At 26.0% G+C, this 55495-nt stretch overlaps 1 protein-coding gene across 1 annotated transcript; it reads right to left on the minus strand.

Annotated features, from left to right (window-relative positions):
* Positions 1-4528: 4528 nt before the first annotated feature.
* Positions 4529-25185, minus strand: LOC145831554 (uncharacterized). Its single transcript, XM_082938845.1, has 12 exons — positions 25129-25185; positions 24662-24772; positions 24334-24438; positions 22638-22786; positions 21849-21946; positions 21628-21792; positions 20884-21036; positions 20278-20354; positions 20058-20205; positions 9013-9143; positions 7547-7781; positions 4529-5098 (listed from the first exon to the last, which is right to left on the minus strand). Coding segments are annotated over exons 1-12 (1728 nt in total). The 5' UTR covers positions 25131-25185; the 3' UTR covers positions 4529-4744.
* Between the last annotated feature and the right edge of the window lie 30310 nt (positions 25186-55495).

Genomic DNA, 55495 nt, shown 5'->3' on the forward strand with positions numbered 1-55495 from the left:
AAGAAAGACATCAGTGAAAGTCTACTGAGCCTAAACCTTGACTTCCACTTTCCATGAGATAAAATCGAGTTAAAATAAAGATTTGTTCATACCACAAGCTCTCGGTAGACTGAGACCCGGTTTTCGTTTTATCGAGAACTAATGGTCTGATGTACGAAGTAGTAGGATCAAAACTTTATTTTGATTAGCTTAATCACTAATTGCATTCTAAATGAAAAGTAATTTTAAGTTGTACAACGTTTATTACTTATTTTTTAAAAATATTGCATAGTATGCCAACTCGCAAAGTCTGTTAGAATTTGATGATCGACAATGTTTTTTTCCAAAACATCAAGTAGCTACATGTTTATAAATAATAAATATTATATTCAGAGTAAAATTTTATGAAGTTTTGATCTAAAAAAGTTTTATAACTTATTGTAGTGCTATTCAAGTTGCTTGAATTTAATTCATAACTTTTAGTTGACCGCATACACATTTAATCAGGCACAACCTGTTAGCATCAGAACTATATTTTTTTTCTAAAAACTATGCTCGATTCATAATGTCTTGAAACAAGTAAAAATTTAGAAAGGAATTTTACATTCTACTCTTAAATAATGTTTGGCACATAAAAACTTTTCATATTGTTTATATTACGTTTTATACAAATAATAGAACTTAATGTATTCTTAAGTTGTCAAATTTTCATCAGGTAAGTACAGTTGAAACGACAAATGAAGTAGAGACACCAATATGGTACACACCTTGAAAACTTAAGCCTTAAAGATTTGAGACAAATTTTACTCTTTTCAAGCCAAATAGTAGTTAATATCAACCAAAATTAACAACAACACTGTCTACTTTGGATTATATTAGGGGTGGGCAACGTTTTTCAATTAACGAGCCGGATCCAGAAAAATTAAGTCTTTTGCGGGCCGGAGCATTTCGAATTAATGATTTACCGGATCAAGTATCTGGATCAAGCTGAATAATGACTTTTTAGATCCGAATCCGACTGGAAACTAATTTTAAGTCGAGATACGGATCCGGTCGGATTCTAATGTAAATAAAAGTTTCCGGTTCGGCCGGAATATAACTTTATGGATACAGTTGATCACTTTTTTAAATCCTTCAAATTTAAAAAACTTTCTCAAGTCTGACAACTTAAGGTGTAGATTAAGACATGTCAGATGTTTAAATAATATCTATAAGTAGAATTGAAATTATAATTGACAAAGATATGTAAATATTGTACTTAAAAAAAAAACTTTGCTTGGGGTAATTTTACAAAAAGATATTCCAACTAAGTTAGAATAACACAAAATATTAGGACAAAACGGTATATTTATTAGTACACATTAATTTATAGATAATTTTTTAGCATGTTTTTGAATTCAAATTCTTATGGTTTTGCTTTGTAAAAATATGGTACAAAGTTTTATAATATTGACCCTTTGTGGGTCTGTAAATTCTCTCGCGGGCCGGATCCGATTAAAGTTTAAAAAACGGTCGGGGGCCGGTCATTGTCACTCTGCGGGCCGGATCAGGCCCGCGGGCCGTACGTTGCCCAACCCTAGATTATATTATAGTAACTAGATTTAAAAAAAGTTAAGGTGATTATATGCTTTAAGCACCTTAAGATTATAATTTTGTTCTTTTACCTTTTTTCTTCATATAAACTTTTGATCCCATCCATTTTGTATTAATACAAATTTATCCAAATAAATTAATTGATAGAACTTTAAGAAGACGAAATAAAAGAACTAGACAAAATTATTATTAACTTCGATGCTGCTGTGAAAGCATTTATACCGGGTAGACTTAAAAAGATCTGAGTAGAAAACCATGTAGCTCAAAGTATTGTTATATACTCCTACAAGCTAGAGACAATGCTAAAAATGTCATCAGTAGCTGAACACTTGATCAAAAGTCTTACTTATGCTGATATGATGATTTTAAGCGCTATAGGTAATCTTCAAACACTTTTAATTTAACTACACTAAATACATTACTTTTATTTAAATAACCGCAAAGATTGTTCAAAGAAAAAAAAAAACTGCTAGATTGATAATTCAATTCTTTTTGTTTTATTTTTTTTTTTACGATTGATTCTTTTTTACTAAGTATAATTTTTGTGATTTGTTTGTTAACTTTTGTGTAGCATAAGTTTAAACTTTTACTCGTCGTTCTAATGTACTACCCTGACGAAAACTTGAAGAAATGAAAATACTAAATTTTTATCAAAACCTAAAAACTTAAGTTTTTTTAAACTTTCCAACATGTAGTTTGTTTAACTTTATGCATTAAGATTGCTCATAATATTTGTTTTGTTAGCATTACTTAAGAAATGTTAAAATTCAGGGTTCGTGCGCGATTTTTTTTTCATTTAGCCTGACTGAGACCAATTTAGCCTGACATTTTTTAAAAGTAAGGAAAACCCCATTTAGAAGTCATTTTAAGTATTTGGGGGTCTTGATTAGTACTGTTGTAGACTTCAACCAGTTTTATCTCAAAAATATTTTGAGCTTTAAAAATCTGCAAAAAGCAACTCATAGCTTAGTTAAAACTCAATAAAATAAGACTAAATTGTGAAAAAGGTGATTTACCCCCTCCCCTATGCCCTTAACATAACAACTTAAGGTGATAAGTTTTAAAACAAGTGTTATATCTAACCTATTACTAGTGTGAAAATTTAATATATATTACTAAACACAATTGTTCAATTTAATTAACCACTAAGTAAAAACATTATAACCAGAAGATTTATAATAAAACGACGTGCATTGTCGTATTTTATTAAAACTTAAAATGAAATGCTTACACGAGTATTAAATTAAGTAAAAAATGTACATTACAGTATTTTGACTAATACTTAAAACTGATACATGATTATAAATCCTAAACTCTAAATAAATACAGTGATTGTTGATGTCATATTATATTTAAAAAGCTTACAATTAAATTAAATAAAAAACCTTTAACATTTTCTTCTTGTAAAGAAAAATGAATTGTACCTAAAATTTGTACTCCCACAAAACTTAGTACTTATATCTTAAAGCTAAGTTTTAGTGTTGTGAATATCTAATAACTTTAAACAAACAGACTGCTAAGAGTTTTAATCTATAAACTATTTGGTATAAAGCCTTTAAATTAGAAATTAAAACAGTTCAACCAACTAAGCTCTGAAAAACATAACTGATGTAGACAAATTTAAACAAACAGCTAAGTTGTTGAACTAAACTGTAATGTTTAAACTGATTTTTTTTTAAATTTTATAATTATGAGATAAGATGTAACGTAATAAGGCGTTAAATCCTGGAGATCCTGATAAGCTAAGCTTATCGGAATGTATATCACAGATGTTCTTGTGCTAAAACTTTATTTCAACTAACGGCGTTTCACTGCTCTCAAATAAATTTAAGAACAGATCTACGGAGTCTATAAAATGTTAACACACATTAGAAAAAAAGCAGAAAAAAGCATGTATAAATTATGTATAGTGTTTATCTAGGTAGTAACTATAAATGGACTTTATGGTTTAAAAACAAAGTTTGGGATAAAAGCATAAAATTATAAAATTAGAAAAAAAGCAGAAAAAAGCATGTATAAATTATTGCACAACTTGTTAAAATTATTATGACGTAACATTTCTGCACAACTCAATTTAATTTTCATTTTTAAAAACCTGTCTATTCTTAGAGCTTTTTGAGGTTAGTGCCTACTTTTATTAAATTTGTTTTTTTTGTAGACAATTTTATAATTTTATGCTTTTATCCCAAACTTTGTTTTTAAACCATAAAGTCCATTTATAGTTACTACCTAGATAAACACTATACATAATTTATACATGCTTTTTTCTGCTTTTTTTCTAATGTGTGTTAACATTTTATAGACTCCGTAGATCTGTTCTTAAATTTATTTGAGAGCAGTGAAACGCCGTTAGTTGAAATAAAGTTTTAGCACAAGAACATCTGTGATATAATTATGAGATATATAACTACTCAAAACAAAATAATGAAGATTCTTAACTTTAATTTTCAACAAAAGGTTTTAAGAATTTATTTTAAAAAATACTGACTGATTTTGTCTTTAATAACTAAAATTTTATTTAGAAATAAATTCACATCTCAATTTGATCTTAAAAATATTTCTAAATTTTTTTAAATCAAAAATTTTCAAGCAGTTGAACTAAGAAAAACTAAGATTTTAAAGTCTTTAAATAAAAAACTGATTAGCCTGACGTTTTTCAAAAAAAAAACTGATTTAGCTTGACTTAGCCTGACGCGTACGAACCCTGAAAATTTATGTAAAATATCGATCCATGTATAATATAAACAATCAACATACCTTTGGACGTAAGCTTATGATGCTATTGTTACTTTTATAATTTAATTTGAAAAATAACTTTAATAACTCATTAGTTTATTTTTGTTTGAAAAAATATAATCGAAAAAAACTAATACTACGTTTTTAAGAAAAGAATTTAGAGCACTTCATATTTAATTAATTATTTAATGTCTACATCCAATACATAATTTACAACAAATTACAGCATTTCTTACTATATTTAATAGAAACACAAACTAAGCTTACACAATACAATATACCCATATAGTTTAAAGAGTTATTTCCTTTTTTGAAACAATAAATGAAAGTAAAATATAAATATTAGTATGCAATAATTTCATTACAACTTAAAACTATTATAATAAATTAAGGACCGGAGGCTGACATTTAAAATTTATAACAATTTTATTTTACGTCAATCCTCGTCCATAAACTTGCTCAAGTCGAAAACGCTCGTATCCGCCTGAACCTTCTGCGGCGTGCAGTCCTTGAACAGTGCAGCGTTGCTTCGAATGTTGTTCCTGCGCGATTTAAACCTGCTGCGCCGCTGGTTGGCTACGTTATCGTCGGTCGTGGGAGTGAAGGCACCCTTGTCGAAGCACGGCGAAGTGTCGCTGCTCTCAACGGGCGCTTTGGACCCTCCTACTTTCAATGAAAAGTTTGACAATTTCTTCTTCAGCTGCTCCTCGGCTTCTTTCCTCTTGTTTCTCCAGTTGAGGTACTTTTCATCGAACATGGATATGTAGTTTTGAGGTTTGCAATACTGCTTCTGTGTTGAGATTATTGTTTAATCACGACTTGAAAGTATAAAACAATAACAGCAAGTTACATGAATAGATTACTAACAAATAAAACTCCAAAAAATTACATTGTAGTAATGTTAATATAAACTATTTTTATGATAAAGTAATTTAAAAAATAGCACAAGTTAATAAATTTATTCGAAAAACTGTTAAATAAGTTAATTGAGCAATTAAAAGAAAAATAATTATTGTGAAAAAAAAATAGGTAGTGTCCATAAGAACATATCAAAATGTTTATCTACAATTCTCATTTATAATAAGCAAGTATAAAAAATTGAATGGTGAAAACATCTGGTTTTTAAGATAGATTGTAACGAACCAGTCATAACATCTACCGTTTCCCTTTATTAAATGATTACAAAGAGTTAAAGTTGGAGAATTTAGTGCTTTATATGGCGTCACAATTCGTATTTATAACATAAAGTTAGAAAAAAGAAGCATGAAGTAATTTTGAGAGAAAGAATTTAAAACTTGTCTTGCAGACGGACGGAGGGCAGACGCGAGACGCGGGGGAGACGTTTACAACGACGCAGAGATTAGTGGAGTCGGCAAAGTGAATGAAGCTTAATTAAAAAGGGCGTTTTGTCTTTAAACGAGGATAGGAAGATTACATCGTCGAGTCTATTTCTTGGCAATGTTCAATAATGTAGATTTAATGTATATTCAACAGAAAGTTTAGTACTTAGTTAACGTTAATACAAAGGTCTTATAGCAGTTGTTGATAACTTTTTATAACACTATGTTTTTTATCACTTACTTCACAATATGTTTGTTTGTTTTCTTGTATATATAAATCATGTGCACTAATAACCAGTTTGATAATACTATTTTTATAGTAAGTATTAAATTAAGCCGGTGTTCCATCTGACCGTCTGTAATACTTAAAATAACCGTTATTTATAATGTATATAAGCGCAGCAATAACCTAACCAAAACCCGACCAAACAACACTGTTATTGATGACGGTTACAAGATATATACACATGCAACTAAGTTGTATAAAACAAGTAGACCTTATGTATAAAAAAGTAGACTTCCCTATAAGCTTAACTTATTATCTTTTGTATGTTAAAGAATAACTTGTTTTGTAATCAATTTATATATAATCCTTTAATTTTGCAACATAAATGTTTCAAAGGTTTTTCTAAGTTGAAAACAATTTTTTGAAATTTTAATCACAGTTCTAAAGTATTTTTTACAGTCTAACTTTTTGCTTGTCATCAGTATCTGATGATTTTATTAAAGTCGGACTGTGATTCTTGTTGTAATTAATCTACAAAGTGAGTTGCTGCTACAAGAGCCACCTTTTAGTTCAGATCAACTTGACCAAAACAAGTTTTCTAGGACTTACATTTTGTTCTTACTATGAAAATATGAGTTGTTACTAATTGTTTTTTTAGTATTTTATACAGAGTTATTGATTGGAAATGAATAGTGCATACAGTTACCTGAGTCATTAAAAACTATACTGAAATTATTTAAAAAAAATTTAGACACTATTGCAAACAACTTTTACCTTAAATTTCAACAGGGTTGCCACTAGTTTTTGAGAAATGTTTTCTGAATTTCTTCCAGGTTTTTGAAAGTACACGTTTTTAAGTCTATTTTCAGTTTAAAATAAATTTAAGGTTAAAAACTGTGTTACGTAGTATAAAAACATTGAAAAGATATTGTAAAGCTACTTTAAATGTGCTTTTGAATAAAAAAACCTGATGATTACAATTTTTTTTATCTATGTGATATATTCTTCGGGTCAAATTAATTTTTTACTACTTAAGATGTAAAAATTGTTTGAAACTCCAGGTTTTTTTTTCAAAAGTTCTCAAACTCCAGGTTTTTCCCGGATTTCAGATTTTGTGAAAACCCTGTTTCAAGATAATCTTTATTTGAAAATAAATAAGTACATACTTTGTTCAATGCTTAAGAGAGTCAAAAATTTTACCTAATAATTCAATGTTATCAATTGATAAACTAAATATGAGAATAAAGATTGACCAAAATTAAAAAGTGAAATTGTATCGAAAACTTCATTGAATTTATAAAAAAAACTGACTTAATTTTCTTATGTAAAAAAATGTATCTAGCCTACGTTTTTAAAAACCCTCAGAAACAATTCAAATTTAGCTTGTGTTGGCCTGCGTCTTTTAAATTTTATAGTAGTGCAAATTAGCTTGATTATGTTACAACCCTGCTAACAGTAAAATGTTAGAATCGTTTCATAACCTTAAACTTACTATTTTTTAGGTATAAATTTTAACTTGCTTAGAAATTAAATCAGAAGAAGTGTTTCATATTAGTATTTTGTTTACTTATACATAAATACTACTTATAGATATATTTTTATAATTTATAACTTACATATAAATATGGTAACTGATTTTAAATTTTTATTACATTCAAGTAAAATCACTCACAGCTTTCTTGGTGTTCTTGTAAAAGTTGCAGTATCCATTTTCAAGGATGTACATTTCGGGGTAGTGCAAGTGGGGGTACTGATTGGACAGGCGATCGGCCTGCCTAAAGTTATCGTACATGGTAGGTGCACGCTGAGCGCTGAACTCGCAGTGGAAGATGAGAATCGGGCGTCTGTACTTCTTTCGCGAGTCGGGCGAAAGCTTCGCCCACAACGGCTTGTTGCTTTCCAAATACCTGTTTTGCGTATGAAACAAAATTAAAATTGTTTAACTATTAGTGCGACCACCGGCACCAAGAGACAGTGGTGAAAACTGCTTCCACATATTTTAGAACAAATGCATAAAAAAGTAAAACATACAGAAAGTTAAAGTAAAAAGTAAGTATGTAAATTTAATAAATATTATATAAGAATGTTTTTACATAGAAAACAACCATAAAAACCATTTTCATACTAGTATAAAACCAATTTTTTTACCTACACGATATCTTAACAAACTTTTATGAGTTATTAAGTATACTACAGTCTAAATATTTGTTCTTAACTAATTTGAGAAATCCTTAAATAATCATATTTTTATTTTATCAACACCTGTATGTAATAAAGAAAACGTTTTTTGTTAAAAGTACTACACATTATTTAGTATACAATTTTTAAACTTGACCAATGTACTGTGTGTACACTTATAAGTTCAAACAACTATTTTTAAGAATTAAATTATTGGTAAGATTTTTTGAAAGCTTTTAAACTTTACTTAACTTACTATTGATTTAAAATTTGGGGAAATTAAGAAAGCCTATAAGAAGTAGAATTTAAGGAGTATATTTTTTTTACTAAGCATACAATCTTATATTTTTGTTATATATCAGCTTACTATTATCTTATTTTCATAACTAAAATACTTGATTGCTTTATTTGTCAGTTAGAAATTAATTTGTCTATATGAGTTTTTAACTAGTTTACAAGTTGCACTAATTTTGCATTAATCAGGGCTGCCATAGGTTTTATGAATTTTTTTTTCTAGATTTTATGAATTATTCCAGTTTTTTAAAACTACAAATTTTTTGATTGATTTTTGTACAAACTTTCTTAATTGGTATAAAAACATTTTAAGGATAATGTCATGTTACTTTGAATGTGTTTTATAATTAACAAAATAACTGCATATGATACATTTTTAGTACCTTACTTAAAGTTCATTATTTTATATGTAAAAATTATTTAAAGTTCCAGGTTTTGTAGTTATTTTCGTTCAAAATTTAGGTTTTTTTTCCTAAATTTTAAAATTCCAGGTTTTAGGGCAACTCTAATAACTGCTCTAAATCAGCAAAAATTATTTAAAAAAAATGCAATCAAATAAAAAATTAAGTTCTTTTGATAATAGTTTCAATAAATATAATTATTTAAAACTTGAGCATTCAAAAGATCATTTTAAGCGGGTTTTTAATTACTAGTGCTTCATGTTACCTATGCACAACATCAATACAATTCCAGCCGTTCCAAGCACCTTCAATGTGACCACCTTCAAATTCAAAAGGGTATCTGCAGTCAATAATCTCGTAAGTCACGTCAAACTTTCCTTCCAACAATTCTACCATCTGTTTAAAAGTTATAAGTTGAGAATTTTATTTTTGCTTAAAATAACAAAGACCGGCTGTCGGCTGAAATTGGCTATACGTGACGTACCCTGAAAACTAAGCACTACAAACAACAATACAAAACGCAAACAAAGACATCACACAGAGAAAACAAAATAACATTTATATCTAAATTTATAAAAACTAAACATTCATTAAACATTAAATATATTTTCTTCGTTTTTTATTATTTTCCTAAACTTTTGCTTCTCATGCATTTTGTTTATAGTAAGAGAGCGCTCTTTGTTATATTAGTTAGCTTTTTCCACTCTTTAGCTTCGAAAATTAAGCTTTTTAGGTAGTTATTGAAAAAGTTTTTGTAGTTTTTAGCGACCGATATTACGCTTGCTAATCGACCTACTAATTGTGCAGAGAGCCTTTGTGATACACTCTTCACTCATCTTCAGAACATGACCGAGTTAGACAAGCCAGGGCTAACTGAAAATGATAGAAACAGAGTAACAGTACGCCTCAGAACTTCTCTGTTGCTTAGATTTTCTTACCGACGAATATGAGTATACCACTAATTCATATTTAGAAGGTATAAAAATTATAATTTTGAATAAATGATAAGTTAAATTTACAAATAGTGTATTTTTGCTTGTCTTTATTTGTATGCAAACAAACGTTACTCACTTTTGTGGTCATAAATAGTTATCTAAATTCTATGAAAAAAATTTATAAGCATACAAATATCTATATACAAATTTGAAAAGTATTTTTACCATATACTAAAAATCCTACAAAAGGATTTTTTGTTATTTAAAAAAAATAGACTGAGAAAGTTGTTATGAATCGCCTAATTAATTGCGTTTCACTAGAATTGAATCTTGAATATATGGAAGTTATTTTTACATAACCATATATGGAAGTGAACTTTTAATCCTACTCAACCATAACTTAATAAGCAAATCAGAACGTAAAAATACTAATGAAGTTGCATCGAATACATGAAAAAAATATAGATTTGTGCTGTTGGTTATTTTTTTGTAGCTAAAAGAAAGATCAACTGAAAGAATTCTAATCTAGAACTGCATTGTGCATGATATTTTTGGTATTTGTTAAGATAGAGTTAATATATAAACTGAATGTTTAATTGCTTTAAAATATTCGAGTTATATTTAAATGTTACATAGTCTATTAAACCTTTAACAGTTTATTGCCCACTAAAAGTTTTTATTAAACTATAGTTTATTGTTTTAACAAGTACAGCCAATCAAGAAAGCGAGCAACAAGATTCATTTGATCAAGAGATTAAAATATAAATTTTTTATATAACATTTTCAATCTAAGATTAAAAAGAATAAGTTAATACTATTGATTTTAACAAGTGTATAGTTGTATTATTAATTCATAAAAAGTATTAAAAAAAAAAGAATATAGTTTATATTTAAAAATCTTTATGTTTGAATTTATTTATGTTTTACATTGTATCTGGAAAATACTGATGTTTAATATTCAAAGTTTGTGGTTATTTAATTAAGTTGTTTTTTTTAACAAGTTTGTTTTGTAAAAAAAAAATCATTCTTTTTTAAAGCTTTTATTTAACATTTTTTTTTTTAGTAAGACAAAGTTTTATTCTTTTTTACAGCTTAAATCTTTATGCTACCAAAGCTAGTAATAACATTTACAAAGAAGTGTACTCTTCCTTTCTTTATGAGTTATTTTTGACAAAATAAAGTAATTGTAAATCTGAATTTTATCAAATGTTGTGTACTTTTTTATTTTATGTCCCTTTTGTTTTTTATTTAACTCGTAAAATTTATGATTTTTGTCTAATAAAAGCAACAATTTTTGCAAATGTTTTCTGAATTGGGGAAACTGTTTTCAAAGTTATATATTTTAGCACTATTAGTAATATTATTAAAGTAAAATTCTTAATTAATATTTTTATTTTAAATGCAAGGTTTTATAGGTTCATAAAAGTCTCAAAACATAAAGAATTATAGGGGGTCAAGAGCAGTACAAATTGCCTTGTGTTCAGTTATTCATTATACTTCAACATTTAATTTATTTTTAAACTTTTAACAAAACTGCACATTTTCATATAAAATTAAAGGTAGTTAAAACTACTCTATTCCCGTTATGATGTCATCACACATTATTCTTGATTTTTTTTTGCAGATTCGTAACTTTTTTGAGCGAGCTACGTCCCTGTATAGATCTATTGTTTTTAATGAATGCTTATTTTATATTTTAGTTTATTTCATGTTTATTTATAACATTATTGCATTATATAATATTAAAATTTGCCATTTTGTAAAAAATATTATCGTGATTTCTTGAGTTCGCACTTTTTAGTTTTGTTCAAAGTGTGAACTCAAGCGGAAGTCTACTGAATTTATTAAGTGGTTTATATTTTAAAGCTAATTGTAGTTTTGTTTTGACCTGGTTAATTTTGTAGTTTATGTTTGTCGTTTTACATTACACAACAAGTTTTTATAGGATAGCAATTAAAATATTTGTTTGAAAGATATTTGTTTGACAGATTTTTGTTATCAATTGTTTAATCTGTATAAATAAATAAAATCTTGATAACCATTAAAGTTTTTATTTCAAAAAGATTTTTTTGGCCAAAAAAGAGTATAGATTTGAGGTCTCTATTTGAAAGGACTTCGAATTTTACTCTTAAATGATTGTATAGTTAATTTTATTTGCTAAGCTGAATTATTATTGTTTAAAAAAATTATATATTAAGGAAATTTAAACTTTTAGTACAACTGTTTTTTTGTCTTATCTTAATTCAAAATATTTTGAAGGTTAAAATGTGTTGTATATTTTAATATAATCTTTCACTATTTTCCTCTGTTAAATTATTATAGGCTGATAGCTAGATTTAAAATTCATTTCTAAACAGAATTAAATAAGCCATCAAAAAGACTGCTACAGTTACAAAACAAAAATTTAACCTAATTATTTTTTTTTATTGATTACTTTCTATTCACAGAATTAGCTGTAAAACTTTTTTTTTTGAACTTAAATAAAGAAATAAATGTTGTTAGAATAAAGGTTTATTATTTTAAAGGTTATTCCAAATAAAACACTAATTAATGGTATTCTAGTACAAAAAATATAGTTAAAAAATTTTCAAATTAATTATTAACTTTACAACTAACTTGCTTATGATATTTCTTAGCATTGAAATTAATAATTTTACTGTATTAACAGAAGCTATTGATGAAACCAGTTTTTATGTGAGATAATCGATCAGTCGGTCAATCTCCCTCAAACTAGATCAGCAATGATGTTTTAATATTTATTACATTATGTGTAAAATAAACTGTTTATTCTTTTGTAGTTTTTTTAGTCTCTGGTATAGTAATTTTAGAATATGTCTATTTATAAAATTATAATAGTATATTGTGCGGCTTAAATAAGTTACTTAGCTTTAACTTCTAAATGTCCGAAATTCGTTATATGAGAAATTGTTATAGTGTCAGGTTTCAATTAAGATTTTAGATGGGTAGCGTACGGTCCAGATCCAGTCAAATTTCGGCCCGCTAAATAACCTGAAAATTACTTGTGCAAAACGAATTAAAATTTAGTTTTTTGATGCTTAATATTTTGAAACACACATTCAATTTTGTTTTTAATTCACAATAGTACTTCCTAGATAACAATAATACTAAATTATCTTATTACTATTTTGCTCGAGTTTTTTTAATTTTCTTATATGTTAGTTTTTTAAATTACGCAGCCCGCAAGTACACTTTTTTATTAAGTCGAAACTAGAAAGGATTTTTTTGTAAGTATGACTAGCTGACTACAAAAGTTGTCCACCACTAACCTAAGTGTTAATTAGTTTCAAAAAAAAATCAAATTTAAACAGAATTGATTATAGAATACATAAGGATTTTTATTTTAATAATCTTATTTTAATATTTTAATACTTTTTAATTGGCTTATAAGAAAATAACTGTAAACTTTTTTTTCAAGCCCTGTAAATTACTTTGAACACAGCCCAAAAGTGCGTGCATAAGAAGTTCCAGACTAAATTATATTTCAAACACAAAATTTTTGGCTAAAAAGTGCGTACTCGAGAGAAAAAATACTTTATAAAATTCTAGGGGCGATTTTTTTTTTCAAATTTCTGAAAAGGGAGCGATTTAGTAAATGAGTTTGGGAAACCCTGATCTAAACAGTGCTAAAAAAGTTAATCTTTATCTTTTAATTCAAACTTTTGTACACAGAAGTTTAATTTAAGCTTACCAGAAAATAAAATAACTAAAGTTCGTTATTTTTTAAACATTTAACTTTTTGTTTATTTTTTATCATACAACTAGAAAATTTAAGTCCTATCGTATTAGTAGTTTGAAATCATATATAAAAGATTTAAATTGAGATTTCGTATGGATAGAACTTTTTTGTCTTGTTTGTACGAAGTTTGATTTTTTTGTTAGGGTTCAAAATAAAATAGTTTATCAGTAACAATGTATTTCTTTTTTAACAAGTTTTACGATCAAACATTTTCTACTAAACTAGCGGTAGTATAATAATAACTTTCTTTTAAGTTTGTTCTCTATCAACACTACATAAAGCTTAAGATATTTAGGATCCGGCAGGATCCTAATACAAAAAAATTAACTGTATTCAGTCGGGTCCTAATTAGTGGATCCGGTAGATCACTCATACATATTGTAAATTAAAGTAAGAATTAGAAAATATAAGTACTACAGTATATAAGCTTTACATTTTGGTAACGATCCTTACTTGATATCATAAGCTTTTTAAATTTTTTATTTACTATTTTCAATATAGGTGTCCGTATCAGTTTTCAATTGTGTAATATTTATATTTAACTTTAATAAAGACAAACTCAGTAATCATAACTGTGTTATCAGTTTGTCTAATTTGAAATAGTTTAAATTTTGAAGATATATATTTTATCGTTAAAATTTAACTCAAATAGTAATCAACTAACTATATTAAATAAACATTAAATCTATCAATTAGTTTTTATTAAATAATAACACATTTTATGCTGAAATAAATGATCACTATTAAAGCCCTTCAAACCTGTTTAAACAAAACCTATAATATCATAAAATACTGCATAACAGTTTAGAGCAATTGTCTTATTTCCTTAACTCAAGTTGGCATAACAAACTTTATATCTATATTCAAATAAAACATCATTTGTCATTTTAAAATTCAAAAATCAAATTATTTATTTTTCAAAGAAAAGTATTTTTATTGAAGATGAGATACTTTTTAAACTCGATAAAAAAACTAGCTCAGCAGACTATACTTTTGTTAATACTCAATATTTTTAATACATACAGCATATAATAGCTCCTTTGGTACTTTGTACAAAAAATTTTAACAAGTTCATAGCTCTAGTAGAGAATACAAACAATTTATTTATGTCAATAAACCTAAATTAAAAATTTCTATTGTTTCAATTAAAACTCAAATCATTTAATGTATTTTCATATAGGCGATACACACAGTGCTAAATTATCACACCGGGCTTAAGTGACGCCGTGCTTATCTGACCCGTTCCCACGGAGAAATTGGCAGCTTTTTATAGTTAATAACCTAACTTTCCTATACAAAGTTACACGCGGGCTTGAATCTATGGAAAAACGTCTTCAGCAAGCCGCAGTTATTTAAAATAATTATAGCAATCAATAAAAAAAACTTAAAACTTGAAATGTGGTAAGAAGAGCAATAATAAAACACTAGTAATTACAAGTTATTAAATAAAGAGCCAAATTAAAAGTTTTAACTAGTGATCTACCGAATCCAATTCGAACTCGGATTTGGACGAACCCGGCCTTTTTGGACTCGGATTCGGCCAAAACCTAAATTTCAAAATAAGATTCGGATTCGGCCAAATCCTAATTTCATAATTCGAATCCGAAATTTAAGACTTGTTAGATCACTTTAAACTTTTTGAATTTCACTTAACTGTTTGTCAAAAATTAAATTAAAATTTAAAACTAGTTAATGAGTTCCTTAAGTGGATAAAAAATGTTTTTTTACATTTATAAAAGCCTTATCAATTTTAATTTAAGTTTTGCACACAGTATAAAAACTATGATATATTGTTTTTGTTAGACTCCCAAATAAAATTAAGTACATTGTTAAGGCATTTAGTCTCAGCTTTTTGGATAACCGCTCTTATTTATTCATCATATGTTTAGCTTTTTATGTTTGTTCGTTTTAATGAACTGCTGCATTATTCATACAAAAAAATATGCAACTTAAATATGTAACATTAAAGCAGATGCTTGCTGCATACTTTAAGCTATATACTTTTTATTAATACTATATTATTTATTTAATTGGTAATTTTAATTTATGACATACATGTTATAACTTCCAACATTTTGATATTTTATTTTAAAAACAAAGTTCTAAAGAAAATAAACTCTGTTAACAATAAAATCTTAATTAATTTGTAATGAACTGCTGGAACTACTTGCATTAATCATTCTTAAACTATGAATATTAATAGAATATTTAGAGCTTGCTGCAGTCATGAGAAATAAGGCTTAAAATCAATAATGAAACATTTCATCAAAAAACTTTTGCCTAATGATTCATAAAAGTTTTAAAAGCAGCTTATATTTATTGAGAAAGAAATTTTGTAATATCGTTGTGTAGTTCTTTTGTATAATAGATACATCACATAAACTATCTTGTCTAACCTATATAGAGTATTCTAGAATAGTATTTAGTATTGATAGATAAAATTCACTGATACATTATAGTAAGTAAGTATAATAGCATTTTATATTTATTGTGTCCAAATTAAGAAACACGAAAACCAAGTTGCCCGCAGAGGGTCCTAAGCACAGACGTGCTAGAAAGTCACCCCGTCTGCAAGAAAAATATGGGCAAAATGGCCAGGTTGACAATCTACCCACAGACAGTCAAGCAGACCCAACTAAGGCTTTGTTGGCCCGCCAACATCCATAGCTCACAATTTTTTTTTTGATGTTCTATTTTTAAGTTTGAAGGAGTGTCTATTTTTAAGTGTCTATTTCTTAAGGAGTGAAAGGTTGTTATGAAAACAAAATGTAAAATAATTGAAGTTATATCATACTCTTTACAGGGTTGCCAAAAAACCTGGAACTCTGGAATTAGACAATTTAGACTAGTAAACCTGGAAAAATCTGAAGTTTAAGAAATTTTGAAAAAAAACCGGAAAAACCTGAAATTTTGAACAAAAATCACTAAAAAATCTGGAATTTTAAACAACTTTTACATGTTAAGTAGTAAAATTTTGAATTGACACAAAAAAATTTTCATATAGATAATTTATTTTTTCATCATAAAAATTTTCTATTATTAATAGAGACTTTTAAATTAGCTTTACAGTATCTTTTCAATGTTTATATACATTTTTACACAGTTTGTAACCGAAAACTCATTTTTAAACTAAAAATAGACCAAAAATGTATACTTTTAAAAACCTGGAGGAATCTTTAAAAACCTGGAGAAAATTTGTTAAAAATATTTGGCAACCCTGTCTTTAGCAATAAGTGGAAACTGGAGACCATATTTGTTATATATTTTTAAAGACAACAGCATTAATAAATGATTTGGCTAACTTTCTACTATTTTTAGTGCAGAAGTATAGTTTACAAAAATCATATACTTATATATAATTTGTTTGATAGGTTTTATTAATTATAGCAATCACTCAGGGTATTTTCAAACTTTAGAAAAGCTAAAACTGTGGACTATCATCTTCTGTGTATTCTGAAATTAATTTCCGAAGCTGGAAATTTGTACGAGCAAAGCGCAATCGATTGCTTCCAAAGACCGGCGAATTTTTTTTTTATTTCTCCACCACAACTTGAAAAAACAAGAATGGTCTTTTGCAGTATAACAGAGACATCGTTTGGTATTGTAGTTAGTTTTATATTTTTAACCAGTTACTTAAGTTAATCTATATTTATTTTTTGTTATGGTAAAAGTGTAATCCTAAGTGGAATTTAAAAACTTTTTATTACAATTGTAATTTCTTTTCTTTTCTTTTTTAGGCCTTTACTACAGTTGGTATAATATTTCAATTAATTACGGCTCCATATTTCTTCAATTACACTCTGTTTTATAAATATCAACACTTCTAAAGTTTATGTTCTAATTCGTTTATGGTCACAATAAGAAATAACTCTTAGTTAAACGTCAACAGTTTTAACATTTTTGTGATTTGTTTTCTGCTTAAAGCATTTATCAAAGTCTATAATTTATTAATTTTGCATAACAAAAGTACAACTTAATTGTTAATATTGCTTGCATGGACATCAAAATTTTGAAACTAAGTTTTGTCAGGGTTGCCACTCGTTTTTTCAAAAATTTTTCCAGGTTTTTAAAAGTACACATTTTTGGGTCTATTTTTAGTTTTAAGTTAAATTTAAGGTAAGAAACTGTGATAAATAGAATAAAAACATTAAAAGATACTGTAAAGCTACTTTAAATATTTTTTTAATAAAAAAAATGTTTGACGATGACAATATTTTTTATTTGTATGATATATTTTTTGAGTCAAATCGAAATTTTATTACTGTACATGTCAAAATAGTTAAAATTCCAGGTTTTTTCAAAATTTCTAAAATTCTATATTTTTTTGCCTAAATTGTCAAATTCCAGATTTTTCCAGGATTCCAGGTAAAGTGGCAACCCTGATTTTGTGTATGTAGCTAATTTTTTTTCCAGCAAGACATTCGTTTTTTTGTTCGCATTTGTTTATTTATTTATTAACAAGTTAAAAATATTGTTCAAACTTTTATACGAAATGAGTGATAATATAATACGTAATTATTATTTATTAACTATATTGTATTTACATAACAAGCAGCTTAAATCTTTCGGATTCCAATTATCAAAATATTTGGATTTGATTCGAACGGATCCAAATTTCAAAATTGAGATTCGGATCCGGATTCAGCGGAATCCTAATTTTAAATTAAGATTCGGACTCAGTAGATCACTAGTTTTAACTATAAAAACTTCTTTTAATGTTTTAAAATAGTATGTTTTTGGCTAAAACTACATCACGGTCGCATATTTTTTCTTTGCGAACGGCAGTTTGCGGACCCCTGCACTAATAGCTTATCATCGTCCTTTAACCATAGATGCTTTTATTTTGAAATTTTTTCATCTTCAAATGCAATAAAAATTTCAAAATCAGTGAATGTTATCTTAAAAAACGGCTGTAAAAAGGCTGTAAAAAGTTTGGATGATTTCTCGAATGTCAAGGTCATTGATGGATGAACTTCTTTTTAAAGACTGTTTCAGATTTGATTTCTTAAACGTTTTTTTATTGTTGCTGGTAAAAAAACAAAACATACTATTATTACATACAACTGAATAAAATATCATTAAACAAAAGTTTTCATTGTACATGTATTAAAACTACTCATAACAAATTTATGGTAACTTATTTTATTCAAAAATTAAATGACAGCTAGGCCTGTTGTAGATAATTTTAAAGCCGCCTATAAGTACACACTTTTGACTCAGGTTCAACATGCGTATTTACGCGACCGTACTCAGTCAAAACAATGAATGTTTGGACAATAAACGGATTAAATCATTAAGTACAGTAACCTCTCGCTTATTTACGCACATTGTGTCCACAGAAAAAGTGCGTAAAGATATGAGAGATCGTAAAGAAACGAGAGGTACCAAATATACTCACTATAATGGCTGTTTTTATTAATATTGCTTCTAGTTAAAAGCAAACTGGGCACTTTCCAGCTTTTATCTATTTGTTTACTTAATTTATAAATATGAAAACAACAGATAAAACTATTCATATATTAAAAAAAAAGGATTTGAATTTCTATAAAATTTTAATACGAGTAGAAATAATTTTACTATTTTAATAATAAGTAGAAATTATCTTTATCTTTATTTATATGTGACATTTATATTCTTTTCAACTTAGCAAATTCAATTTATAATTAAGCATTTCTTTACAATTATAAAATGGTGTTTATTAATATATAGGGCAAGACTGCTGTATTATTTCTTTGTGTTTTAAATTCTCATTATTTCATTATACTTTTATTATTAAACACAGCCATGTTTATTTCAGAATTTTGATTTAATCTCTTATTGTTAACAAAATTTCTGATATACTGAGGTATAACTAAATGTTTATCAATTAGACAAGGAACATAAATTTAGAAAGTCTAAAGATATAGAGTTAGTGTTAGCATTCAAAAACATATTTTAATTCAAAAATATACATTAAAGCTAATTTGTGCAATATTAAAAAAAAATGAAAATTTTTATTTTCTGAATTTTAAAGAATTCTGAAATGCGTAACTAAACGAGAGTGCGTAACGTCACGAGTGCGTAAAGATCCGAGAGGTTACTGTATTAGTTAACAAAAATATATTGCAACCCTACCATTATTGATACTTCCGAAGAAGTACTTGGTTCATATATATATGAATAATAATGCAACAGAGACAAACTTTCTCATTTATATTCGTCTATGCTCAGTGGTGTCTTATAATTTACTAAGAGGTAAAAAAAAACATGCAAATACATTCTTAACAATAGTCAACTAAAAACAATGGTTATTTGTTAAATAATTTCGTGTTTTTTTGTTATTAAACAATGTTTGCATATGGAAATAGATACCTACTTAATATAAATGAAATCACTTGTAAGTTTTTTTTAGTTGTGCATCAAACTTTAATATTAATTTGTTATTAAAACACACCTTTTTAAAAAACGAGTTGTTAAACTAGATTGCGTATATTCATTATATATTGATAACAATTGATAACAAAGTTGATAACCAAACAATCGATTTTAAGTATCTGAAATATTTACTTTACCGTAGTTCAAACTTTAAAGAACCAAGTACAAAAAAATTGAAAACAAAAACTTCAATACAAGACTAACTGTTTCAGCGCTGATCCTGTTCCGCTTAGACTTCACACCTGTAACAGGAAGCTGCAACTTTTCCCGAGCCTCTCCGTCTTCGCTCTTGTTAGCGTTGACATCATGCGCGTTCATGAGGCGGTTGTACGCGTCGGGATTCGTGTTTGCTCTGTAATTTAATTCACCAAGTTATTTTGTTGTCCAGCATTATAATTCACTTTATATGTATTTTTTAGATTACCTCTTTAAACGCAAAGCCGGAGACTTGTAATTGTTGCTGTTGAACTTGACCGAAAATCCATCCATAGTATCATGACTCTATGAAACAATTACAATATTATGTATGCTATCACTAAAACTTTTTAAGTATTTAAAAAATCATTTTTATAAAACTTTAAATTTGAAAAATACCAAAATAAAACTTCAACTAAAGTTATTTATTACTTTTTATGTTTAACAATTAAGATTTTTTTTATGTTTAAAGTCATTTAATTTAATTAATTAAAAATTTACTTCTAATTTTATCTTAAAAAAAGGTAGGGTAAGTAATGGTCTAAAAATATTTACATCTTTAAAATTTTTATTCTTGTTTGACAAGATTATAGTTTAAAGTACAAACAATTACTGTACCAATAAACTCGTTAAATATATTTAATAAACTAAGACTTAAGTTTTCATCATTAGTCATTTAAAAACATTAAAAATTAGGTTCTACAATTGAGTTATAAATTATTTAGAACATTTATCAGTTTGTAGATATTATAGTTCAGATTTCAGCAAATAAGAGTGCTTTAAGGGTGTTTCTAAGAGAAAAGAAAAACTTTACAATAACAATGTTTAAAAAAACCTGTACAATAAAATCTTCTGAATTTTCGTCAAAAAGCTTACAATCTGACGACACTCCCTCAGATATAGTTTTTAAAAAGTTTTCTGAACTTTTTAAAGATTTTTGAGTCAACAAGTCATCGGGCGAAGTACAAAACCGTTTGACAGGTGGAGTCTGCAAAGATAATTTTTTTGATCTTTTAAACAATATAAAAGGTGAAAAAAAAAGATTAAATCTTTTATACATAATAAAAATTAAATTCTCTCATCAAAAATTTAACTAACTTATATAAAAAAGATGAGTTTTTTTTAATATGTAAGGTCTGACACATTCTGCTTCTGTAGATAGAACAAAAAAAAAGACTTGTTTTAAATAAACAGGTTGCCACTATTTTTTTCAAAAGTTTTTCCAGGTTTTCCGAATTTCTTCCAGGTTTTTAAAAATACACATTTTTGGGTCTTTTTTTAGTTTAAAGTTAAGTTTAAGGTAAGAAACTATGTTAAATGGTATAAAAACATTGAAAAGATAATATAAAGCTATTTTAAATATGTTTTTTAATAAAAAAATTTTGGATGGTGACTAAAATTTTTTATTTATATGATAGATTTTTTGAGTCAAATTGAAATTTTATTACTAATATATGTGAAAATTGTTAAAATTCCAGGTTTTAAAGGTTTTTTTTTCAAAATTTCTCAAATTCCAGGTTTTTTTCAGGTAAAGTTGCAACCCTGAATTAAGTATTTTATTATAAATAAATGAAAATACCATAGAAAGTTGAATGGGAGCAGAAGGGCATCGTTTCGATGAGTCCAACCTGCGTCGCTTGATCGACGATTCATTGAATATGCTCTCAACTTCCAAATCATCCTGCTTTGTAGTGCTGCACTCATAAAGCGTGTCGGCTCGTTTGAGTTGCGGAAGAGGTACAAGCTATAATAATAACAGTAAAAATTACGGTTGTGATTTTAACAAAATAGATTTCTTACTTCCAAATCCGTGAAGGCTGAAGACACCTTGCTGTCTGAACAGTCTTCAGATTGGAAAAGTTCCTTGAAATTTTGATTCTTTGAACGGGTGGTGTTTCCTGGTAAAATTGTATTTTTTTTACAACAAATACAATAATTTATTCAATTTTATTTTTATAAAACTTGTATAAAATAAAAGCACATGAAAGTTTCATTAATTTTTAATTATTCAAAATTATAGAAAAGTTCCTTGAAATTTTGATTCTTTGAACAGGTGGTGTTTCCTGGTAAAATTGTATTTTTTTTACAACTAACTACAATAATTTATTCAATTTTATTTTTATAAAACTTGTATAAAATAAAAGCACATGAAAGTTTCATTAATTTAGGAAAACATTGTTTTTTAGGAACGAGTCAGTTGATTATTGTTTGAAATACTGAAACACTTATTAAACAAAGTTAAAAGTAATAAATAACTTGAAAAGACATATATTTAAGTTTGTTATAATATTTTGAAAAATAACAAACTTAAATCTAAATAACATGGTGTAAATTATCTTTAGCCTAGTTTAAAACTTATTAAAGAAAAAATTTTTAAAATTACAATTCACTTAACTATTTTAGGTATTTATAATATTAAGAAACTAAATAGGTATTTCGAACGAAATGTTTAAGTTTATTTAATTAACTTATTTTCAAAAAAAAAAAAATTGCCATCTAGATTTTTTGAAAGCAAAAAAAAATTATTTGTATTTATAACAAATATATTTTATTGATAAATATAAAGTAACTTTGTTTTAGTTTACATACCACGTAAACTTTTTTTAAACAAGTCATGAACATCAGCGTTAGAAGGTCGTAAACTTAAAGGTTGTGATGTTTTTACACGAGGATTTCTACTCTTGAATAAATTTATTTTTTCTTTTAAAATTTCATCAGTCCTAGGTTTTGATGATATCCTAAAATAAATTATGTTTAAAATTCTATAATTTTGAATAATTAAGAAAATTATACCTAGTTAAATTAAAAAGTCTAGCTGCATCTAAAATAAATTTAACACAAAAAAATAAATTAATGGTGAAATACATTATAATAAAGTTCTGAAATATTTTCAATTTTGTTAATGCCAAAGATAAACTAAGATTAATTTATTATTTTTAAATTATGTTATCTTAATAGACTAAAACAAATAATTTATTTGTAAAGTTTAAAATGCAAGATTTACCAATAGTGTAACAAAGCTTAAAAACTGACACTACTTGCAAGAAGTAATTTCCAAAAAAATAAATATGTATATATATCACCAGTTAGTTTTTTTAGAAATAAACTAACTTTTTACTTAATTAATTATTTAAAATACAAATTTAAAAGCAGTTTTAAATTGTAACTTTATTGTTTTTAAGGACTAACTAACAACTGAACAAATAATTTATTTTTTTAATTAGTTTCATACTCTGCCGTTTAATGTTGAAAGGTATATTTAATTCTCCAAGTTTAGTTATAAGTAATTTATGTTCATAGAAAATGTTATATTTAATCGTAACTTTAATTAAAAACTGATAATTTGAAAAACAAAAGTAACATGAAGTTATGAAAAAAGTATATAAACATATAGGTCATTCAAATAACTTAGTAAAAGTCTTTTTTATTAATTTTTCGACTACTTATAAGCTATTAACAAAAAAATAAAAAGTTTATACTTTTATTAACATTTAATATAAAGTTTTTCAAAACATTCGTAACTTTTAAAGAATTTACAAAGCAAACAGAAACAACCGCAACAACAGTGGAGTAAAAAAGAAGAAAAAAGTAAACGAGGAAAGACTGCTTCCACCAATCAAATACGCGAGCGCGAAAATTCAAAAAGTTAATCTGAATAACAACGTTCGAAGTAATTGACGCGCTTGTATGCAAAAACCAGTTCATAAATAACATTGGCGGTAAAATGACATAATTAAAATAAGTTATTTTTAAGAAAAACACAAACTAAAATAAGTTTTTTTACCGCTCAAGAAAAGTACAATAAACTTTATTAAACTAACAGCTAACATTTTCCAATATTTATCATTTATAAATTTCAACTAATTAAGGTATAAAACTTTATTTAAGGCGTTTGTATAAATGTACAAGTTTAATTAGCGTACATTTAACAAGCAAATCTCAAAAACATTAACAAAAAGTTATTGATACTGAAACAGTTTTAAAATACAGCGCTTATATTTAAAACAATAAAATTTGTGATAAAAATTAGAATATCTATTTATGTATGACTTAATTTAATAAACTAAATTGTGTATAAAAGAAAAGTTATATCTACACTACATTCAAATTTTACCAAAATGTCAGTTTTATAGTATATAGTTAACAAGTTAACCAACAAGTTAAAACCTTTAACCATCTCAATAAAACATTAAAAGTATATTACAATAAAACCATGTAAAGCCCACATTTTTTGAAGCTTTAATGCGAACAATAACAAAATAAATAATCTAAAACGGAAACTTACTTAGCCTTAGTTTTCATCTGTTTAGATATAGATGTAACTGGTGTGTCTTGTTGAGACACGTTTATGTTTATTTCTTTTATTGGTGTCATTCCAGAGTAACAATCCCTAAACGTTTTTTTCTTTTAATATGACAAAGCACAAGTCTGAACTATCAATAGTGTAAAAAATTACTATTTATTGAACAAAAAATATTTGCTTATGTTTAATTTTAAAAATTAACACAGTTGTAATCCGTGATTTTCTTTTATGTATATATTTTTTATAATTGCCAAAATTTATAAAAATATAAAAATTAACAGCTTAATAATATTTATTTTTTTTTTCGTACATTAAATTAATTTTTTTGATAATACTAGGAGTTGAATCAACACTGTTTACTAAGTTCTCTTTACAAATGTTGCTCGAATCTTTTTGAGGAGTATCCATCAAACTCTTGTTCCTAAAATATAACAAACAATTTTTACTTATTTTAACTCGCATTTTTGACTTAAAAACACCAGATAAGTTTATATTCTTTCGAAAAATATACAATTTATTATAAAATAGTAAAACTTATAAACTATAAAAAATATTTTTAGTTCTTATACAGAAAAGATACCAAATTTAATTTTTTGTTAAAACTTTAAAAAATAGAGGAATGTTAACTAACAATAATAAAACTACCTAAGTGAAAGACTAGAAAACGTATTTAAAATGAATATAACTTTTATAGAACAAATTAACTTTTTTAAATTGTAGTGTAGTATTATTACATACTTTTATTTTAAAAAACATTAAAAAGCATAAATAACTCACATTTTATCGTTTACTTGATTTAAAAGTAGATATACTAATACATAAATACTATTGAGAACACCTGTAGCAAAAAAAATCAATTATCAAAAATAAACAACACTTTAAAATTAATAGGCTACTTTATCTGTCAAATTTAGTTTTAGAAGTTAAAATTTTATTATTGTCAATGTTTCTGGTCTTCGAATTAGATCTTTTCTTTTTCACGTCATATTTTTTTGATGAGTCAGTTTTATGCAATTTACGCTGACCACTACCAGTATTACACGCCGTTTTATCTATTTTAGAGTATTTCGATTCTTCAGACATTTTTTCAAGCATAGCTAAAATAGAATCAGGATGAATACCATGATGCAACAGTTCCATTACATATTTTGCAACATTTGGATCAAATTTAACTCCAGCATAGTAACTTAGCTCCCATAAATCTTTTTCATCAGGGCTTAAGGTTGTTCTAATTACAGAAACACGAGAGGTACCACATGACATTCTAGACAAATAATAACTTAGAGATCTATCTGTTAACAAAAAAAATTGATTGAGACTATTTAATTTCAAACTATCTCAGTTTTTTTGTTAAGAAACAACTACATTACATTATCAATAATACTAACAGAAATGACTACAAAATTGAAAAACTATTTTTATTTAACTAATTAGTTTTGTAAGTATTTATTTTGTTTTGAAAAAGAAATTGTTTAAATTCAGAAAGCATTGCTCAAACAAACTTTTTAGATGAAAAAAGTGTTGCTAATTGCAATGAATTGGTGTCTAAAATCATGGAAGCATCTTTCTTTACAGTCAGTTTAATTTGGATTATTATATATTAAGTACAGCAAAATCAAAATATATGAAAGTGATTAATTGTGCCTATATAAAAAACTTTAGTACATGAAATAACATTTGTAAGTGATCATAAAAATACCGCTCTTAAACGCTTTGGGTAGATTTTTATTTAGTTGTAAAATTAAACAAATTTATATAAAAATTATATATAAATAAAAACCAATTTATCTTGATTAAAATTTTCAGTTTTTATATTAAAGACTTCTTTTTACTTTTATTGATATAGCTTGTATCAACAAGTAAACCTTTATGAAAGGGTTACAAAAATTAGCTAAGTGACAATAAACTAGACTGATTTAGTTAGATATTATATCTTATTTAAAAATAACAAAGAGGTTGACTGCATTATTGTTCTTGCACATACTGTTTACAAAATTCGTTCTGTTTTTTTTACAACAAAGTAACACCATATAGATTTTTAATCTTGAAACTCTAAATTCTAAAGAAATAATCTAAATCTAATCTTATCATTTTTAGAGCGAATAAAACATAAAATCAATATTTTTCTTTCGTTTGTCATTGATGTCAAAATTTAGTTCGTCAAAACTATTAATATCAACAAAATACAGTACTAAAAAACAAATATTTTGAATATATTAGAGCAACAAGAATTTATTGAAAAAAAAAAAGCATAAAATTGTATTTTCAATCAAATTTTAACCAAATTAAACTAAATCAAACCAAAACAATTATCTTTAAAAAATTTTAAAGTTCAGTTGAAAAATACAAATATAAAACTTTTTTCAGAAAAAAATAAACAAATTATAATACTAAAACAGTTAAAAGAAAAACTTTAATAAACTTTTAACTTACTAATTCACTATAATAAGTAATTAAATAGGAGATTTCACTTAAAATAAAGTAAATCTTCAATACTATGTCACATACTTCTCATCAGATTAACAAAAAAACTGAGTTAAAAAATAGAATTCCTAAGTTCATTTAAAACAAATTTGAATATTTTTCTACATATTTCAAATCTTGCGGAAAAATACATACATCTTGATGTTTTAAATATTTTAACATGGTAAAAAAATACTCTACAACTTTCAAAAAAATTTGGTATCAAATGCATAAATAAATTATAATATTTTCAGTTAACATAGCAGAAAAAATCTAAATATATACAAAACTGTAATTCTATTTAAAAATACTCTTTAGGCAAATATCATTTCATATTTAGAGTTGAAATAAAATATTCAATTTTGAATTTATCATTATCAATCAAACTCTAAAACATAAAAAAAATAACTTTCCTCATTAAACAATTAATGTGTAGCTGTAAATTAACAACATTGGAAAAGTTTGTAAGCACTAAATGAAGTATTTTTATTTATTATAAGTAAAATAGTAATAAGTGGCTATCTGAAATAGCTATCTGCATAAAACCACTTAAAATTAGTTTTAGAATTAATAATACACTTCATATAATAACAAATTATACAGTATGCTTCTTTTCTTTTATTACACTGACATATGTTTCTGTGTGTTAACGGATTAACAATGTTCTTCCTTCCACTTCATAGCTCAGTTAAAGTGTATTAATCCGTTAAAACACAGAAACATATGTCAGTGTAATAAAAGAAGGATACTGTAAAATTTGTTTTTATTATACATTCCAGTAAACTTGTTTCACTAGGATCTTTAACAAAAACTTAAATTTATATTTTGAATAGTTACACTTCATATATTATTTATCACTTTCAAATTTGATTAACAAACTTTAACACTTACGCAATATTGAGCAAAAATTAAGAGATTAAAAGGTTACTTTTTACTTATAACTATTAAAAAAGCTTAAACTTTTTTTTCAATACTTCAACTTATACTATTTTATTTTAAACCTTTCTAAAAACTGTTACAGTTGTCTAAAGTACAAAATACCAGGTAGCATGCTACAAATTGATGCTTAAAAAAAATTCTTTTGTTAATTTTGTTTATAAGTTTTTTTGATTTTCATATGAAAACTAAGATTTTTATACTAAAACAAACACTAAATTCTAAAAGACACGCATATTAATAATGAAATTTCATTTATACTTTCAACAAAAACTGCAAATACTATTATTAAGAATTATATAGCATTTTGTTTGACTGTGATTTTAATTATAACTAAAAAATTTTTTTTGTGGTGTTTGAATCTTAAGTTTTTGCAGGGCTTTCCAAAAATTTCCTGTTTCTTATAAGTTATGAACTTAATTGAATTATACTTTTCATGATATTTAAAAGTTATCTAAATCTAAAAACAATAAGTTCAATTTGAAACTAATATCAAAAACTAAAATAGAATTTTTTTTAACAGTATAAAAAAATAGTTCTGAAATTGTTTTATATTTTAAAATATATGTCTGCCTGGTGAGTCCTAGTGAGGGCGAAACCAGGTTGCAAAAAGGTCACATGGATTGTTTTTGATGGCCGTGCAGTTCAGTTTATTGCTAATACTTTTAACTACACATAATCCTAATAAACTCACTTAACTGTAATTCGAAAACTGTTTATTCTTACATTAGATCTATTATTGAAAAAGCTCACAGTTAAAATAAAAACAAATTTTTCTTATACTACAGATTTAAAAAATAGTACTTTGGTGAGTTTATGAACAACTTAGTTGTTATTGAGTCCTATATAAACATACAACCAATTAAATATTTAAATTTTAGCAGCTTTAAGTTGCTATAAATATGAGGTGCAAGAAAATTGGTAGGACAACTGTACAACTATATTAATTTGCACTTTTAGGTAAAGAAAATCATACATTTTGATTTCAGTAATTCTATATAAACAATATAAATCTTTAGTGTTATTTTAAGAAGATTTTGGCACTGAAAAATAGCTCAAAATCCTTCCTGATAGGTAGTAGATATTTAATTGTTTTGAAAATAATTGAATTATGTCTTCATTTTTATCAACAATTTTGTGAACTTAATCAACACTTTATCAAACTTAAAATTGAAAGTTTTTATTAGTTGTGTCAATCAATATTGAATTTACCTAATTCTAACCTTAAGCAAGCTGAAATTTAAATATTTAGTAAATAGCTTAGGTTAATATCTTTTATTTTTATTAGTTTTTAGTGTATGAAAAAATATTATTTTGTTATCAATGCTATTAATTTTAAGGCCATAATATTAAAATGTTTTTTTGCAAAATAATAAAGTATTATTTCGTATAAAGCTGTAAATAAATAGTATAAAAAGCTTTTTATATAGTGCTCCTACTAAGATTTAAAAAAAATATTTAAGGAATTTTTTTTTTTTGAATGATTTGTAAGGCTTAATCCTACTTTTATACACTCAAAATTCTAACAGTTAAAACTAATTCAATACCTTTTAATGGTACTTTTTTTATAATTAAAATAACAAAAGTTCTTATGTGAAATAATAATAAAAAAATGAAGAATTACTTTCAAATATTCTAAAAAGAACAGTTAAAAATTATAGAATAAATATTTATAATAAAATAAAATTTAACCTTTAAAACATAATTAAAAGATAAACTTTTTCCCTTATACTTATAAAACATGCTATGTATTTTAAATGTTTTACTGAAAAGTAAAAAAAAATTAGTTATACTACAAGTAAGATAGTAGAGCATATCTACTTCTAACTTAAGCTGTTGTAAAAACACAAAATATAACTTTATATTGAAGTTACTGAAAAAGTAAAAAAGTAATTGTTAAATTTATAAAAATGCGCACAAAAACTACTTATTAAAAAAAAAAAGTTTTTAACGTCTAAACTTTTAAAGTCTAAGTTATGAACTTGTTTTAAATAACAACTTTTTTATACCATAAATAATGAGATGAAAAACTCATGCCAACTGTTGTACCAAAACCTAGCAAAATCAAAGTAGTCTGAATTTATGGATAAAAAAAGTAAAAACATCAAAAGCTAGTGTTAGCTAAAAAGTGAAAAACTAAACTACTTAATGATCTTTAAGACATAAAAATATAAAAAACTTTCTGAAAAAGTTAGACTGACTTGGGCTAGTTTATAACTTTTTCAAAAGCTCAGACTAGTTTGGATAATTTTCTTAAGTTTAAAGCTAGTTTTACATTATTTTGGAATTTAAAGGTACTTTACCTTGATTAACAGTATTTTTTTATGATTTTAGTTTATACTATTTTTTCATGAACTCAAACTAGCTTGATGTAGATCAGAATAGTTTTAAGTCACTCATAATTACATAATTAGAGTAAAAGTTTAATTAAGTTTAAATAAATACTTGAGCACATATCAATATAAAATGATTTTAACTAAAATTTGCACAAAAATAACAAAAATTGCTTAGATGTCATGTAAAACTTAGTCTAGTTAGAAATAAATTAAAACTTAAAACCTTTTATATTGATATGTGCTCAAGTATTTATTTAAACTTAATTAAACTTTTACTCTAACTATGTAATTATGAGTGACTTAAAACTATTCTGATCTACATCAAGCTAGTTTGAGTTCATGAAAAAATAGTATAAATATATATATATATATCAGGCTTGCTGTTTTTTTAGTCAAAAATAGTTTCCTGAGTGACCTTAAACTGTCCTGTTTTACAAAGTAAGAAAATAATAACTTCAAGTTTTTAAAGTTAAAAAAAAGTTCTTCAACAAAATTGCTTAAAAAATAAGAAAATATTGAAAATAGATCAACCAAATTTTATGTAAAATCTAGAAGAAAATCTCTCCTGAGATTATTAAAAAAAAAACCTAAAACTACTCACTAAAAAAAACTACTGAGTTTTAAATTAATATTCTAAATGTTCAGAGTCATGCTAAGCTGTCTTGAGTCATTCTAAGATTTAAAAAACTTCAAATATCCTTAGTTATTCTGTTATCCTAAGTATCCTTAGTGGCAGCAACCCTGATATATAAATTATGTTATGTAATTTAGTCAAGATAAATATATTTTTAGATTGAGAAGAAGTTAGTAGTTTACAAGTACATACTGATATTTTTATATTTTAAAATTTTGCAATTTTTATGCAAATATTTAAGTAATTTATATTTACCCTTGAAACCTAAAACTTTACAGATGAGTTCTTCAGAATTCTAAGTAACTATACATAAGTTCTTGTAACAATTCAATAATTATATTTACAAAAATTAACATTTACTTTTTAATAATTATTGAATTGTTACAAGAATTTACGTTTATCAATTTAAAAACAAATAATTATCAAAATAATCATTTATTAGAGTATGTTTCTAGTTGAAACCCAGAACATTGGTTTTGGAAAAAATACTACACATATATTTATGAAAGGTTGTATATGTACTATTGAAGACCTTAAAATGATCTCCTCATCTATCTTTAGGACCCTCCTCTAGATGGACTTGAAATTAAGACAAGGTTTTATAATGTTCTTCAGTAATACCTCTAGAAGTATTTGAAACAATAAGTGTGTTAAATTTTTCCAAAAATAAAAGGTAAAGACAATTTTTTATTACTGCCTTATAATTATTGTAAAATCACATAAAATTTGGAAGAGGTTTAAAATAGGTGTTCAATAGTGTATAAACTAATTTTCATAACAATATGTCTATGTGCACTATGCAAAACTTTTACCAAAAATAAGGTTCTAATTTAGGACTGAACTCTTAACTGTCTATTATGATATTATGAAAATTAGAATTGTGTCAGATTTTTATATTCTAAAAATTATCAGGATTACTTTTCTGACAAAATTGCTATCACTTGAATATTTTTTAAGTTTAACTTTTTGTGATGTTGATGATTAAAAAAATTAAGGGATCACACCTTAAAAAATTAAAATGAAATTATAAGCTTTAAATTTTTTTTTTTAAAGTACATAACTGATGATTTTTTTTCATAAAAAAGTTCTTTTTTTTTTTAAGGTAGAAAGTTCACATTAAATAATATTTTTTTTTTGTAATTGGCAAACTCTTACATGATATTTTATCACTTGCAACTAATTATTTTTATCAACAAACAACTGATCATTAAAGTTTTAGAAAAGTTATGTCAATGGAAATTATATTGAAAATTTAAGTCATTCATTTAACTTAGTCATGCAAAACAACATTTAGTTGCTTGATACTTGAGGTGACAAGATTGAAACTAACTATTTTAAATTTAAACTGCACCATTAGCTTTAAAATAACATTGACCCTTTTTACCCTTTTGGCTTTTTCATACTTGCTTAATTTACTTTTAAAGCACCATCGTCAAGTAGGGTGGGACATTGATAAGGTACGCAACGCACCTTCAAACTCGGCAAAAATACGTAACGATACGTGAAATGCAGACCTTACAATTTTCAAACAATTTGGAAAACAATAATAGCAGCTTATTCAAAAAAAAAATATATCAGCATTGATTAACTGTTAGTGGGTAAAATAAAATAAAACACACTGCTTTTTTTTTTTAATACTTAACGTCAAAAATAAGTATCTGTTTTAATGTAAGATGGTAGTTTACGCTCGTTTGTTTAGACTGATGAACGTTTCAATGTGGCTGTGTCTGCTTGATGAGTCCTAATAAGGCAGATTGTCGTGTGTTGTTGTTCGTGCAGGACAGTCTCTAGCTAGACTCGAGAGCTTACTAGTTGACTAGATAAAAAACATTTCATCTTTGCTGAAGATAGCCAGATAGCTACTAATCAAATAAGATTTAAATAATCGAATGAGCATTAAATAAAAAGTAACATTAAAACTGACAATATTTAAGATTTTGAGTTGTTAACGGTCTAGTCTAGTTGTATCAAGTTTTTCGATCAACAAATAGTAGTTGAAGTGTTTATGAATTTTAGTACGTTTGCTTATTTTAGTTTATTCAACGACAAAAAATTGCAAAAATCATTTGGTCCTAGAACCTACCTTGTGCACGAAGAACCTTTTTTGGATACTTTTCAACGTCTTGTCCATGACAGTAGTCTAACTGATACAACTGTTCATCGTGACTATGTCTACCTAATGAGTTTTAATAAGGACATAACCAGATAGCAGATTGTCAGGTAGATTAATTTAAATGATCTTGCAATGCAGTCTAGTTTTTACAAATAAAACTTTTTTTGTTCTACTTTACTTTAGAGTTACTTGATAAAAATTTTTAGCTGTGTTAAATTTGCATTAACCATGTTAATATTAAGTTTTCGTTCATTCTACTTTTATATAGGGTAAGCAAGTTTTTTAGTCGACATACGAAACTTATCAAAATAATCATTTACGGGCCGAAGTTGTTTATAAACTTTTCATGGCCAAATATTTTTTAAAACAACACTATAAAATACCTTATAATTGCAAACTATATATAAAATGATCATTTAATAAGTTATCATAGCCATTGTGTACAAAAATTGAAAATTTAATTCGTTTTAAAGTATTTGTTACAAAAATTTTCAAAATTAATTGCATCTCACTAGTTGTCTTCAAGCAAAAAAAAACACGATGCATACTTTATTCGGTCCGTGGACCGTACATTGCCGCCGACCTCTAATTTGTTTAAAATATCATGAAAGTTTTTTTCAAACGTTATTTACTCCACCAAGCTTGCGTCTTTAATTTACATTCGTTCACAAAAAATATTCGAAAATGTTTTTTCAAGTTAAAGCAAACAAACCATTATTGAGTGTTAAGTTGGCACATCAAATTTGATATTCTTGTTACCCTAGACACAGCTTAATTTCGAGATTTAATGCGAATCTTACACAGGTAAACACCTTTAAAAGTGCGCACTTTATAAATATTTTTACTGTACTTTTATCTAACGCATTTCTGCAATAATTTGAGCTTTTTAAACTAATGTTTGTATGTTTTAAATCTCTTAAAAGAAAACAATATTGCGTCTAGTGTTTCTAAAATAGAAGCAAAATATATAGCTTATTGAACGACAAAAAAGACGCTCAAAATATTTGGTCCTAAAACCTAGTGCACGAAAAAACCTTTCGGTTATCGATTATAAGTTAAAAAGTTAAGATTATAAGTTATAAAACTGTTAGATTTAAGAAAGTTTAATTTATAACGGCTCTGCTTTGGGAACAAACTAACGTTTTGTTACAAAAGTCAAGCCAGATGACATCAATGATATAAATCATAAGGTATAAAAGCGTAGTTTGTATAACTATGCGATCAATTTCTATTTAAGTTCAATCTAATGTAAACTTTTTTTTCTTTTGATCGTTTTTATTCCAATTTAATTTTCATTTAAATTATTTCCAAACCGATCTACCTCAACTTCAACATCATTCTTTTTAAGTATTATAATATAAACTGTATCTTTTATACAAAACCTTGTTTGTGAAAAAAGCATTAATGCCTTCAGTACAAACCTTAAAAAAACTTTTAGTTTAAGTATTTTGATTTTTATAGGAAATAAAAAAAGTTAAGTAAACATTGATTCTTAGCCGGAGCGTCGCTTGGGGTGGAACACTAAAGCTGTCGTTCCAGCCAGTCAAAAATTAAAAAAAATACTTAAATTTTTCGAATAATATCAGTTTTTTTCTATTAATAAACCTGTTTGTTTTTCAAGTTTTACATTTGTCCTTCAAATATTCAATAAATTTGAGGTGGAAGCTCAATCAATGTCAGCTGAATTCTAAATATATACAAGTTTTCATTACAAAAAGTTTTTGAAAAGCTTAATTCAGGAGCTGAATTAACTTCAGACACCATGTCAATTTAAAAATTAGTTTTAAAATTAACAAAAAGTACTGAATGTAAACAAACTGTCAAATGCAAAATTTATAAAAAATTCTGAAAATTCATTGCTATTAAAAATTCATAAACTTCACAGTTTTATACGTGTATCATTGACAATTATTTAAACTGTTGCACATAAAAAATTAAGCTATCTTTTTCCAGAACATTAAACTTTTGTTTCAGGATACCTCAACGTAATTAGAGAAAATAAAGGCTACATATCTACTTACTACATTTAAACTTTTTATAAAAAAAATAAGAATTTATTTGTATTTTTTTTTAATGCTCTAACTAGGCTACAAATTAAATTTAATGTTTTTATATAATTCAAATTAACCTTTTAAATAAGGCCAGTCAAAGTGAGAGACTATAACAGGAGAAAACAAAGCAAAAATAATATAAAGGAAACTCACTATAAACCTAACTTCTCTTTCATTATTTAAGTTACTAACCCAAAAAATTGTGTAAAGTTTTTTGCATAATTTAAAGTAATTTTCCATGACATAATTTTAAATTATAAAAAAAAAATATGGTAAAAACTACCTATTTTCTTTTAACAAAATAAATCAAAAAACTATTCTTACAAAATTCGAAAAGTTTATAAACATTTTGTTGAAAAAGATATTTTTTATAAGTATAAAAGTAGATTTTTTATATATAAAACTATTAAGCTACGAAAAAAGTGGGGACAGCTCAAATATGCACGAAGACATTTTTACACGAAGAGTAAACTATGCACGCAGGGACACTTTTACACGAATAAAAATTTGCATGAAGGGGCATTTTCGCACGATGAGTTACTTTGCACGAAAACACTTTTTCACGATAGGTCATTTTTGCACGATAGCAAAGAAAGTATATTTCAAATTTTAATTAAAACTAAATAAAAAAAACTAAACAAGGGTAAGGGTTGAGGATAACAAAGTTTGTAAAAAAATAAATAAAAATAAATACCAACCAAGGGTAAGAGTTAGGGGTATCAGTTATATAGTAAAATAAATAATTTTATCAACATAATAAAAATGACCAAGGGTACTGGTTGAAGCAAAACTGGTAGTTAGAAAAATTGAAAGTAAAGAAAAGGTATTATATAAGTTAATAAAAAATAAATAAACAAATTACCGACCGAGGGGATGGATTGAGAGGGTTAACAGAGATAGTAAAACTAAAAAATTAAAATAATCAAAAATTGATAAAAAAAGTTATAAAAATGAATTCAACCCATGTAAAAGTCGCCTTTCGTTCATATTTGACACCTACCCGTAAAATTTATAATATTCTTGTAACTCACAAAAATTGTTAAAACTTGTTTAACTAACTTTATTAATGTTATACAACTTATTAGGTAAAAGATATGATAAACAAATAATTTTAAAATAATGGTACTTAATTAAAAAAAACTATCTCATAACTTAAACAATGTGTAACACAAAGTCTAAGCTACAAATCATAGTTGCCAGATTTATATAATAAAATCATCACACAAGAACTTGAGCACGATATTTTAAGCTAAAATACGTTTTAATAGTGCTAATTCTTCAAAATTTTACATTTATTGACAAAAAGGTTGAAACTATACCAAGGATACACTTACAAACTTCAACAGTTTAAAGTAATCTAATTATTTTTTAGCATGTCAAAAAAAAAATTTTTTAATAAATTTATTTAATTTTACCCCAAAAAAAATTAAAGCTTTTAAAAGTCTGATATAGTTATATTTTGAACTAATTTATATAACCTAGTATAAATAAAAATTTAAAATTTAATGTAAGATATTCTAGGTTGTACCTTATAAAATACATAGTAACGTAGTTAAAGTTTTAGATTGTTAGCTATTTTAAATAAAATTGTTTGAAAAAATCATATAATTTATATTTGTTTAACAACTTTAAACCATTTAAAAATACATAATGAAAGTATGTTATCAGGTTTTAAGCTTTTAGATATATTTTTGTTTATTAAATTATCACTAACTGTTAATTTTGAAGTATAATAAAAGTTAAAAACCTTAAAAAAACACACATTTTTTTGTCTTGGTTAAGTTTGATACACTATGTTGTTGATAATGGTAAAAAGTCAATAAAAATAAGTTTTTGTTAAATATGCTAGAACATAATTTTGCTTAAAGTTAAAATAGACAGCTAACTTATAAAAAAGTAATTTTGTTGGGTAAAATAGGTGGATGTAAAGAGATTGACTGTTAAGTCGTTATTAAACAATTAAGTAAGCATAATTAATTTGACAATAGGTCTCGATTTTTTTTAATATCTTTATAGATCTAGCATTTTATAAATAGCCATTTACAAATAGAGACCAGACTGACTTTTATTAAAATTACTTTAAAATTAATTACGTAGAAAATTATTATATTTTTATCTATCATATCTGTACTTTAAATCGAATTTTCCATCTAAAGTCTTAGACTCATTCTTAGTATTGTCATGTGAAAACCAATACACAGGTTATAATAATAGTAACTGAGATTTTATTTTACAATAAAATGTTCAAATTTTGTAAAAGATGTAAGAAAAAAACTGCGTAAAGCTCAATTTCTTCAAAAAAAAAAAACAGTTAAAATGATAAAACTATCATTGAAATTTAATGCCAGTTTGAGCAAAGCCGTTTTCGGAATCCAAAGTTTTTCAGTTGCAGCAATTGCCGTCTGTTACTTATTCCTGCCAAAATCCTCAAAGAAAGACGTTTAAGTGCGGGTGCAAGATTTTGGAAAGAAGCGCAATCAGTAGTGAAATCTTATCGACCAGTTTCATGCCCCAAAAAAACAACTGAAACTCTAAAAAATTCACATAAAACGTCAGCAATACTGACAAAATCACAACAAAATGCAGCAGTTCAAAAAAAATCACACTATTTGCGGGACTCATCACTCAAAACTGCAATAAATGCTTTTTTGCAAGGTTATTTCTCTAACGAGGCGGCTCAGCTAAAAAAAAATTGATTCCATTGAAAAACACGACTAATGAGACGGGCTTAAATGAAAATTTGCTAGAGGGGCTGGAAGAAGCGAGAGTTCAAAGCACAACAACTGAAGACAATTAATGATTATTTGTGGGATCACAATACTGCGCAACTGATCCGGTTGAGAGAAATGTTGCTGTATGAAGTTGTTACAACACCAAATAAAAGTCACATATCACAAATTTGTAGGATCATTGTTTATTGCGATGAGGTGAGTTATGTACTGGAGCCAGCAATAAACTTGCTACAAACCTTTGGTAGTCTTCAATTAATAAGTAAACGTGATTGCGGGATCCTATGAAGCGCTTGGACCAGCTTCAATAAACAAAGGATTTCAAACAAGATTAGCTAAGTCGTTACAAACTGTTAGTGTAATCAAAGGCATTTGCGAGGCTCAAGTTTTAAGGACAAAATTAAAAACATGGTTGCCGCTTGCCAACCCGTGTTCAATGATGTTGCATTTTTTTGTGCGACTTTTTTGTAGGTTTCTTTCACAAAGACGTTTATATTTCTACTTGAGTGCAAACTAAGTTAGTCTTGTGAATTCTTAGTTTAACTTTTTATTTTTATGTTGCTTTTGTGCTCGTGTCCTTAGTTCGTTCACGATTGAATATTTAGCTAGGTGGTTATAATAAAAAGTTGTTCACATTGTCAAGAGTTTGGTACTATTTAGTGTTAAATAGTTAAGAAAGTCCTCAAAACTAACATTATATTGTACTTCAGTAATCTGTAGATCACAACTATGTATCAAACTATGTATTTATAAGTTTTACTTTTGACGAATAGTAACATTTTTACGAAAGTTAAGTTTTAGCATTTGATACTTGTAACTTATTAGTCTAAATATTGATAAAAACAAATAAGTATTGTTTTCCCATTAAAGCTTGTTCGTTTTATCTATTTCACAAAATATGATTGTACTGTAGATCCGTAAACTGCATTTTACTTCCATATATAAAATGGTTTTTCGATAGTAACATTAAACTGAAAGTTCAATTTAATCATTTAAAACTTGTAATTTGTTACACTGATTATTGAAAAAAAGTCTACGAGCCTATTATGAAAGTTATCGGGATTATGATTTTCTATAAGAAATCAATACTAGATCTTAGATTTTTTGAATATAACAAAGTTTCTAACTTTATCTTAATCTTTTATTATTAAGTTTTTAATCACTCTAAAACATAGAAATATTATTTTTAAACAAACTATTTGTAAAGTCAAATATCAATTTATTTATAAAAACAGTTTCTGATATAAAAAAACTAAAAGTTATCAGTCTGAAAGTTTTTTGATTAATTGAAACTTTTTATTAAAAAATTAACTATTAGTAATTTTAACTAAAATAAACCATTTTGTTAGTAGTTAAACTGAGTCTTTTTGAAACTTAAAGCTGTTTCCCTAGTATTTGCTGTTTTTTGCATAATTTTTTTTATATTTTGTCATTGAATTTTTTTCAGATCAATTTTTAATATTTTTGGGTAAGAAGGGTTAGGAATAAGGATATAAATACATAAAAATTAGAAAAAAATTTATACAGAATTTGATGCCTTAGCAAATATTATGGAAAACACCTAGATGTTACAATCGGATCCATTTAAACTATTTTAGTACAGTGAAATTAACTTACTGAAAATACTAATTAATCAATTGTTTACTAATTATTAGAAATAATAGTTACTATAGTTGAATGCTGGCTTAAGGCTGCAAAAATGATATTGTTATATGAACCGTAATACTGATTAATTTATAACATAAAAAGACTAGTTGTTAAGTACATCTTCGAATTCAATCTCTACTTAGTTTTTTGTAGAAAGGAATAACAATGTAATTATTTTACTAGTTTATTGGAAAAATAAAGTTTTAAACAAACACTTGAAAGAACTTTTTAGTTAAAAAAAGTATTTCACTAATTTTAAAAACAATTTAATAGCATTTTAAAAGTAATGTGTCATCTGATTAACTGCATGTTAAAGTTAAAAGTAATAGCAAAAACCAAATAGAAATAATTTAAAGTGCAAAACATCGAAAGTTTATAAAATAAAATGTTCTTGTACTAACTACAATTAAAAGTTGTAAAATATTGATAAAATTAAACTCAAAATTCAACGAAGATTGAACAAAAAATACTAATAATAGTGACTGATTTGATAACTTTAAGTTACATTCAAAAAAAAAAGAAATTTAATGAATACACTCTTCAAAAATTATTATTTTAACGATAGTAAATTTTTTTAATTCTAGATGTAGGAGGCTTCTACAAAAAAAATTATAAAGCCCAATAAACTTGTGACTGTTTTAGTATACAGAATTTGATAAAATTATTAATTATTAAGATTATTTTTGTAGTTTAGTTCTTTGCGTTTGACTTTGCTTTCTTTATTTTGTTGATTCTTAAATTTTTTTTGAATAAACTTAAACAATTAAGTTATTAAGCTAAAAAAGACTATGGAATTTACTCTTTTCGAGCCAAATGAAATATTTAGACTTTTAATAAATGAGCAACTTTAAAATTTAATTGGGCTGGTGTGTATAGTAACCAAAAAAAAAACTATATACGTTTTAAGAGTAACTCAAATACAATAGCAATAATCAATAACAAAAACACTATAATGTATATATCTTCCATAGCTGAAACATATAAACATCAGCCCTTTCTTCCCGAAGATAACTTGTTATTGAAAAAAACTTAAAAACTTAAAGCAATATGTTTAGATTTAGCTGTAGACAGTCAGTATAAATCTGTTAAAATTAGGTCAATAAACTTTTTTTAAAGTTTTGTTGAAAAATGAGTTACTAATTAATCTGTCAGCATTAAATAAGTTAATAAAAGCAGTGTTTAAACAGAAATAAAAACATACACGTACAAAATCTTTATAATGTATAAAGATATTAAAAATTTTTTGTATGAAAAACGTTTATTATATAAATAGTAAACTACTATACTATCATTTAAACTTTAAAACACTTTACAAAGCTTATAGTTAAGAAACGGTAAACATAATTATAATCAAATTAATAGTTAAAAAAAAATTTTTGTCAATAGTGCTCGACAAGTTAATTTTGAACTAAATATTTATTCAATTATTTAACAAACAACAGTTTTATACAGCCGTTTCGTTTGATAAACTTTAGCTTTACTAAGGAATATATTAGATATAAATACCTCATACACGAAACGGCTGTATATACTGTTGTTTGTTATATAGTTAAATAAATAACCTTAATCATACATACATTGCAAATTCTAAAAAATAACAGTATTAGTCATTTAAAAAACACAAAAAAGTTAACAAAAAGATATACAAATGTTAAACAAAAGATTTTCTGACTATTAAAAAATCTTTCAAAATAAAAATTGTTTTATTTTAAACCAAGAACAATCTAATTAAATATACTTAAACAAGGTTCTTACAAAAGAACACACATATTACGTTTAATTTTTCTAGGTACTTATTAAATATTGTTATAAAACATTTTCTGGACTTTAAAACATATTTATCAAAAAGCAAACAACAGCTTTGTAAACAATACTGCATTAGTTTTATAATTGAAAGCACTGACGTTTGAGTTAAAATAAACTGTAAATATAATTAAAAATAGTTAAACGAAACTTAGACCGGTAATTATACTAAAGTTAACTTGGAACTTGATCTTATTAACAGAACTAAGTATAAAATTGATCTTAAAAGTTAAATAAAATTAAGCAAAAAGTTTTTTTTATGATTGTTCATAATAAAAGTATTTAAAATAAACTTAGATTTTTAAAGTAGCTGTTTGTTGCATAATAATTTTTGAATTTCAAAAATTGGTTTGAACAGCTAATAGAAGTAAAAAAATAATTTTTACCAGAAGTTTTGTTATAACCAGTACTTTTCATAAATTTAACTGTAATACGACTTATTTCAAAACGCGTACATAACTGTGATGTGGGTAGACTTTTTTTTTTTTAAACTTAATTCAAAAAAAGATAAAAAGAGCTGAGAATGTTAAATTAAAATTTATCTATGTTGTATGCAAGTTCAGAAACTCGTAATATAATAATATATATATAAGAAAATATTCAAAACTAATTAACTAGTAAAATTTTGTTCTGAAATATAACTTATACAGTATTGTACAAAATGAGTTACATAGGCTAAAAAGGAATAATTAAATAAAAGCATTGGTAGCTTAAACAATTAAGTTAAGTCATTTATTTAGTATGTAAGATTAAAATCAATTTAGTAACAACTAAATTTATTTAAAAGTAATGCATTTATTTGTGTTAAACTGAGAACACAATTCGACGGTATTTTTAAAAAATATATAAGTACTTAGATGAAATAAGAACAAAAAGTAATATATAACTTTTACTGTGTTTCTTTTATTCATGTTGTTATCAAACATAACAGAGAGATCCTCCAAAAACCTCCAAAGAGAGTATTTGTAAAAGTACAAATGTTCAAACATTTTTAACTGCTGATAATGTTAGGTAATGAAGATCTGAACGAAGCAGTTCGTTTGATTAAACAGCAGCAAAGTACAGTGTAGCTAATTTGTTGAAAACTGATAAATGTTTAACAAATAACTCAGTTTCATGGAGTTCTTAAAAAACTATGTAAAAAGTTCCGTATGCAATATGAGCTGTATCAAATAAACGTAAAAACTAAAAACAATAGTTTACTAATATTAGTACTACAAAAAAAAAACTATCTTAAAAGAGTGAGATTAGTAGTTTTATAAATATTTATTCTTAATTAAACTTAAGTCTTTTTCGAATATAGTTTTTAATTTCCTTTTTAAGCATATAAAAATTCTTAGTATATTGAAAAAAAAGAATACTTTTAAAATGTCCAGAAAAATAAATTAACGGCAGTTAATTTAACTATTAAATTCTTATAGATTGGTCTTTGAAAACTAGCAGCTTATACCTATTCGTTTGCGGTTCTGGTTACTCAACGGCCACTGTTTGAATAGCTATGGATGCAAAAAAAGCCATGATTTTTAAACAAACATTGTCAAATATATATGAAATGTATTTTAACTTAAAAATAGGAAATATGATAGTTTTATTTAAACAGTCAATATACTTTTTGTGTACTTTATAACTGTTTTAATTGTTTTTTACCATGTCTTCTTACAGAAAAGTTCATTTAAACAGAGCCATACAACTTGTACAAATAAGTTAATATAAAAAGTCAATCTTAATCACTTTGTTGTCATACTTAAAGTAAATAAGTGTGATGTACTTAACATGAAACCTCATGCTGTACGCTTATGATATATATGATAAATATAATGCTAACGTTTCGTTTAGTACACTTATTATAACTTTTAATCATCAAGATCTTAGATTTTTTAATAAGATGCTTTTATAGAAGAGTTTTTAAACTTGTTTTGGTAGTTTTTGACTCAGTGATTATCAAGTTTATACTTTATTAAGTTTTTTAAGTTTTATTTAGCTTTAAAATTATAATTTTTTTAAATCAAATTATTATTTCTTAAATACTTTATTTAATACTAAACTATGGAGATGAAATAATGACGAAACAGTCGAGATTTGAAGTCTCACTTGTTAACATGTGCTGTAGGATTTTATTAAAAACAAAAATTTGGACCTTACAAAACCTAAAATGTCTAACCTTAATCCTTAAAAATACCTTTAAACACTTTTTATAACTTGTCTATATGATTAAAAGTGTTAGCACCACTTCAAATTCACTCTCAGAAAAGTTTGATTGAAAGCTTTAGGACACTTAAGCCAGCATCTTGATAATAATCAATCTAATAAGATATCTAAAAAGTATCCTAACTTATAAAATACTAGTTTAAGCTTTTGTATTTATTCAACAAACGATACACAAAGTGTGCACTACGAACAGAATTAAGCGAGAAACCAAAAATCACAAAATTAAAGTACAAGTTTCACATACTAAAAATAAAACATCCTTAGTAAATGTTCAAATGGCAGAAATTTTTATGGAATAAAGTTATAGTTATATTGCTTAGCCACATTTTGCACTTACTTCAATGATTTTGGATGTTTTCCACCATAAGTTACTTTACCCTACTAAATAACTGTCTTCTTGTAACACTTGGACAGTTTTTGTTTTTATGAAGTTTATTTAACAAGCAAAATATTAATACTTAAAAAGCTCTGGTTTAGTTATTTGTTTAAAATTTTAATTTGACGATAACAAAATACGAATGAAAAAGCTGCCAATGCCTGTTGTATGGCACATAGTCCTTTTTTTCGTTTAAATTAAATATAATACACTGTTAGTAGCTATTAGCTTGTTTATAATTAAAAAAAATTTTTTTTTTTGAATTTACCTAACACTTGCGATAGTTTTATTTCTAACTGCTTAAAAGAATATATTGTTTATTCAACTATAAAAAGCGCTCAAAAAACTTGGTCTAAGGACCTGGTGTACAAAGGAACATTTCGGTTATCGAGTCGTACACCACATTCTTATAAAGTTTCTTACGACTTACGAGCTATTACTCATAGTTTTTTTTATCATTTAAATATATAAATCTTTAGTAATAAAACAATCAGTTAAACGAAAAGAAAAATGTAAGAAAATGAAACTAAACGAAAATTAACTGAATTTTGTGTTTAATAATGTACTATGAATCTTGTTTAGTAACACAAGAACTAAAAATTTATATAACTTTAAATTAAATTTTAAAAGAAGATAAACAACACTAATAACAAACTGGTGAATACTTGAATTATAGGTTACAACTTCTTTAAAGAGATTAAAATGTAATACGCTGAAAAAATTTTACGAAATTTTTTTTATAAGTATTTTGTGTTAAAAAGGTAACTTTTATTTTATTTAATAGTTTAACTTGTACAGTAAAAACAATTTTACATTTGAATAGTCAAATAAACTATGGTAAAAAAATTTCAAAGAATTTTAAAGAAGTTATTTTTACAATAACTGAACTTAACTCATATAAATAAAATTATGAAGATAAGTATTGTAAAGTTTATGCTTTTAATAAGAAAAAAAGTAATAATAATTTTAACAATAATAATATTAACAACAACAAATTTTCTTCTATTTTAAAACATATTTTTTTTTGAATACTTGTCCAAGTCTAAAACTGTAATAATAGAAAGCAAGCAACATTTGCAAACATAAAAAAGAAGAATTTTTTCTTTGATTCCTCAAAAATATAAAATTTTTAACTTAAGTTTGCTTAAAACAGTTATCTTAGTTTACTATTTAAATACTTTATTTTCTGCTAAAGTAAAAACATTTATAGCTATCTTTTTACATTTGCATGCTAAAAAAAAGTTTTTAAGCGAAAGAAAAAAAAAAGTTTGTAAGTATTCTGCACTTAATTCAAAAAAGTAATTTTAAAAAATAACTTGAAAGAAAATGCTAAAGCCTAGACTAAACCAATGTTACTGTAACAAAAAAATCAACTTTCGAACAAAAAAACAAATGTATAAAAAAAATAAACAAAAATTTGGATATTGAATGAAAAATACTATTAACTCCTTAAACAAAAGTAAATAGACGAGTAGGAATGATCACTAACGACCTTGAGAAACACTATTTAAAATATAACTTTTAAGTTCATCCTGGAACATTCCAAAAGGATTTATATTTTTTAAACATAATGGTAGCTTAATCCATAACTTACTTCCTTGGTAGGATATCAATTTATGACCTATTTTGCTGTTGAATCTAGGTAGAAAAAGTTCTAAAGACCTCGTATGATTATTATAGACATTTTTTCACTTTTATAATAATTTTAAAGTTACCTGGTAACAAGTTATTGTTAAACTTAAACATAACCAGACCTATTTCATATAGATACAAACTTTCAACATCTAATATTTTTTTCTGAGTTTTTAATTCTCTTACACTATCATCATATTTCTTATAATATATGCATCTAAGTGCTCTGTTTATGGGAACATTGATATCATTTATACATAATAGACTAATAGATTAATAAAATGTACTTATCTTAAAAAAGATTTTATTGGGTTTGTGTTACTCGTTTGAAGGAGAGAATTAAAAAAAGCTCTATTGTGGCCAAGAAATAGAATTAATAGCGAACCTGGCAAAAGATAAAAGTTTTCTATAAATTTTAAGGCTTTTTTAGTATTTTTATTTAAGTGTATTTTGCACTTGCGTGCATTTTGTATGCTTTTCAGTGAATTGAGTTTAATTATTTTTTATTTGCTATAAATTTTCTTGAAAAAAAATAAAAGAGCGTCAATTTTGATAGTAGGTTTTTATATATGAGATTGTAACACATAACTAACGGAATTGGATATATTTGCTTTCCGTTCGTTTTGTTCACTAAAAAAACTAGTCTCAATAGACAATTTTTATTTACGTGAAGTAACCTCTTCTCGAATCTGAACACTGAATTCAAAAGGAATTACAAAGACAGCTTACTGTCCTTTTAAATAGTGAAACAATCTACCTTCAGGTGTTGAGCAACTACCCATATAGCTATGTCTGTTTTAAGTACCAACACAATAGTTTATAAAATATTGAACAACTACAGTTTTTAAACCAGGGCGGTTTTAAGTCGCCTTATTGTGCTCTTGAATAAAGAATCATTTCTCTAACTGAAATCTTACTTCAGACGAGTTATTGGGATACAAAAGTAGTTTAACAAAGCCATTGCAAGTAACCTATAAGCTCTGAATTGTATAAAAGAGTAAAGATTATTATAATTTTGTTAGAAACCAAATTTAGTAGCGCAGTTTTAATAACCGTTTATAAGTAAATTTTAGCTTCATAAAGTTGATGAATAAACATTATAAGTATGTATTAGTACTTAATAGACTATTGTAGGTTAAAATTACTATAGTTCACAAGTTAGAATAATTACAACCGTTTAGAAGCACTGCCGCTATATTTAACTCTTAATAAAAAACTAGAAGTTCTAGTAACATGAAACCTAAGCCTTTATCAGAAAGTAGCCTCCCTAGGATAGTTACTAAGCACGCAGCACTTGCGTATATAGCTGAAAAGATGTAAACCTACTCGATTCCTAATGCCAAGCTAAATTCAGCGTCCGACCAACACAATGTATTAACAAAGAACCTTATTGCGATAGAAAGAAGAAGTTGTACTTGCACTAAATAAAACTGCACTTAAGAATAAATACTAAAAAAAAAGTTTAAGAAAAAAAATTGATAGTAAATATAAAAATAAGAAATTAAAATTTTAATATATTATTTAAACGAAAAGTTATAATATGAATTTAAAACAACTGCTATTGTGTGTAAATATTTTATTGACTTACGACGTGTCTCTGCTCATACAGTATGAAAAGCTCTTAAGGGTCTGTACATCAGAAAAAAGAATATAAATTATGTGTTAGATATATTTACTATAAGCATTTATTTGTAAGTAAAAAACGAGATAAAGATTTTATCAACAGTAAAATAGTAAGTATAAACATGTAAAAATTTCAGGTTTTATCCAGGAACAGCACATATGATTCTACCTTTTATACGAGTTCAGCTAATGCTTTTAAAGTTAAAGCAAGCATCTTTAAGCATATAACAAATAAATTATTGAAAGTTTGGTCAAAACATTAAATTTACACATCTGTTTACTAGCTTTTACTTTTTATAAATTATTAATTATAAAAAATCTATCTACTCAGTTAGAAATTGAAAAGTCACTTTTTGATTTAGAGTCTAAGTTTAAACAAATTTAAATGTAAAAGATTGCAATATAAAGTTACGGTAAATAGAAAAATAATAATGATGTAAAATAACAAAAGAAAATAAATACTAAATAACACACTAAGACTTGAAATCAGCAAATATTATTTACCTAGACACAAAATGGGTTTAAACAACTAATTCAGTCATGTAGTCGTGATTAAAAGTAGTTAATTAAAAGTTTAAAATGTGAGTAGCTTAAACTAGAAGTGTAACATTGTACATTAAGAAAAAAAAGTATATATAAATCAGAATTGTGTATATAACTAATGATGAAGTGTTTTACTTGGTTCATTTTAGCTGTCAATGTTTATAAAATTTTTTAGCTTTTAGTTTAGCACAGTAAAGTTTTTGTATTAAACAGAATTGAATATAATTAGAAAATTACTTTACATTCATACTATAAATGTGTTTTATAATACACATGTTTCATGTTTATTTATTTCCTCGGTTCTTTGTAGTTTTTAGTTATAAAAATTTACTGATGTTTTATAATTTGTTAAAATAACAATAACGGTAATAAAAATGATAACTAATCTTAAGGCTAATAAAAAAACAATGTGTTGTCCAGGTATTTTTATTTAGTATAAGTGGATACATGTTGTTCAAAGAAAATTTAAAGACTTTAAAAACAAATTTTAGTTAAACAGAAAAATTAATAATTGTGATTCTTTTAGATAACATGAGTTTGAATAGTATGACTAATTAGCTAGAGTAGTTCAAACTAGAAAGCAAATAAACATTGAAAAGGACTAATCTCTAGTTAATTTCAATAAACTTATATAAGTTTAAGTTAATTTTTTTTTAAACAAAATTAGCTATTTTTAGTTATTTATCTGACTTATTGTTTTATAAACCACTATGGTTTTTTTTTAATTTGTGTTACATTTATACAGTACCAATGTTAATTCTCATCAAGTTAAATACTTATTATAAACACACAAACACATATATATATAGCGCAAAAAAATTGATTTTAAATTAACTTTGGAGGTGATAAAAAAAGCGCAGCCAATAGCAGATGGTAATAACTCTGTTTGTAGGCTGTGCTTAAAAGAATCAACATACGTTATGTATGCATTAAAAAAGGAAGGTTGTTTAAATAAGAGGAGTGAATTCATATCGTCTTGTCGACATATGAAAAAGCTCCTCTTAAAATAAAGTAAATTTTGTAACTGTTTAAAAATATAGGTTTAATCGTTTGCTAACAAAAGATCCTAGTGAAATAACTTTACTGGAATACAAATAAAAACAAATTGTACAGTTAATTTTCTTTATTGTACCAACATATAATTCTGTGTGTTAACGAATCAACACACTTCAACTGGGTTCTGTAAAAAAATTATTACTGTAATGAAAGAATAGAAGCATAGAATAAAGTAGGTGTATACATATTTTCATTAAAATAAAATAATTTCTACAGATAGTAGTTAATAATAAATAAAATACTTAATATTAAATCCGACTGTTATTAAATATTTAAAGTAAACTAAAATATAAATTATGTAATGTAGAAATTATTTTGTTTTAATGAAAACATGTATACACCTACTTTATTCTATGCTTCTATTATTTCATTACAGTAATAATTTTTTTACAGAACCCAGTTGAAGTGTGTTGGTTTGTTAACACACAGAAACATATGCTAGTACAATAAAGGAAGATTACTGAACAATTTGTTTTTATAGAAGTATTTTATAGTCACTTAAATGTGGTCTTTGTGAATATTAGTTGTTTGATTAGTTAAATGAAAAATCGATTTTTGTACTGAATTTTCTTAATGCACAATACTACGTCATACTGTTTTTTGTTTTTTGAATAACTTTTTATCTAAGTTTGGTAAAGTGCTTTTTATTTTAAATTGAACTGGCTGATGATTAAAGCGATTAATGACATATATATATATATATATAAATATAATTTATTCAAATGGCGATTTTAAAAATTCTGGAACATATGTTTCACAAAGCTTTAATTTTTCATAAAGCTTTGATCATCAGCCAGTTAAATTCAAAATACAAGGCTTTGTATTTTGAATTTAACTGGCTGATGATCAAAGCTTTATGAAAAATTAAAGCTTTGTGAAACATATGTTCCAGAATTTTTAAAATCGCCATTTGAATAAATTATTTAAAAGCCCTTCAAGTGGGCTCAGTTGAAAGTGTTTACGTTTAAACATTAACCTTATTTTATATATATAAACATATATATATATAATATATAATTTATTGGAAAAGTACGATTTCAAAATACTATTACATGTGTTTCATAAAGCTAAACAAATCTAAGTTTTAAATAAATAAATATATATATTTATATATAGAAATAAGTTGATTAACTTAATAAAATAAATCTTTCACACCGAGCCCATCTTAAGGGCTTTTGTATAAATTTTATATCTTTTGCACAAGCCGTTTTGCATGATTTTTGACAGTTTCAAAATTACGTCATAATCTATTTATGCTTAATTTTTTAACTTTCATTTGTGCGTTTTGTTTTGTGCTTTATTTTGAACTTGTTTTGAAGTTGATGAGTGTATAGGCACGAAACTCTAATTCTTTTAGTTTTACGTCTTGAATATATATATATAGCGAAGAGTTGGCATTAAATCACTGAACTTTGCTAATAATTACATCAGCGTACCTGCTGAGGACTTAAGCCTGATAAAAATTGCCTGCAAATCGGTAATCTGCAAACAAGGAGCTCTGTGGCGCAAAAAGGGAGCAAATACCACCAACTCACTTTTTGACGTAGCGCAGGGATCTTATATGGGCCCAGAGCTATGCGAACTTTATGAATTTTATTGTTAGACGGGTTTAAAAATATCTTTGGTTTAATTAAAGTTGGGTTGTACAGAGACGATGGTCTAGCTGTATTGCCTAACTCTTCTGGCTTTAGAGTTGATAAACTAAAAAAACAAACTCATGCCTTCTTTAAATCTTTGGGGTTAAGAGTCATTGTGGAATCGCCACTAGTGATAACTGATTTCCTAGATGTGAAGCTCAACTGGAATGATATCTCTTTTATGCCTTATTAAATGAAAACGCAAAAATTATGTACGTTTACAAACAATCAAGCCATCCTAAAAGTATCATAAAACAAACTCTAAACATAATCAATCCACGATTAAACGAACGATCTAGTATAGAAGAAAATTTTCTAAAGATTAAAGATGAATATGAAACAATAATGAAAAAATGCGACTAGGATAATAAACTTAAATTTGAAAAACCTGAGCAATCTAAAACTAATCAAAAACATGAAAGAAATGTAATCTGGCACAATCTTCCTTTTAGAAATTCAGTAAAAACTAATATTGGAGGAAAATTTATAAGTCTAGTCAAAAATCATTTCAATAAACAAAATCCGCTAACAAAAATTTTCAAAAAACATAATATGCGAATAAGTTATTTGTGTATGGCAAATTTTGAGAATATCATTAAGGCAAACAACCAAAAAATTTTAAATCAAAACTCAGGAGTTCGAAGCCAATGTAGCTGTAAATATAATTTGAAAGGGGGCAATTGCCGTTCGGAGAATATCGTTTACAGGGCCACAATTAACTCTGGCGTTGAGACGAGGTTCTACAACGGCTTTTGCTCGACTCAGTTTAGATTCAGGTATGCCAATAACAAAAAACCTTATAAAGGTGGCATATATGAAAATGACACTGAGCTTTCAAAGTATGTTTGTAGCTTAAAGCGCAGCGGCATTGACTTTGAAATATCCTAGGAAGTTATAAAACTATAGCTGAGTGCAATAGCCCAATATGTAGGCTGTTTCTCAAAGAAGCAACAGCTGTTGTATATGCACTGAAAGACAAGAAATGGCTAAATAAAAGAAGCGAATTTGTATCGTCTTGTAGACATATAAAAAATCGCTTTTGAAATTTAACAAGTTTTGATTTGGTTTTATAATAATTTAAACTTCAATTTTTATTTAACTTTTTATCTTAATTTATATTTATTTTTTTCAATTATCGATCCAAATTTATTCTTACTCACTGAAGTTTTATAAGTTTTTGCCAGTTTATTGTCGATTGGTAAATTAACTTTTGCACAAGCCGTTTTGCACGATTTTTGATAGTTTAAAAATTACGTCATAATCTATTTATGTTTTATATTCTAACTTTCATTTGTGTGTTTTTTTTTTGTGCTTTATTTTGAACTTGTTAGGAAGTTGATAAGTGCATAAGCACGAAACTCGAGTTCTTCAAGTTTTACATCTTGAAATAAACCTTTCTATTAAAAAAGCCCTTAAGGTGGGCTCCGTGTTAAAAAATTAATTTATTAAATAAATCAACTTGTTTCTGTATATATTTATGTATAGAAATGTCATAACGTATTTAAGCTTAAATTTAAAACTTTCATTTGAGTGTTTTGTTTTGTGCTTTATTTTGAACTCATTTTGCAGTTGAGGAGTGCGTAGGCACTAAACTTGAGTTCTGCAAGTTTTTACATCTTGGAATAAACTTTTTTTATAATAAAAACCCTTAAGGTGGGTTCTGGTTAAAAATTTAATTTATTAAATAAATCAACTTATATATATATATTTATATATATTTAAAATATAAAAAAACAACTATTTTTCGAATCGTTTACTAAGTTTCAATGTTTAGTACATTTATATATATATATATATATAGAAATAATATACACAAAATAAACTTTTGCTTGGTACAGCTGTTTCTGCGTTTAATACGCGTCCTCAGCCAAGTTTTATTCAATGAAAAGCAAACTTGTAAGTACAGCAATAAAATTATACAAAATTAGGTATTACGTAATAATAGATAAAAAGTTCATTACGTTTATTTAAAACTAGATTTAAGTTTAATTTTGAGATCTCGTGTTTTTCCATATTGCAAAGAGTGCAGCCATGTCTTAAATTAAATTTGTTTTTTGTTCGTGCTAAAATTTCCCAGTAAATGCTAAAATCTTTATTTCTATCTTTCAAATACCAAACACATTTCGAAAGCGTAGTTTTTAGTCTATACTTACTGTTGTTAATAGAGTTTTTATGTCGTGTGTACATACTTTTAAACGACAAACCTAATGAGCCATTATACTGCTTACTTTCTCTGATGATGTTACCGTCGCTCTATAGATAACTTTTGTTAATAAACAATTGCCATACACCATGCAATTGTCTCTGCAGTTGCATCGCTTTCGCTCCTTTGCCTTATCTTCTAATATTTTGCGATTATGAGACATTATCTGGCTCTTCATTATTGGCATGCACGAGTACTAAATTTTCAACAGTTTTATATTGAAAATTTTATGGTACGGGTGCGTTTTGTCAAAGTTTTGGCTAACAATTTCTAGGAACCGTTTACCGATTCGTTCTACCGAGAAACAAAATGTTGCGTGAAATACAGGATCTTTTTCCTTTTCCTTTTGGTCTTTTTCTCGTTACCAGCCTTATACTTCAAATCGGGCTTGTGACCTCCTTTAACTAACGCTTCCTGGTAGTGCTGTTTCTCTCTGTAAAAGGAGATCTCATTATAAGATATAGTTGTCAACCTTTTGTTAATGGATTTAGGTACATGGTTGACAACATATCGAGTGTGGTTTGATTGGACATTGACATATGTCGCTTGGAAATTTTGCTTTCTGTACGGTGCCTAAGTGTCATTGCGATGGTCTAGAACTACATCCAAAAAATCAGTTCTTACTAGATTGGAATCTATAGTTATTTTTAAGTCGAAAATTTAAACAACTTTCTGAGTCATTTGAAAGCCGCTCAATAACTGGACCTGACTTACTTTATACGATCGTTAAGCCATGGTCTCTATAAATTCAAAACATGTTCTGCTCTAAGATATTTGTCTCTCAATTTCATACAATGTAAGTAACCCTGCTAGTTCGCATACTTCTGCATCATAAAAACTTCCCTGTGGTATATCAAAACAAGTTTTATACAGCTGTTTATTATACAATAAATAAATATTTAGATCCTATTTAACTTGTCGAGCACTACTGATCAAGACTTGAAAAAAAATATCATCTATATACACACATATATATATATAGCGGCGTTTCACTGCTCTCAAATAAATTTAAGAACAGATCTACGGAGTCTCAAAAAAGCTCTCATAAAGTCTCAAAAAAGCTCTTTTGAGACTCCGTAGATCTATTCTTAAATTTATTTGAGAGCAGTGAAACGCCGTTAGTCAGAATAAAGTTTTGACACAAACATCTGTGGTATATTCCGATAAGCTTAGCTTATCAGGATCTCCAGGATTTAACGCTTTTTAACGTTACATCTTCTATATATATATAAAGGTTTATTTCAAGATGTAAAACTCAAAGGACTCGAGTTTTACATCTTGAAATAAACCTATTTATTAATAAAGCCCTGAAGGTGGGCTCAGTGTGAAAGATTTAATTAATCAAGTTAGATAACTTAATATATACATATATATATAAGATGTAACGTTATAAGGCGTTAAATCCTGGAGATCCTGATAAGCTAAGCTTATCGGAATGTAGTTATAGTTACTACCTAGATAAATACTATACATAATTATACATGCTTTTTTCTGCTTTTTTTCTAATGTGTGTTAACATTTTATAGACTCCGTAGATCTGTTCTTAAATTTATTTGAGAGCAGTGAAACGCCGTTAGTTGAAATAAAGTTTTAGCACAAGAACATCTGTGGTTACATATATATAGAACTAAAATACACAAAATAAACTTTTGCTTGGAACAGCTGTTTCTGCGTTTAATACGCGTCTTCAGCCAAGTTTTATTCAATGAAAAGCAAACTTGTAAGTACAGCAATAAAATTATACAAAATTAGGTATTACGTAATAATAGAATAAATAGTTATTTTTAGACCAAATTATTAACAGAGTTTTTAGATAAATTGCTTTCTATAATGTATGCATCCAGTTTGTAATTCGTTTCTTTTGTTTAAAGATTCAGATTTCTTAGCTTTTAAAATTTCGATTTTTTCCGCATTGCACAATTTACATCCGTTTTTTAAACTGTATTTATTTTTCGTTCTTGTTAATATTTCCCACTGAATTTTAAAATTAACTTCGTCATTTTTTAGTTTCCAAATGTACTGCGATAATGTTGTTGTATTTTTATGTTTTTCGTGTTTGAAGCTGTACTTGTGCTTTGTGTAGCGATTCTTGAACGATAGTCCAGTCGAGCCTACATAAAACTTGGTCTGGTTATCAGTTATGACTGTCGCTTTATATATAACATTTTCCATCAGGCAACTTCCATTTACCGGGCATTCTTGTTTTTTGCAGTCACACATTCGCCTCTCTTTGTACTGCGTGTCTAACATCTTTCGATTGTGTGCCATTATAAGTTGTTTCATGTTTGGCATGCAGGAGTAGGACACTTTTAGTGTCTTCCTGTTAAAAACTTTACAATATGGATGGTTTTCAGTAAAGTTCTTGTCCACAATCTCTAGGAAGCGCTTCCCAACCCGTGTTGCCACACTTTTGCAGAATGGAGCATTGAAATATAAAATATTTCTTCTCATTCTTTTCTTGTTCTTACCCTTCTCGATTTTGTGGCTATAGGCTAACTCGTGATCGTATCCACTTTCTCTTATAGCTTCCTGGTATTGTTGGGTTGTTTCCTTAAAAATGCTTTGACTGCTAGAAATCTTCTGGAGGCGGTTGTTCACTGCAACCGGTATATGTTTTAACACATGCTCTGGATGGTTTGAAATCTTATATATATATATATATATATATATATGTTATAACTTTATTATTAATATTTATTATTAAATTATAACATTATATTATAAGTACATATATATATATAATATTTAAAAACATTAATGTCATCTATAGAACGACGGTAATAACATTAGAGAAAAGTAAGCAAAATGTTGGCTCATCAGGTTTATCGTTTAAAAGTAGGTACACACGACATAAATGTTCTTTTAACAATAATAAATACAGACTAAAAACTAATATTTTGAGATATATTTGGTATTTGAAAGATAGAAATAAAGATTTTAGCATTAACTGGGAAGTTTAAGCTCGAACAAAAAACAAATTCAATTTAAAACATGGCTGCACTCTCTGCAATATTGAAAAACACGAGATCTCAAAATTATACTTAAGTCTAGCTCTAAATAAACGAAAAGAACTTTTTAGTAATTGTCAACATTTTTAAAGCTTTTAATTTTAATAACTCTTAACGCTTGTGCAAACTTAGTGTGTATTATATTT

The sequence above is a fragment of the Thalia democratica genome, chromosome 3 (genome assembly GCF_965202585.1).
Source record: "Thalia democratica chromosome 3, ktThaDemo2.hap1.1, whole genome shotgun sequence".
Classification (NCBI taxonomy): domain Eukaryota; kingdom Metazoa; phylum Chordata; class Thaliacea; order Salpida; family Salpidae; genus Thalia; species Thalia democratica.

Excerpts from the sequence above, each read along its gene's own strand:
- LOC145831554 (XM_082938845.1), bottom strand. Across the intron at positions 20,206-20,277 it reads CCGGCTTTGCGTTTAAAGAG|AGCAAACACGAATCCCGACG; the intron begins GTAATCTAAAAA and ends ATTAAATTACAG. Across the intron at positions 9,144-20,057 it reads ACAGGATCAGCGCTGAAACA|ATGGTAGAATTGTTGGAAGG; the intron begins GTTAGTCTTGTA and ends ACTTTTAAACAG.